General features: G+C 43.6%; 5 protein-coding genes and 1 long non-coding RNA gene across 13 annotated transcripts in view; 2 read left to right on the forward strand and 4 right to left on the reverse strand.

The window, feature by feature from the left end:
- Positions 1-7,749: 7,749 nt before the first annotated feature.
- On the reverse strand, positions 7,750-11,928 carry CH25H (cholesterol 25-hydroxylase). Of its 2 annotated transcripts, none has more exons than XM_005029425.6 (2): positions 11,276-11,928; positions 7,750-9,280 (listed from the first exon to the last, which is right to left on the reverse strand). In XM_005029425.6, exon 2 carries the CDS (start codon positions 9,148-9,150, stop codon positions 8,326-8,328), a length of 825 nt encoding a protein of 274 aa, XP_005029482.1. In that variant the 5' UTR covers positions 9,151-9,280; positions 11,276-11,928; the 3' UTR covers positions 7,750-8,325. The 2 variants fall into 2 exon arrangements, with proteins under 2 accessions (XP_005029482.1, XP_071895674.1); XM_072039573.1 differs by having other exon boundaries at positions 7,750-9,363.
- Positions 11,929-14,534: 2,606 nt separating this feature from the next.
- LIPA (lipase A, lysosomal acid type) lies at positions 14,535-27,620 on the reverse strand. The gene is made up of 9 exons (XM_005029426.4): positions 27,259-27,620; positions 25,730-25,850; positions 22,311-22,509; positions 21,845-21,954; positions 21,153-21,289; positions 19,549-19,695; positions 18,357-18,428; positions 17,196-17,267; positions 14,535-16,461 (listed from the first exon to the last, which is right to left on the reverse strand). The coding sequence occupies exons 1-9, from the start codon at positions 27,340-27,342 to the stop codon at positions 16,228-16,230; spliced, it is 1,176 nt and encodes a 391-aa protein (XP_005029483.1). The 5' UTR covers positions 27,343-27,620; the 3' UTR covers positions 14,535-16,227.
- A 5,174-nt stretch (positions 27,621-32,794) lies between these two features.
- LOC101797569 (interferon-induced protein with tetratricopeptide repeats 5) lies at positions 32,795-36,856 on the forward strand. Its single transcript, XM_027460465.3, has 2 exons — positions 32,795-32,949; positions 34,893-36,856. The coding sequence occupies exons 1-2, from the start codon at positions 32,945-32,947 to the stop codon at positions 36,325-36,327; spliced, it is 1,440 nt and encodes a 479-aa protein (XP_027316266.1). The 5' UTR covers positions 32,795-32,944; the 3' UTR covers positions 36,328-36,856.
- A 7,507-nt stretch (positions 36,857-44,363) lies between these two features.
- Positions 44,364-48,328, reverse strand: LOC140002735 (uncharacterized). The gene is made up of 2 exons (XR_011810031.1): positions 47,944-48,328; positions 44,364-46,330 (listed from the first exon to the last, which is right to left on the reverse strand). It is a non-coding gene; the product is annotated as an uncharacterized lncRNA (long non-coding RNA).
- Positions 48,329-50,096: 1,768 nt separating this feature from the next.
- Positions 50,097-54,183, forward strand: LOC119717277 (interferon-induced protein with tetratricopeptide repeats 5-like). The gene is made up of 2 exons (XM_072039574.1): positions 50,097-50,251; positions 52,228-54,183. Exons 1-2 carry the CDS (start codon positions 50,247-50,249, stop codon positions 53,660-53,662), a joined length of 1,440 nt encoding a protein of 479 aa, XP_071895675.1. The 5' UTR covers positions 50,097-50,246; the 3' UTR covers positions 53,663-54,183.
- Positions 54,184-61,687: 7,504 nt separating this feature from the next.
- The window catches only part of SLC16A12 (solute carrier family 16 member 12), a 31,997-nt gene continuing 22,724 nt past the window's right edge, over positions 61,688-70,960 (reverse strand). For all 7 annotated transcript variants that reach the window (XM_013108427.5, XM_027459768.3, XM_027459769.3 and 4 more), the window contains exons 3-7: positions 70,841-70,944; positions 69,468-69,611; positions 66,618-67,209; positions 65,311-65,570; positions 61,688-63,654 (exon numbers count right to left, since the gene is read on the reverse strand). In XM_013108427.5, coding sequence (XP_012963881.1) covers positions 63,392-63,654; positions 65,311-65,570; positions 66,618-67,209; positions 69,468-69,611; positions 70,841-70,944 — 1,363 coding nt within the window. In that variant the 3' untranslated portion in view covers positions 61,688-63,391. The remainder of the gene's footprint in view (positions 63,655-65,310; positions 65,571-66,617; positions 67,210-69,467; positions 69,612-70,840; positions 70,945-70,960) is intronic.

Raw genomic sequence — 70,960 nt, forward strand, 5'->3', positions numbered from 1 at the left:
CTCTCCTGGTCCTCTGAGAAGATGTGGAGAGGTGTGCCCCTGCGAAACTACCAGCCACAATGCTGGCGTGTTGTTGTCTTCAACTTTTTTATGCCATACCTTATACACCACAGTTTTATATGTATAATAGATATATATATCCACATCATCATGGACAACCTCACACGTTACTGGGCAGTCACTGGAACAGCCACACGTCCATTCTTAACAATCTCATCTGGGAATTCCTGCCAAGCAGAATGAAAATGCAATTCTTCCCCCAGAAGCTGCTGGCAATGGTAGTTAGACTAAACACCAGTTACTTATCTCGCATGACTTCAGTCCAAAACTTGTTTTGGTTCTTATATTAATCTTTTTTCTATGCAGCTGTCAGCATTTTTTCTATTAGCAGGCTGAAGCACTGTAAGTCATGACAATTCTCAGAGAAACATTACACAACACTGGATTTTATACTTTTGTGTACATTATAACAAGCAAAACTGGTTTCCAAATCCCTCTCCTTATCACAGCCAGCAGGAAACTCAGTAGGTGCTACATCTACATTAAATAACCAAAGTTTGTAAAAATAACACTGGGAAATAAATAATATCTAGTTATTACTTGTTTTGATTAGATGTTAGTTCTTTGTTGATAACACACACCCATCAGATTTTCAGGTATCTGAAAGGACCAGTGACAGCTAAGTCAAATTCAGACATTTACATTGATTATGTTTTAGTTAAATTCTGCTAACAAAGATATGAATATGGCTTTCACAAAATACACGTTATAGATCTATCTGCTCTTGTTTCATGACTTCATCACAACCATCAGGAAGGCGTAAGTACCAAGAAAACTGTTTGGCATAGCATGGAAAAGCACGCAATTTATCTTTTCTGCTAAAATAGTTGTAAGGGTAAGAGTAGATATTTACTTTCCACTGCTTTCCACATATTTCTGAGTTTAAAACCTCCTACAATTTTAAGGTTCCCTCTTACTTTTACTTGCTTACTTAGTTGGAAAGACATACCCAGTCACAGAGGAAGAAGAAGATATGAAGCATAAAAACCATCAATTTACTTTGGTTTACTGTAACTGTAATGATTAGCACATAATTAATTCTCAGCAAATACTTAGGTCTCAGAACCAAGTTTGTCAGCAAGAAGTAGGTGCAGTTGATAACTCATTCCTGAAGGTAGAAAGTCCTTCACTGTACCTACAGCCTCCTGAGAGGTACCTTCTTATTCCGTAGAGCTCTTGGCACCCCATCTGGCCAGGGTTTCAAAATGATATCAAAAATAACGGTATTTGTAGTGCTGACCACAAATTATTAGCATCTGTCAGGTTTTAAGAACATGACCACTAATTTATCCCATTACTCCACGATCCTGTGAGACCAGCAGTGCCACAATAACCTGACTAAACATGCAGAAGAAAGGACGTAGAGAATCGTCAGGTTATGCTGACCCAGCTGCACACACATGCCTTTCTACGCACACAGCACTTTGCCCTTTTCTTACGACAAAGAGAATAGATGCACACATAAATTTTTCAGGAGAAAGCCAGCATTCTTTGCCTAGCTGTAACACGTGAAGATGAAAATGAAATCCCTGCTTCAGTTTCTCAAGGCACCAGTCTGAGTCACAAAAAGCGCAAGAGAAAATGGTAGAAATTGTATATAGCATATGGGCTAAATTACACAATTTATTTCTGGAAGAGAAGAAAGCAGAGCAGTAGGCCTTGGGACTTAGATTTGGCAGTGGCAGGAGGGGGATTTTTGGTAACAATGCAAGGATCAGGACTTGCTAGAAAGTAAGTACAATAACCAAGCATGAGCATGGCACTTCCAGAAGAGGGTTGCTACATACCCTTGCTGCCTGCCAGCACTTTCGCTCGTTGCTTGGCGTGGGCAGCCGGCACACTGCAGGGCAGGAAGGCTGCCAAGTGGGAAATCAATTCCCCAGGCCAGCCACAGGGAGCACCGAGTGCTGCCGAAACCAGGGCAAGCCCTGGCTGTGCGAGCAGAGGAGGGACATCGGCTGGAGTCAGCCAGCCCCATAAACCTGGGGCTGGGGCATTAAACACTCTTTGGCTTTCCTCAGTGCCCAGCACAGTCACTAAACCGTCACCCTCACGCAAGCCTTCCTGAGTACAGGCTCCACAGGCTTCAGGTTGGGCCTAACCACAACGAAATGGTGGCTGGCTCCCCCAAGCACCACATCCTGTGGGTCTAAATCCACATCGGCCCACTAACTTCCAAGACATGGCCACGACAGAGCCCTCAGTCCCTGATACGTCACCTTCTTGGCTTCCTCACCAGAGGACCTAGCTCTGACACCCAAGGGAGAGACCATGAACTGGAGCGTTTGAGCTACCCCAACCCACAGACATACTTACATGACTTACAGTCATTCAGCAAGTGCAGAGACAAACTGTGAACCCCCAGGATTGGGACTGAGGAAAGCTTGCTCATCTGCCACTTTGAGCTTGGTTTCTCCACAGCCCAGGGATGAGCTGGGCTCAACGGAGGAGGCAGGAAGGTAACAGGAGGTTCTCTGCAGGGAGAAACACCTGAAACGCAAGCTGGCCTGCACAGAGCTGAGCACAAGAGGAAAGAGGCAAGCATCTGGCTCTCAGGGCAGTGTTTTAGGACAGGTTGTGAGTTATAAGCCCCTGCATGCAGCAGGACTTGTACATGTTTTGCATTAGTTGTTTTCTCTACCTCTGTGTTTTCCAGGCACAAGGGAGCAAGCATCTGACTGCCTAAGTGAAAAAACACTACAAACCTGGCAAACCAGCTGGCAGTGCTCAGCCAGTTTCATGAGGGGAGCCATCAGCAGCTGGAAATCGTTTGGAAAAAGAGAATACTGGTACAGAAGGCACTTAAGATGATATGGGGGGGGGGGGGGGGGGTAGGCAGCTGGTCAGCATTTGCTGCCTCCATAAGCTCAGCTGATAAGGCCACCTCTGAGCTCGCAAGTTGTATAAGCTCGAACATAAGCAGAGCATGCTCAATACTTAATTGTTCCAGCCCTCTGCACCCACGTCATTCCCCTATTTGTTTTTTCTGGCTAGCTCGACAAAATGTTGAGTCAGATATTTTGAATGGCTCTAGAAGTTTTGTAAATAAATCATTTAAAGGGACTTTGTAATTACCAAATGTTGTTACTTAGGGTTGTAACCTACAGCTTCTGTGAAAGTCTGAAAAGGTGTATAAACAGCCTTATATCAACACAGTTTCTAGGAGTACTTTTTCAGATTTTTTTTGATGGAGAGGGTACATCTTGCTCAGCTTAAAACAGATTTTCACTAGCTCATCCTAGACTTTGAGCTACTTAGCCCTCCAAATTGCTCACTATTCAGTACTGAGGGCAAATTAAAGTACCTGCTATCTAAACTCTTCAGGAAGTACTGCTAATGTATTCTTCCACATCCCTTCAAATTGCGTATCTGTAATACTACAGTTTCTCTCCATACATTCAAATCAAACTAGCCATGTTTCTGCCTGTCTGGCCTACCAACCATCCAGCTTGCCATAAGGAAAACCTGTTATCTTAAAACTCCAGTTTGTGTGTTTGTTTGCGGTTTTTTTGTTTGTGTTTTGTTTTGTTTTGTTTTTTAAACTTAATCTTATAGCTGACAGAAAGGTATACTTGCATTTATGCTGACCAAAGGCAGAACCACCTGTTGCATGTTGGCTTATTTCTCCTTTCTCTCCTTCTACTGCCTTGTCCACACCTATAGACTCAATCATGGCAAGCTGTGCAGTTTGGGGGATGAGGTGATTAGTAAGCTTTTTCAAGCCTTCTTTTAAAACATTAGAAAGTCTGAAAAGAAATATATTTTTTTTTTCTCAGTGTTATTTTCCACAGCTAAAGGCCTCTCTATATTCATTCTGCTAAGTGTCTGGAATGGTTGTGTTTGTTGCTTTGGAGGTGTGGGCTATTTGTGTGTCCCGAGCAACTTCCAATTTCCAAAAATTAGAAACATATTTGAGTTTTTGGAAAGCAGCTCTCTGGTTGTTGTTTTCTTGATAAAGAAAACATAGAACAAACAAAACTCCAGATTTTGTGACAAAAACCTTTCCGTTTGGATCATACTGAGTGATGCAGGACCAGCCTAAACATTGGAGCAAACCGGCACATCCACCAAGCCCAGCACACAAACCCGGGGTCTTACATGTGGTCTGTATGCAAATGTGACAGTAAACTCACACTAATTAGTCTGTCAAGGTGATCTGGGAATAAATCCACAGGGTTTTTGTAGTTTGTAAGAGTTTTTCTTTTTAAACTCAGATGACTGATTTTTCAGAAGCAGCCTTATAGGTGCTTCAAAAAGGAGTGAATGGATGTATGCAGGTAATAGTGGAAGCTTAATTGTGGATTAAAGCAAGGATAAGTAAAATTTCTGAGTTCACTAAAGTAAAGCCACATCACAGCTATGCACTGCTTCCAGTAACTTGGAGGGACAATGAATGACAATTTAATGTTCTGTCATTAAAAACTGTTCCAAAACTGCTTTAGAGATGGAATAGTCTGATAGTCTTAAACATAACACACTAGATTAACTGATTCACTAAACCCAGTAATGACTAATTTTTCAAATCATAAAAAATAATGACTGTAGACTGTGCACTGTGCTGCTTTTCCCTGGAAGGTACTCGCATTTGATCAACATGAATAAGGACAAAGCAATTTCCAGAAGTGAATATTGACTCAGCATGGCTCTAAACTTCTCAAACTCTCTGAGGGACCCAAAGAACACATTTTCCTCCACCCATTAAGAAAAAAAAAAAAAAAAAAAAAAAAAAAAAAAAAAAAAAAAACAGTCCATTTGCAGTGTTGTGAATTGTTACTTTAAAGTTGCAACACCTTTAGCCATTTGAAAGCCTCAGCCTAAATTTCAATAAAAGTATAGTGTTAAATAACTAGTGAGAATTTCAGAACTCCTGCAATTTATAAGATCAGACAAACAGTTCAATATTTAACCATGTGCCACTTTTCAGAACTAAGATACAGCTATGGAGAGATGCACATAAAATCTTATTTCTTTGACCTTCATTAAATTAGGATTTTGAGAGAGATAAAGAAGACAATAGCAGCATCAAGTCTCATTTTATGGCTTCAAAGATCTGTGCAAACATGCACTATTTGCTCACAAAGCACAACAGATTGGCTTCCAAGCAGATTAGATACAAAGTCTGTGGCACATCACACCATATTGTAATGAGGAAGGAAGCTAGGAGGATTTTGGAGCAGAAGAGAGAAAGTTGGTTTTGGTTTTCTGACATAAACCCTTACAATAGAGTGTCACACTGTTCCATTTGCCTGGTAAAACCTTGTGGTAAGACTATGAGGAAATGCAAATATGGGAAGTAACATCTGTAAAATCCTGTTTTAAAATCTCAGCACCATCTCTACACAAAATTTGCTATGCTCTCATGCTCGCTCAGACAGTATATGCTGAACTTTCAATGAAAACAGGAAAAAAAACACAACTTTTATTTGCTTTGCTTTCGGTATATGTTTTTGCCTATATTTTGCTTTTTATTGAATTGCAAAAGCCTGAAGTTACTTTTGTCTGAGTCTTCTGCTCACAATTTTTTCTCATACATACATCTAACGTTATATTATAATATACCATTACAGAAAGTGCTTCAAAGTACATACAATATGAAAACATTTTCCATCCCTCGTGATATAAAGCCTGTGTTACCTACAAAGCATTGGAGAAATAGGGACAAGGTACGTTAGGATCATGTAATGATGACAAAGTACAGAGCTTTCTAACGTGGAATATAAATAAGCCATTCTGAACATGTACTTGGAAAATTTTACATGACAATTAGTCTTATTTTTATTTTTTTAGTATTACAAGCTCATGCAATAACAAGCCTTTAAATCAACATTCCCAGCCTGATTGGCAAGAGGTTCAGTATAGATCTAATCTGAAAATTCCATATTTGAGGAAATGCAATCTTAGTATCTGTCTGAAGTCATGTAAACAGGTAGGATGTGAGGAACAGAGGAGTTGGCGGAATCGTCATGACGTACATTCTTCCTCTGCATTGCCACCTTGAGCCTCCCTGCTGGTTCCTCTATACTCTCAGTGTTGACTGGGACTATCCCATTTGGCTTGGTAAGTACAATTATAGTTCAGTCTGTGGGTGACTGGGACTCTTTCTCCTGTATTAAATGCTTGTTATATATAATCTGTTAAGCTTCACACACAAAAAAAAAGAAAGCAGAGTAAACCCCATGGGTTCAACTACAACTTTGTGGGATTTGTTCATAGGCTTCTTATAGAGACATACCAAAGTTAGCCTTAACTCTGCTTACTTACGAGAGTCAATAGTACATAAAAGAGACTATTAGAGTGCAGTTACAATACATAGTTATATTATCTAGCACAACCCATTGAAACCACAAAGTATCCCCACCAGATGTTCGATATTTGCTGAGCTGAATTCAATGGGATTTGTAGAACTGAGTGGGTAACTTTGGGATACCTCAAAATGGCTAACCAGCTCAAGGAAATCAGAGACTGTATTTTGCCTCCTGCATTTGGCAAAAGAAAAGAATACTTACTTTTCTTTGTAGCACACCCCAAAATACTTAAGATTATAATAATCAGAAAAATTGGGAATTTGTTCTTTCAGCTGAATAAATGCATGGCAAAAATTCCAGTTCTATAGACTCTGCTTTTGCTCTCAGGATGCAATTTTGTGTCATGCTCTTACCGCTGAAAAGAAGCATTGCACTTCTGTGATACCCAGAGAGCAAAGGCAGTAAGTCACATGTAATGACTGCAGCACTTCATGCTATTTATGAAGAAGTTCATCAAAATTATTTCATGTTATCAAAAAGAGGCAGAGTGTCCAAAAGTACTGCTCCCGTTATAAGTTCACATTATGGGAAATATTAAGGGCTCTGTCTTCTCCTGGACAAACAGCCTCTGTAAGGTCACAAAACCCCCTAGACTGAACAGAATGACTATTACATTTCTGGGTGATGATGTGTAAGCATTCATTACACACTCCCTATGTTACTTGCTCTTTTCCTTTGCCAACCACTTTCCTGAGTAGCTTATCAGTAATACAGAGGATAGAAGGCTATCAGCATTAAAATGTTCTGTAGTGAACACAAGAAATCCATGTGAATTTCTGCTGGATGAGCAGAATGAGCAGAAGACCTGCTTATCTCTTCACATGTTTTTATTGTGTTTTTTCTTTTTCGCTGTGATTTCTCTGAGACTTCATGGTTAATGTTTCATACAGAACTCCTCTTCTAACAGCATGTATCCAGAGTCTCACAGTTTCGATTGCATTCCCCTGAAATCTGTATGAAATATTCCTCTATTCTATAGAAGCTTTATTTATATTTCTTGCCAGGCTTTTGCATGCTAGTACCAATTAAATGACACGGTTGCAAAGGACCAATACAGAACCTGCTCCCGTTCATTTAAGGGCTGCGTAATGTTCTGCTCTCACACTGCAACTTCAGTGAAAATAATTCAAGCTTCTTAAAAATAACAAATTTTCTCCCTGACTTTTAAAACTGCATTATTCAGTTTCTACCAAATCAAGAACTATTTAAAAATAACATGATTCTGGAGGGAAAAAAAAAAAAAAGTGACTCACTTTCGAAACAATATGACAACATTTTAATAAGAAACCCTGATGTCTGAAACTGAAATAAACTACACCTCTGCAAAAGAAATCATACATGTTCATAATATGAACAGAGGAATGAATAACATGAAATGAAACAATTTTAAAAGAATGAGCATATTTATTTCCTGTTCAAAACAGACAGCACATCAGGATTTATAATATAAATATAAAAATTATCACACAGTCAGAAAACTAGCTTTGTTTGGCAGCATTTTTTTTTTTTTTTTTTTTTTTTACAATATCAGTGTACAATAATATGCTCTGGCAGGTTAAACTCCACAAAATCCATGCTGTGTACCTTCTCTGTTTACATCTTACAGCAGTAAGATAATTTTTTCTGGTGTATGTATAAAACATCATACATAATACAATACATGCTTTATGAAAGCTGAAAAGAAGGAAAGAAGAGAGAACGTACATCTCTTAATGCTTCCCTTACACCTATGACTCAAACAAATTTAAGTAATATATTTACTATGGCTTTACAGTCATATAACATAGGAAGTTCCATGTATGCATACAAATACATATATATTAAAATGATTTGTTATAAATAGCTATGGACTTTATAAGTAGCTTCAAATATACAATCTTCTGTATGTCATTGAAAAATTAATGTCCCAGTTTAGTTTATCATAAAAAAAAAAAAAGAGTTCATCCACAGGCAAATATTCTTAACTAGAATGTGACTCTGTGAATGTCCCAAAGAGTCTGTCCCAGTGGGTGAAGTAAGGAGCATAGTTTGACTTGAATTTCAGATGATGGAGATCGTGATGCGGTGCTCCTCCATACCAACCAAATGGCACAAGTCGGTGAGTTGACCACGGAAGGTCATAACCTGAATGGTCCTCCACTGACAGCCAGATGTTTACAAGGAAGAAAATCATTTCTGTCAAAGGATGACATCCAAGGAGCAACGGATTGATGGCAGCGAAGAATCCCAGTGACAGCAGTTCCCACACACTGGAATACTGTGTAGTAAGAGCAAATGTTGATATGTGCTTGTGATGCACCTTGTGGAAGGTCTTGTAGAGCCACGGCACTCTGTGGTGAAGCAAATGCCACAGGAAATACTCAAAATCAAACAGCAGCAGGCAAATTACTACTTGCAGCAGGACCTCGGGCAGCTCTGGAGCTATCACCGGTAGATTCACTGGTTTCCAGTACCAGTGAAGAAATGTCACGGGGAAAATCCAAACCACATGGTGATACGCACTCTGAATAATGCAAGGCACCATCATTCCAAGAGTTGGATAGTTCTGCGGCTGGATTTTGTATTTTCTCAAGTTTGGCAGTCTAGTGCTGAAAAAGTCCAGTGCAATATATGGAAGACAGAAAGCCATGTATGCTGTAAAAGAAAACAGCACTGGAAAAAACGGTGAATTGATCAATGGCTTTTTTGCTGTGACAAAGTCCCAAAGAAACTGAAGGCACAGCCTGTCCTGCTGTCTGTCCATTGCGTAGCAGTGCAGCACTCCGTCCGGCACGCTGCAGTTCATGCTGATTGCTGTCTGAGACTCTAAGTCCTGCAAGCCTTTATCTAGGCTGCTCAGAGGAAAACTCCGCCCAGTCAGAAATTCTCCTTACTTAGCTTGGTAATACGTAGCGTTAAAGAGGAAGTTCCCTTTCCTGTTGTACAGAAGCGGTGTAATGCATTACAGTCTCAGAACAGAATTAGCCAGCCAGGGTAATCACTGAAACTTCACAAAAGGCTTGCATAGTAGGAAAAAATTAGAAATGCAGAACTCTTTAACAATGGATTTCAGAGAAAGAGGGTAGGAATACTTTCCACTCCACTTACTACATACACTTAAAAAACTGGTCTTTTACTCATTTAAGTTATACTATCCTTTGTTATCCTCTTGCCCTTAAATGTGAGGAAACTTAACCTACCATTGATTTTTTCTGCTACCAAAGATGCATTATGTACCTAAGCTCCAGGTCTGACCCATGGATGTTTTGTGGCTAATGGATGTGTGCAAACACGTTTTCCTAACAAGCTCTTTGGTTTAAAATGGGCTAAGTCGAAATCTGAGTATAACATACACCATGCTTCCAGCCTGAATGTAGTAGCTGTGATTTATCTCCATCTACATTTGAGGTCCTGTTCTCTACTAACCACTTGACATGACAAAATCCACTTGACTAGATGCAAAACTGAGCCAACAGAATATCCCTCATTTTCTGGGAAGAATGCTAGTTACAATGTCGTTTTCCTTCCAAACAGACACCTACTGATAATTATTATTGCATTATTATACTATTTACTCCACAACTTAAGAACTCTTTGAGTAATATGATAAGGACATCATCCTTCACGCAAGTATGATGCAATTCAAAGACCCACTGGTTAGAACAGTGTCCTCTAAATGATCTTCCTTTGACCGTAGGCAATCACTGGACAGAATAAAAGCTAGCAGGCTTGAATCCCAGCATTTTAAATTTGCTAAAAATATTTTAGGGGTAAAAGATGGAGGTCTTGATTTAATTCTAAGACATTGTTTCTCTTTGTGCTTTTTGAAAATGACGAACAAAGCTTTGAATATTTAGGGAAACAGAGTTTGCCATCAGTTTCCTATGAACTCACCTCTTTTGTAGGTACAGCATTTATTCTAATATTGGAAGTGAGCTCAACTTCCTGGATGACTTTATTAGCTTGTTCAGATGATTTTAGTTCTTTGCTATTCAGAAAAGAAACCCGATGGAGATACAGGAGACACAATTTCCTTGTGTCTTAGTAACGATGCGATAGCAGTGACCTTTTCTGATCTATGTGTAGACTTCTCTTAATCCTTAAATTTGTTTTCAGTCTCTGATACTTCATCTTCAAGAGAAAGTCCTTCCAAGTAAATACAGATTTTGCTCCCTCTTTAGACTTCAAGTTTACTGAAACAGTAACATTATTATAATGTGTGCTATTATTCAGGCAATCATAAGTTATTTGCTGGAGACAGCTCTGGTATGGCCTTCAAAGACTCTATCTGTGGCATTTTAGAAATAGGTTCAGATGTTCTGCCAGTGTGAGACTGTGCTGTTGAACTCAATGAATTCACATTGTTGAATGCAGTGAAACTAAAAACTTGTGACATACACTAATCTAATGGATGAAGACCTATATTCAAGAAATTAATTTCAGTCCTCTGACTATATTTTAACCTGACCTCCATTTCACAATAAGAATGTGAAAAATGCATTTGTAACTCATTCACGCTCTGGGACTGAAAATTTTCTTCTAAAAGATGATTTCTGTTTATGTATAGAGTTACAATCAGATGTTAAGCCTCCAGATGTGATACATGATTTCTGTTTTACTGGGATTATGCAAGGATTGATTTTTTCCTATAACATATTTCAAATCTGCCAAAAGGGAGATTGACATAAATTGTTCATCTGCCCTACAGACATTGTTCCAACTAATCCCTAACAACTACGCTGAATTCTCAAGAAGTTGTAGAAACAATAGTGCCTATCAGCTAAAATGTAAAAAATCAGCGTTTTGCCTGCAGATTATGTCACAGAAAAATATTCTTAAGTCCCTTAAGGAAAATTACAGAATTTTGCAGCCTTACTGTTTATCCTGCAGCGTGAAGTCCAAGCAAATCGAGGACTGCAAGCAGAGCTTACCTCGGTGACTGCCTGCAGCTCCAAGGCGGCCAAAGCCATCGGCGCTGCGCCCCATCTGCTGGTGCTCAGGAGGATGAGCTCCATTACAAGCTTTGCCCTGCTGGGTATTGATTCAGGCTCGAGAAAGCAGATCGTCATGCATCAGAGATGGCAAATCCTTATTCTCCAGAAACTGGTTTCAAGCTCCTTGCCTTTGCCACCAAAAAGCATTTATTTCACACGTTTTCACTCCTCCAACTCAGGTTTCCTTGTTAGCACAAGGTGAAGAAGAGACAAAGTGCATGCAAATCCTTTCTGTATTTAATTCAGCAACACAGCCCCAGCTTTTTTCACTCAGCTAACAATGCTGCCAAACTCTCCCATGTGTTACAGGACTCTAAATGGGTCTCTTAAAAAAATCAAGCCTGCTGCTCTGGAGCTTAGGTTGAAGGGCACATAGTTTGGAATGAGGCCCCACAAAGGGTCTCAAATAGATTCCACATGAGCACAGGACGCAAGCACCTACCCCAGGCTGCGCAAGGTAAACAGCAAAACACTAACAAGTGGTTAGGAGAATAAAGAAAAGTTGAGACGAGGGAAAATCAGGGTCAATAGGCTGAAACTAATCTCTCAACAGAAGGGGCGAAATTTCCTTCTCCCTCCTGCTCTTCTCCCCCCCCCCCCCCCAATGTGACAGAGATAAGGCAGCTCCCGGTGCGTGCTGAGCCCTGTCTAGAGAAGACGGGTGCCGGGAAGAGAGCCCATAATTTATTGAGGACAGTGACGGGGAAGGGGGCTGGGGAGCTGAGCACAACCAGTCCTCCTCCCGCTGGCGAGCAAGCGGCGCCACGGCACGCCAAGCCCGGGGCTCCCCCCGCCGAGGCGCCGCCGGGCGGCCAGGCCGCAGCCGCCATTACCACAGCGCCCCCCGGTGCCCGCGGCCTCTCCAGGGCCGGGCCCCGCAAACAGTCCCCGCACCTCAGGGACAGCAGCCCACGGAGGGGCACGGCAACTTCTCAGGGCTGGGGGCGTGGGTCTGGGACACGGGAGGAAAAGGGGGAGCGCCGAGACTCGGATTCTGGAGCCGAGTCCCAGGGGACACGAGCCTCCGCCCTCACGTCCCGGGTAAAGCAGCAAGAACCGAGGGCCACGACGTCTGCTGGATCCTGCGAGACACATCCCGCACACGCATTCCTCTTCTGATTTTTGTTGTGACGAAAAGCTTCAGCCTAAACACAAAGTACTTAACAGAGCTAACATGTTTTCCCAATCAACATATTTTCATACCAACATTCCACTGTCCCAACCAAGCTTCCCCAAAAACCTCTCCAGCCAGTATTGAAGGAAAGCTTAATTAAGGATTTTTTAATAAATTCCTAACAATGCTCAGGGAGAGAAAACTGCCAGCAAAGTAAATTGTTAGTTCTAAAGCTTTACCAGGATGAATTTTCAAAATAATAACCATTAGGAAAAGATCCTAAAATTCTTTCATTCAAATTTTGTAATTCAGTTGTGCAAAACTGATTCACACCCTCTACCACTACCTGCATCCACTTTGACTTCTCTGGAAATCAGGAAATAAAGGCATTTTTCAGCTTGCTATCCTCAGAAAATAAGACTTAGGCAATCATCTTAGGCATCCTGACTACTGCTCATACAACCTTAATTTTTTATTCCATTGATGATTTCAGTGAAGTCTTACTACAGGGAAGCAATCTCAGCCATGTTGTATTTATACAAAATTATCTGAAAATAAGCTACTTAGAGAAGAGAGGCCATTAGCACTCATGACATGAAATACTGCCACATGGGTTTGTATTTTATAGGACATCAAAATATATGCTTTAATTACAGTACAATCTTCTACTGACAGCCATGCTTTATTACCGATCACAAAATCTATTCCTCCATCAAGATTCCTTTCATATCCTATGAGAACCATTTGCAACTTTCTGCTAATAAAGTATTTGTGTTTCCAATATTTGTATGGCACCTTTACCATAAAGCATAATTTATACAAAACTAGTTTGTTCCCAAGCTGATTAAACTGTTTTGCTTATGGGGCCCCATTGGAGTAGGGCTGTTTTACCACCACGTGCTATGCTGCCTCACTTCCATGTTGATGGAGCTGATGTGTGAGCTTCTGCCAGTGTTACCTGATACCAAATCACTATGTACTGTTAGAAGGCCATTGAGCTAGAACACAGTAAGCACCACTACTGTACGTGTACCCTACTATCATCACGCCTTACTGGTTGAGATGAAGTCTGAATGTATATTCAAAGTCCTGTTTAGGTTCTACTCATAGGCAAAAACAGGTGCCCTGGCTCTGCTGTAGATCCATGAGTGAACACCCTGGACCGTGCATTTGCTTCAGATGCAGACAGGTCTGTGAGTCACAATTCACCAGCTGCATGGGGACTACTGTCTCCAGCTTTCTAGCATAGCTTGATCACTGCACTGCTCCTTATTAGATCAAGCATCTCACTGTTCTACTCCACATTCAGAATGTGTTATTTTGCACATTTCTTTCCACTGATGCCTCTCCAACTTCGTGTCATACAGTGCTTGTACATAGCAGGCCAGGAACAGCACAGCAGCTCTTAATTCCCATGTCCATGCCTGCTCCAGCAAAGCAGAGAAGCTCCACAATGGCTTTTGCATAAAGCTTCTGCTATTCTGGTAGTATTTCCAGGCACACTGGGGATTCAGCAGCTGACAAAGCTGGCGACAGGATTTAATACACCCTGCTATCTTAATTGTGCATCTACTGTATCCAGAATGGACAGAAAGGTATGGCCTGAGTGTTTATTACTGAAGATGAAAAAGGTCAAAAGCTGGGGCTTCACACCAAATGCACAAAGGAAAAGATTAGTTCCCTACCGTACAATGCAGTTACATGCTATTTATGAGATTACTAGACAGTAACTACCCAAGGCTTAAGAGTGTGATCCAAGCAGCTTTCTACCATGTCAGTAGTTTGACCAGAACCCTTCACCTGTAGGCTTAGAAAATACCTCAGTCTTGTGAGCAGTTACTTGTAGTTCATACCTTACCTAGAAGTCTCAGAAAAATCTTTTGAAACAATACAAATGGCCTTTTAGGCTTAGACAAAGCTTCTTTCAGGAAAGTAGTAAAATCACCAAGTAAAATCCTATTTCATTTTTTATTGTACTTGTTCTATGGATGAATAGTTGTGAAAAATAGACTTGGCTCTTTGGACTCTGTCCCAAAGACTCACATGTATTCAGGAAACAAGAAGTGAAACAGAGCACGTCACTCCAAACAGGTCTCTCATTTATTGAAATACCTCAAGCTTAATAAACACAATGCACATGGCTCTTGCTGTATCACATACCATCACAACTGCAAAGTTAACCACTTTGGATTCTTACAGTCTTCCTTCCAGTATAGCAATGTGGAGCAAATATGACTGCTATAAAGCAAACTTAAAGGTCCTGCTAGGCATCACATCTGCAATACCATGAACCACTTTTTCTTACAGCCTGAGGACTCCCTGAGTCTGAATTAGTTTTTTTTTTTTCCTCCTTTTTCAACTCCTAATTTATGGCTTATGCATTTTCTTTCTTACAAAAAAAGGCTGCCACAGTTTAAACTGTACTATTTTCTATTACATATAGAAAAGTCTTTTGTTCCCGTTAGGATTACTGACAGAGATCTGGATTGAACTCCAACTCTGGCACAGAAATTTTCATCTGGACTGAGGCAATTGACTCTGGAGATTGTTCATACACCTACATTAGGCATTGAACTTACATGCACTTCAGAAGAGCCAAAGTCTCCTGTGCAGTCAAAGGAGTGAGCAAGGCACCTATACCAGAGAAAGTTATAGCTCCAAAGTCAGGCCCCTAAAGCAGATGTGAATCCTCTTCCCCCATTAAATGGGGGCTTAGCCCCATTCTAAAGTAGAAGCTGAGACAAATGGAAATCACCATAAATACAGCCAGGCTTCTCCAGGTTATTGTATGGTGAACACAATGGTGGCAAGCACCATATAAGCAGCTAAAAAGTTAACAGATCTGCAAAGCAGCAGAAGATTAATGGGAAGAGTTCATGCAAATTAAGTCACTCAAGCTATAGAACTAATGCATTGGCCCTTCCCTGGCCAGTAGTATACTGGGAGGAGCTTGTTTTCTAGTGGTCAGTGCAAACAAAACACAAGTATGTTACGTTATTCTCCTTGAAAGTCGTAACCTATTGACAAAGCTAACAAGAAGTGGTATTTTTTAACTGCTTCTCTTGTTCCAGAAATCTTCAAGGGCAAATAATGATCCTTATCCACAGTTGTCATGTGGAACATGAAAGGCTTCAGGGATACTGCCGAAATCAAGAAAAATGCAGTAATGAATCAGTTCCAAAACAGGAGATTTCAATTGACAGTGGTGATCTTCTCTGGCTTCAAGACAGTTCTTCTGCGCAATGTTGGAAAAAAAAAAGTAATCTGATATAGCTAGCCTGTGAGTGATGGCTAAAACAATGCAGCAGGAAGTCACTAAGTGCTTTTTAAAGTACCAGCACCAAATAGGGTCAGTACAAGGCATACTTCTGAAAAGGACTCAGAAATGGCAATGTACTAAGAAATGGCAGTGCTTTATGCAGAGCAAACCAGTTTTATTGTCAAGCACCTGAGGTGCTCAGTGGACTAACTTGTCTTTCAGACATGTCACTAAATCTATATGCACATGAAATACTGCTTTTGTGCAGAGTCACACTGCTGTTTTTCTGGGGTACCAAGCCGCTGTGTGCAAAATCAGCAGGCTATACTGAGGATTTGTGTAGGAGAGAGAAATAATACTGAGAAAAACAAGTCACGTACAAATCCAATTCAGTAGTCAATGCTGGCATTTCAAAAATGCATCATAAATAAGCAATGTAGCATTACTGCCAGAAAAGCATATGCTTCAGAAAAAAATAACTTCTGATGAACTAATACTCTGAAACACCATGCAGGTTTAGACATATTTCCTCATCATGTTAATTATTTCATTATACATGCGATAAGGTGCATCAAGGCCCCAGATGAAATCCAAGTGTTCCCATTCTGGAATGTTTTTGTGGTAAACCAAGTTTGTGATCTGAGTGAGCAGCATGGCAACATCCTTTGGGTCTGCCAGCCAGTCCTGTCCACCAGTCCACACAGCAGTTGGTACAGTCATCTCCTTCACTTTGTAGAAAGGGGGAGTAGACTGAGGAGTGAAAAAGTGAAAACAAAAGCATTAGAACAAGTCTCCAGCATTGTACTCAACTGCAGTGCAATACACTAGCAACTGCAGGAAGAATGTGTTAGATTCCGATTTTCTCTTTTGCTCTTTGACAACCAGAGATGTAGACAGAGTCCTGACTTTCAAGAAAAAATGTAATTCCAAAGAGTCCTGCAATACCGTAGCACGCACAGCAGTAAAGATGGTGAGTTTACAAGATAGCAGGAAGGACTACTGTGTAGTGGGAGGTCTCAGAGAATACACTGCATTTAGGTATTTCTAACCCCTAATCAAACGCTAAGAACGATCCCTCCTCTGAAAGGATGATACAGCAATATTTCCCCATCGCTAAAGTGACAAGGGGCAAAATATTTTTAGTACTGCACTCAGCAATTTAGAAACAAACACAGGTGGAGATTAAGCAAGATGAAGATAAGCAGTACACATGAATTGACAGTATGTTCCTTCTTGTGAGAAGTGCATAGGGACCTCATGACCCAGGCAGGCAGGACCTGAACTAAATCTTAGCAAAAGGATCACCCTCAAGAAACACTGTGCCACCACAACTTCGTATCTGAGCACGGACTCCATATTTAGGACTACCTCAGAGCTTCATGATCCTTTATGCACATAGTAAAAATACACTCAAGAGAAGTGCCTGAAGATGTTTTTCTTGTGTGTCACTCAAAAATTTTAACAGATCCATAAAAGATGTTTACCTGGTTGTAGTGAGCCATATTTGCAGCCTTGCTTCCCCAGTCATAAGCTTTGAGTTCCCCGGTTTTCACAGCCTAGAAATCAACAAATATTCACACACAAAGAAAAGAAAAAAAAAAGAACATTTTTGTCAAAGGAACAAAAAAGCCTATGTCAGCTGGAGAACTGGCAAAGGCAATTGACACAAGAACCACTGAAATGCCAAGTATTAGCATAAGAAGTATCACTGCTGTACCAGCATCACAGGATCGGGAAACATTAACATTCAGTACCATCAGACCATGTCACATCCCTTAAGATTCCACGCTCTTTCGAAACAGCAGTAGGAAACACTAAGGAAAACAATTTCCAGAATTCAAATCCAGAATGCGTCAGCTTCATGTTTACTTCTGCAATATTTACATAGCTGTCTAAATATATAAGAACACAGCAATGGAGTTTTCTTATAAATACCACTCTGTATAATTCACCACATACTTTTTTTCCCTGAAACAGCAGTCTATATAGTAGGGTTTTGGAAAAATGGGAAAAAAGAGATCCACACAGATTTCCTCTCAGCCAACACTTAAACAGCTGTGTACAGCACAACAGATTGTTTCCAAATGGATGAACAAGTTCCACTATAAGATCACAAGGAGCGCTGATAACTGCTTTTCATGGCAAATGTCTCCCCTTATTTGCCAGCATATAGATGTGCCTTCTGAGCAAGCCTCGGGCACAGTAGCATCACAGGCATAAAATTGTGCGTTGAGGTTAAGTTCGCAATATACTAATAAAATACAAAATGAAGCCAAACAGAAAATAGAAAGCCTGCTACTTTTCTCTGGCTAAAAATACAACTTACAATGAAAATGAGGTCTGCTGAAAGAGGAACAAATACTTGTTACAGCATCTGAGTTAAGTTATTCCTTTTTAAATTTTTTTTTCCTGAAGTACTTAATGTGAACATTTATTCACAGCAATAGGAAAGAGGTGAGCCACCATAAGGTCAGTATCATCAAAGCAGCTGCAGTGAACAGCTGCCATTCTGACAATTAGCAGTTCCAGAATTTCAATTGGGCTACACTAGATACGTATCTTGACATTTTATTCCATGTTTGTAGAATACTGACATCTCTGATATTTACAAGATAGTCATGGTCATCTGAGATCCTGAAGCTTACCTGGGTCCAGTGGATCATGTTCTGTACAGACGTTCCCGCAGGGCAATGTGTTGAATACACATCCACACGGCTCTGCAACAAGATAATTAACATTGTTTACTCCTCACAGTGCAACAGTTCTACCCAATTTTGCTTCTTAAACAACTAAGAAAATTTTCCATTCCTCTTAAAAGTGTTCTGAACAAGAAGTTAACTGTTGCCACAATACAGATGAGGTAAAAGGTTCTAATGTTTTGGGGACTGTTTACAATTAAATGCAGAAATTTAAAGATGAATTTTAAACCTAACAATGACATTATAAATATATAAAAATACTTAAGGACCATCTTTTTTAAAGTGCTAATATTTTAAGAATTGGGAACATGGTAAATAATAGTTAGATGGACCTCCACAGAAACCTAGACCCTATTCTACATCTAAACTAGAAGTTGTCAGTTCACAGTGATTCAAAACTTCATACACCCTGACTTTAGAAGCACATGATACCTAGGGGAAACTTAAATCCTGACAGGAAAAAAAAAAATACACAAAACCATGGAAACTACGTGCTGGGCAAGAAAAAATATATTTTAAAGAAGTACTATCACGTTGATATAAAATACGTACTTTTTTTTTTCCCCCACACGCAGTGAATAGTGAAAAAAAAAACGCTAATTCTATCTCGCTACAATTAAAAAAATCCTCAGCCTTCTTCCACCTGTGGGTAAGCTGATACCAGCTTCTAATGATTTCAGGGATGTAGAAACACTAAGCATCATCATAAAAAAAAGCAGTCTCACGCCAATTGCTGTTAACTAGCTTTTAGACAACTGAACAAATCCTATGGACGAGTCCTCTCAAACTAGGACCACAGATAAAGGTATCAGCAGGGACAGAAACTGCTCCCAGAGAAAGTAATTTTATATGCCCACCAAGAGACCAAAAAACTTCAACAGTTCTGCAGACAGTAGCAGAAAACACTGCTCCAACAGATCTAAATTAATTTTTGTTTTCTAGTACCTTTTTCAAAGGCTAATTTTATCCATTCCAACTGGGCAACTACATCTACATCAAAGAAAGATATTCAACCTAACTCAGTACAGTGAAGAAGGCTTTTTTTTTTTTCCTAATTACACATAAAGAACCATCAGTACAATCATACAATCAATACTGCATTCACAATAAGTTAACTATCAAAGTGACCAAAACACACCATATTCAAGTTTCTCTCATTAAAGCCACACAGAAGAAAGAATATGTTGCCACAAAGGTCATCAAGTATTCTGTGGGTGCAAACATGGGTAGCAAGCCACTTCAACCAAAAATTCTGAGGAAGGAATTGTTTCTTTCCAAACATGTCCTGAAAAACAACAAACACATAAGACAAACATGTAATTGTATAGAATCACCTGGTTTTACTTTTCATACTAAAGCATTCTTAAGGCAGTTACTTCCATTCACACTGGTGATAGGTAAGTTAAGTCATTTTCATATGACGTATTTCCTTATCAACCTTTGTTTACAGTCCAATGGGAAGGTCAGGGTTAGTACTTCTGCTACAAATGATGCAGTCAATCACCACCCACAAAACGTATGTGGGAACTGAGGCAATCACTCAAGAATTTCAAACCTAATCTGTTTTAAATTCAGTATTTTATAGGAGTACTGTAGAGCTTCTTGTCATCAGAATTGTTTAAGGCTGAAATATTCTAAGCTGCATCTGCTGTTAAATGGCTCTGTACTGCAACTTCCTCTCTTCAAACCATGAAAGAAAAACCAGATGCATGAGCTGTGGTGGCCACTTCCTTTTGGTGGGTATTTTTAAAAACAGCCAAGGATTTGAAAACAGCTGACTGAGCACTTCCGTAGAAAGTGACAGCTCTTCAAGGATATGACTGACCCCCAGACTGTCATGCACTTGTACACTGCAGTTTTTTTGCAAGTCATCATGAGAATCAAGTTCCCCAGCACAACATGACCATCTGCACAAGGCACTGATCAGCTCCATCCTCATCAGACAAAGCTCAGTACACAAGCAACAGGAGATCACAACTGTTACCACCACTTTTCTCTCAACTCCCTTTGGAGAGGGGAACAAATAAAGCACAAGGACAAGCATTACATCTGTACAAGGCACATCAGGGAAAGGTTTATCTCACAGGACAAACAGGTCTATGTGGAAAGCTCTGTGGGTGGTGTAAAGAAATGCTAGTGTTAAAAGTGACACACAGCAGGACGTTCACAATGTCTGACTCCAGGCACTTAACTGCAGCCTGCCAATCTGCCCATGTCCCAGTTGCTGTTAATAATGGTGAAAGGTAAACTCATTCAGAGAATGATTCATAGCATCTAAATAAAGCTGCTGCACTTAATCACGCTCTGGTGGATCCTCTTCCAATATTAAATGGTTGAGAAATAAATCCGTTAAAGTTCATGACAATTCAAAAAGCATTCTATATAAAGCTAACACATGACTCTTCTAAAACAGACCACCTATTTAAGTAATTGTGTGATTTCTGTAGCCTGAATTCTAGAAATTTGTAACTGGAAAAACATAACTTTATTCCATCTATTAAGTTGTGCTTGTTAAGTACTACTTTGCACTGATGCAAATTGTCTCATTAGACAGTAGTAAAACTAGAGAAACCACTGCTGACTTCCATAGCATTATAGCATTATGCTGGAAAAACTGGCCCAGCATTCTTGTGGGATATGCTAATCTTTAATCCACAACTATTACCATTATTTGCTATGCTGTTTTCAACCAGAGAGGGATGCCCTTCATTCACCTTAAAATTTATACATTCAAACACAAACCTTGAGAAGCAGCTCAGGAAACACTCCCAGTTTTGTCAGAGGGCTAGTAGCAAACTTGACTGTAGCTACTGGTGCCAAGGCAAAGAACATTTTGATTTTCTTAGCCAGCTGTGGCAAAGTTGAAAAAGCAATGAAAGCTGTAAATAATACAAGAATAATTATCAATAACACAAGATAGATGAGAATTCTATTTGGTGATTCTACAAAATTTAAGATGTAGTGTACAAAAGGATTTTTAGATTAATAGATTGACTGTTTAGGTATTTCAAGTTATTAATTACCACAGAACACAAATTAAACTAGACATATTAGGAGGATTTCTTCTCTTCTGAAAAACAAGTCCATGCTAACTAACCCAATACTCTTCCTGCTCTTTCTGTATGCAGGTCTAAAAGCACCTGATGCAGACCTTACATACAGTAAATAACAATTTCTATTCTACACATACATAATGATTCTAGATTATTGTGTAGCTCAAAGTATTTAACAGAAACTGTACTGACTACCTGTGACTTCAATTTTTCATTTCAACAGCTTCCCACTTTATGCAAGCACAGAATTAATTAATTATTTTCTTTTTAATGTTGATGAGTATTTCTGAAGTTCTATTATTTTCCTCATTAACCCACACATATAGAACTTGATACCATTTCAACTACAGCATGTTCTAATGAATGCATCTCTTCACATACCCATGGTGGTGCCCTGGGAATGGCCAACGTAAAATACTTGTTCCTGGCCAGTTTTCTTCAATATGAAGTCCACTGAGGCTGGAATGTCATATTTAGCCATTTCATCAAAGCTACAAAGCAAAGAAAAATATCAGTGTGTTATGGCTGCATGGAACTTTACTGCACTGAAGATCAGTTGTCTGGACATAAAGCACAGCTGCCTTTGGATGAAGCAGTACACCTGGTGATTAAGTCAACACACCAAGCACTGCTGAAAGCAATTACTGTTCTACTGACCATCTATGAAAGCTGTCCCAGGACACCATACTGATATAGAACTCCCTTTTGCTACCCCTACATATGAGATAGTACATGTAACCGTATCACGTACATTCACATCGTGACTGAGCTCAAATGATGGGCAAAGACAGGAAGAGAAGCCTGCTCGCAAACAGCACGTCAAGTTTCTCTACAAAAATGAGGATACCTGAAAACCCAGAATTCGTCCTGCTTCACTGTGAAGTGTATATGCTTCCTGGACCAGGTGTTCCCTCTGCTGTTTCCCAGCCATACATCATAGCCAGCGTCTGCCAGCATAAAGCCAAGGCTATTGTAATCCAAGTTTGTGATCCAGTTGCTGCCATCAGCAAGTAAACCATGCTGCAGAAACACAGCAGGCCTTGGACCTGAAAAACAATGCATTTATTATAGCTTCCTGTTCATCTGGAATTGAATGCCTCAGAGAAATTCAGGTGAGTTATTCAAATCTGACGCAGACATATCTGATCTACTTGATTTAATCTACTAAGGTTAGCAGTACCAACATTATCTCTATCCAACACCATTCTGTTAGCAAAGCTCTGGCAGAACCTGAAGAGCAGTGTGGATAGACAACAAGGAAACCCAGGTTCCAAAGGCCTTTTTGCCCTTAACTTAAGCAGTTAAAAGAACCACAGTGAAGACCCGCATGAAATTTAGGAAGGTTCTCTCCTGACTCTCCTACTTCAAAAGAGAAGTGAAACCTTTACCCGGAATACAGATTAACAAATGCAAGGTTCCTGCTGAAGGAAAATAAAATGACATATTATCCTTCAGGAGGAAAATGAAGGTCAGAAATTCTAAAGACCTAGCTCAAGATCACACAGTATCAAAGGTGACATTTTTCCCACATTAATAACTAAAATCTGATACGTGGTAATTTCAGCTCAATGACAGAAATGACTCAGGAATTTACCTCCTGCAGTGAGGGATCATTCTACTACAATTTCAACAGAGAAAACAGTGAGTCAGTTCAGTAAAGTAGACTTAGATCTTTCAGCAAAAACATCCAAGTCACAACTAGACCCTACATTCTGTCATGGCCATAAGAGTTTGTTGTGAGTTCCATAAATCCAAATTAACAAGATTCCTCCCTGCTGGCAGCCTTTATAGCTGTGACAATGAAGCTTTTTGGTGCCTGCTTTTCCCATTTTGTTAAAAAAAAAAGGAATTAAATTGTGGTGCACTGTCCATGGAATCACAGCAAGTTTCTGGCAGTGTCAGACTAGCACGAGAGACAGTATAGTTCCACACCACTGTTTACTGCACTGTGGTAATAGTGCATCGCTTTAGGAACAGAGTGCGTGATTTTCAAGCCTAACATTAAATTTGTTTCCTGTAACGGTCACTTTTGCTTTATACTTTCTTCCCTTCTACTGAACTCAGGCCAACCAACTTCTTATTTTTTGAAGAAGAGGCTCTTCTCAAACCACAACTTGCACATCTCATAACACAGGAAGGAGAAACGGTTTAAATCCTTTAATGTTTTAACTGTTCTCCTATTTGCCACCAATTGCTGAATTTCTGCCAATTCCTCTTTCACTTCACCAAGCACATGACTTGTACCATCACAAGACAAACTGACTTGTACAATAACAATTTTGTATCACCTCTAATCCAAAAAATAAAATAGAATGAATAAAGAGGGTAAGGTCTTAAACTACCATTTCGTGTATGTATTATTCTGTTCTTGTCACACACAACCCCAGATCTAAATGGAAAATACATTTCCAAATTTAATCCCTTTCATTCTTACCATCATGTTCTCTTTTAGCGTTTCATCAACAACATCTTTCATTAAGACAGTTAAAACTAATTCCTACTAAAAATGGAAAAGTCAGATTTTTTGCTTTTAGGATCTACAGTCATTTTTCCATTTTTTTTGAGCTGAGGAACTGTAGGTCTTGTTCCAAAACATCATGTGATACGTAACTCCAAGGGATCCTATTCACATTAAGCAGGTATTGCAAAAGAATTACGGCATACATACACTAAGTCAGCAGTAACACAACATTGGTATCTTTCTGGGAAAAGATACCAAGTCTATAAAAACTGAAGATCAACATGAACTTTGAAATCTTCATTCTTCTAGGAGATCATACTTCCCCAAATCTGCTCAGCAATCCTTGTTTTTAAAATTAAAGCACTTTGCAAAACATGAACTTGGGGTCGAGGGTGTGGCAAGGGGAATGTGGAGAATTCCCACAAGTCAGGAAACTTCTGTTTGCTTATGTCATAGATGAAGGATTTGACAAGATCAGCATGCTCAAAGGCAGTCTTTTTCCTGTAGCTTCTCTAAAATTTTTAAGGACAAAGGCACCTGCCAGATTTGACTGGCCTCGTCCATGCACCGATCTTTACGCACCAACCTTGTGAGTGGCAACGTGTAGTGCAAACATCCTAGTTCGTGCAAAACCAACAGTTAAGGTCAGGAAGACTGCTGCTCAGCCTTTGGCAGAGGAAAGGATTTTTCCACGGGTCTTGTTCGCACCCTAGGGCAGTCACTCCTTTCCTTGCGAGTGCCATGTTTTTACCTCTCAAAAGTTCTCAGGTAGTCTTTAGGACATGTACAACTCCTATACAAACTGGCTGGTGTTGCGTGCATGCAATTGTTGGTAAGATCTTTTACAATGGGTGGTGACATGATACCAAATTCCATGACTGCTGTTCAGATGTACTGTTATTTACGTATGCAATGCAAGATGACAGCAAGTCTAAGGTCATCCATCTCTCTTCTTCCAAGTACATTTCTCTCATTTTTAAAGCATTCCATCCTTCTGTCTTTGCAAAAACCTTCACCTGTATCATGCCTGTAAGTCTCAGCTTACATTCCCTTTACACTTCCCCTCTACCACCTGTTTGCAATATATTTTTAAAAGTATTGTCCTCAAGATGCTCTCAGGGGATTTTCTCTTATAATAGTATTTTATCTATTTAACCAGCCGTGTACTGTGTACAAAATGACACCACAACAGTAGACAGAATTGCTCTAGCTTGTAACTTTCTGCAAAGGCAACTTCAAAGATTATAATTAACAAAACAGTTTTTTTCCAGAAATCAGGCAGCAATTATTTTGTGAACACTCCAGTGAGAACTCTTACAGTTCACTTATACATCATAAAAAGAGGCATACTAACTGCCCTTATTTCTGAAAACTCTCAGGCATTTTAAACAAAAAATATTTTTTAATGAAAAGGTATTTTTTAATATGTTTTGAAACAATACGATAATGGTACAATCAATCTCTTTTCAACATACTTTGTTACTTAAAAAAAAAATCTTAACCCTTATTCTCCACTTACTAGAAATTTGAGGCCTCTGAGCCCCGCAAATAACACACTAAGGGGTGTGTATTACTAACACAAAATGTGAGCACCAGGAAAATATAGCTTTCTAACTTCTTTTCCCTTCTTGTACTCAAGTCACTCTACATGTGCCTGAATTACTCTGGTCATAACATTCAGCAGTCATCTAACCACACAAGTTATAGTCTTTAATTTTTCTGGATCATTACAGGAACAGAAATTCTGTAAGTGAAGGAAAGCTTTTTTATGACTTTTCATTTTTCCAAGCAGGAATCAACCCTACCTTTGCTCAACCCATGACCTTTTCTTCCATAAGGAATTCTGTTAATGGAAAGGATATAGCCATCTTCTGTCGTCACTTCATACTCCTCACTAGGATATCCCCTGAAGACGATAATTTGACTCTGAAGAAAGAAAAGAAACCACCTTGAAGTCAGACTCTCAGCCTCCTTCACTCATTAACATGTTCAAAGTACTCTGTGTTCCTTCCAGAGACGGCCAAGTGAAATCAAAGGATGTGGTAGGAATGTGCCATAACCATTCATCTATTCAATGCAGACAGGTTCTCTTCTGCAACTTACCTCGCATAGGAACTAGTCGGAGCACAAACTTTAACCGAGGCAAACTCCCTAACCTGTCCCCATCCATATCTGTCAGGTTAGTTACCCTGAGCACCACTTCCAGCGATAAAGGAGATTGTGAAGTTGAAAAGGCAATTATGGTGACAGGACAAAATACTGAGACAGAAATGGTAGGCAAAAAATAAAATTTGCTCTCAAGAAAACTAGTATCTTCCAATAAGAACCAAGTTCTCACAACACTTGGTATCACAGTGGAACACTGAGGGATGAGAAAGAGGGAATAACCCTGTTTGGGCACTGGGACAGGCTCCCCAGGGCAGTGGTCACGGCACCGAATCTGTCAAAACTCAAGAAGCATTTGGACAACACTCCCAGACACACGGCCTGATTTTTGGGTGGTCCTGTGAGAATGCCATGAGTTGGACTCTGTGATCCTTGTGAGTCCCTTCCAGTTCGGCGTATTGTGTGGTTCTGTGATTCCATGCAGAGTTCATCTCTCTTCTGAAGAGAAAGACTTCCTCAAAGACATTGCAGATTCATACACAAGCTTTATGACTAATTTAGTATTATCATGTTCTCTGTGTTACATTTAGGCAATGTGCTGAAACAAACCCACCAACAGAGCTGCTTTAAAGCACTAAGATCACAGTCCTCACATGCATGAGCTGCTGATATTGCCGCCTCCACCTGCAGTTTCGTGTGCCATTTCTTACTCACTGTTCTCCTGAAGTCTTATGTGTATTGCACAGCTTTTAACTGAACTTCCTGACAAGCCAAAGAAGAAAACAATAAAACTACCACACTTTTTTTAACGCTGTAGTTTCATTAACAGATGCATCCCCCATCTCTTCTGTCTCAAGCTTTATGTCAATTTCACTTCTTCCATCTGCAACTCCATTAGGCCAGTGAACTTGCCATTTGTTTTTGACTCCAATTATGCTTTGAGAGAATGTCAGAAATGCAAGACACGACTGGAAGTCTACTGGCAGGCTGCCGGGCAGGGAAGAGAGGGGCACTTACACAAACCACGCTATGTCTCTTAGCCAAATCTTCAGTAGTTAACAGTGGCATTAACATTCCAAAGCGATTTTAAAACTAAACTCTATCGAATTCCATTAACCTTAGACTGAGTGCCCAGATCACAGCCCCCTAACGCGATCTGGATGACCCTGAACACCCTGTCAGGCCCGGCTGTGGCCCCGCCGGCCGCCCCGCGCCCCCCGGGACTCACGATGTTCATGTTGGTCTCGGGGTCCACGTTCCCCCGCACGCCGGCGCTGTGCAGGAGGAGGGCGGCGAGCACCAAGCCCCGCATCCTGGCCTGGCACGGCTCGGAGCCGATGGGAGCGCAGCGGAGCGGAGCACGGCTCTCCAGCCGCCGCCTTATGTTCCGCCTCCGCCGAGCCCCGCGGCCGGCACGGCACCGCGTGACGGGGCGGGGGCGGCCGCCCTCCTGACGGGCGTCGTCCGGCCCCGAGGGGCTGAAGGAGCGCGGCCGAGCCCGGCGGGCAAGGCGCTGCCCCCGCCGCGCCCCGCGGCCCCGCCGCTGCCCCTCTCCGCCCGGCCGCGGCCCCCCGCTCCCCGCAGCGCGGCGGGAGGAGGGCGCTGGGCGGCGGCGGCGGCGCTCAGGCGATGCGGCGCGGCCTATCGGCGGCGGTAGCGGCCGGCCGCCCAGCCCGCCCCCCCGAGCTCCGTTTTTCAGTGTTTTGGCCCCTTGTTCTTGCTTCCTCCTCTCCTGCACCTGCTCTTATCATCTGGCTGAGATGTTAGTCCTCACAGCTCCGCCTAGCTGCACCGATTGCCCCCTCAGAACTTGGGCGCTGAGCGCTATGAAGGGCAAGGGGGTCACTCCTAAGGACTACGAGGCGTTGTCAACAAGCACTGTTCTCACACAAATAATCAATTGTTGACCACAAACTAAGTACATCAAATCTAATACGAACAGGCCTAAATTACATGCAGGTGCACAGTCCCAGCAGTGCTGTCACCACATCTCCCTGCGAATTTGGTCTGTCCTTGCACTCTGAGGCAGTTGGCACCACAGTTGATAATCTATAGCTCCACAGAGCAGAGAGCCTGTGGTCAGGCGATGTGTGGCCGTGCTTGCAAAACCTTGGGCTAAATTCAATCCTGAAACATAAATATTAATATTACTTGGTACACAGTAATATCCTCAGAATAATACCAAAACCTGAAATACACAGTAGTAGGGAAGTAATATGTCAACATAATAAACTTTTTTTTTCTTTTTTCTTTTTTTTTTTGATTTTTATAGAGCATTAAGACTTTCATAGATGTTTTCATTTTCAGAAGTTGCTCTCCTTAACATCATCCTCAATTTTCTTCTTCCAAGTTGTGAGGTCACAGCTAGTGATCATTTGAAGGGGCTGTGAGGCAGAAAAGTTCGTATGGCAAGGCAAGGCCACAGTGCCTGGGTGTAGCTGAGCAGCTGGAGAGCACACTTTTTAACAAGACTGTGAACAAGACCATTTGACACCACTAGGCAATCAGGCTGTCCACAGTCCTGTGTGTTGGTCCTTTTCCTGCTCTACATGCCACCCAGCTGTGCCTGGCACTTGGGGTCACAGAGCACCACGTAGGAGGCCAGGTCCTCACACCGCGTGCACTTGTGATGCTCCTGTGTGCATTCTATGTGCAGGAGAAAGAAAATGCAGAGCTAACTCAGTCAGCACCTCGGTTTGAGAGCAGTAGTTCTGTGGCTTTCCATGAGAAAGGATGAAGTTCTTCTACCCAGTGAACTGATAAACATGTCTCATTTTTACTTAATGAGGTTAAAATTTGGGCTTGGATGTATCTTCGTGAGCTGCAGTACCAGTAATGACTGCAGTTTAGGCACCTCTGTAGGATTTAAGTCTGAGGGAATCATTACCTCCTGTGCAACATGATATGTTTCCATCTCCCTCTGTCTGTCTCTCCAGTGGTGGACACCTGGAGACCTGTGCCTTTGGAACTGGAAGTTCACAGCTTCATGGGATAAGTTACACATCCCCTTCCAACACAGGTGGATATTTTTATAAGTATGATTTTCCTGCTTTACAAGGATGTTTTGGAATTCAGTTAGTTTACAGGGTACACTATCAGATAAAAAGTGCTATAAAAAGTGCAAGGGTAAAATGTCTGACATTTAGAAACAGAATACCACAAAGTAATACTAATGTGGAGTCTCAAAGGCTCTTTTAAGGCTCTTTTAACAAGTTTATATGCTTTTCTTTCATCTTTCTCAACAATGAAAGTGGTAAGACCACAAATGAACTGCTTTTGGGGAAATATGTTAGAAGAGCTATCTCAGGCCCTTCAGCATCATAGTCTGCACTTCTTTTGATACATCGAGGTGTCCTGTGCACTCAGTGAAAGACATGTTCTGCAACCCTTTGGATTCCTAGATCTCATTTCTTAGGGTCATGTTTTGTTTTAAAGAAGTTGGGTAGTAAAAACATTGCTCAGTGATTCACCTGGGTTTTCTGCAAAATTAATTACAGAGTACTCTTCTCTCCAGAGGAAAACCTAAATTACAAAATGCCACAAGTGCTACTCTCAAATGTAGTAATGGCATGCTAAACTCGGCTAAACTGAAACTAGATATTAAAGTGATCCAAATGTTTACAATGGCACACTGCATACACATGATTTTAATAATGAACACTGGCAATTATTTGGCTGAGCTAATTACACCGGGGGAGAATTCTTTCACAGCAGGTATCCATTTCAGCTCCAAGGAAACATACAGACATGAGTTTTCTCTCTACGATGAGTAGATATTTTTAAAGACACTCCCTATTCTTGTATATGTACAGAACATTAAAATAAGTAATCTAAAAAATACGAACACAGTTGTTCTTTCCAGCCCATTTCTGCATGTTTTCCAAGAATCTCTAGTACTTGCTGCTGAACAATGCAGCTCTCACTGAAAGATGCAGCTCTCATCAAAACTTCTGCAGCTTTCCTTGAAGACAAAGTAGCAGAACTGAAGAAATATTTCTTATTTTTTGTGTGTGTGTGTGTGTGTGTTGTGCCAAAAGAGTTACAAAGACAGCTGCAGAAAGACATTGCATATATTCTTCTAACTTTACTTCATTTCAAGCGGTTTCTGCACTTACTTTATTCAAGAAGCATTTGTGTCAAACTGAAGCATAGATGTAACTAAATCTGTAAAAATACAAACCATTAGGGCAAATTTTTGCATTCCAGATGGAAAATACCTGAATTGTACAGGGTGCACAGATATTTCACAGGCAGTTTTGGATTGATTCCCCTCTGCACATGCTTTTGGACACTTGAGATTGCGGTTTCACATCCCTGTAGCTCTCTATATTGCTCTGTTGCTCTCAGTTTCCAGTTTTTGACAACTTAATTTGCAACGTCATGCTCACTCTTAGCAAAGTCGTTTGGTGCAGATATTGAAGCAAGAATCAGCATTTCTGTGCATCATGCTTCCAAACACGGAAGCTCTATGCCATTTTATATTTACATAGCATTGTTGATATATGGACTAAGCTTAGAAAAAGGTACTATCAGAATCTGACAAAAAAGCTTCAGCACGGACAGCTTCCCAAATTGACGAGGAGATCATATAATTACCAATTAAATCACTATCTCCCTTTCTAACAAAGATGTCAAAGCTTGGTTTATCTATGTTTTCTGCTTTATCACCATCTTATTTGCACCTTTTCAAACTCCAGATAACCTTCTGTGCTCAAGCTCTTTTCCCACTTTCCCGCTTAGTGCCACAGATAGCATGACCAACAACTGCTGCAGGAAGACACATCTCAAGGACAAGTGTACCAACACTCCTGTTTATAGATTACCAGTACCATGGGAAGAGAATTGCTCTGTTCTTCCAGCCATCCTGGAGTTAATCCTAAGGGATAGAAAAGATGTATTAAAATGGAAGATTAATAAAACTGCCTTTTATAGTGCATATAGTTTAATTTAGCACCGTTAGTCAATGACGATTCTGATTCATTTGTTTTAGTTTGCTTCCTTAATTTGTTTTTATTCCCACCAGACCTGCAGCATAATCCAGTTAGCAGGCAAAACCTGCACCTGGGGCAGGCTGACAGTGAAAAGACAGACTTGACCACAGCTTCACTGCCTGCTGGATATCGTCTGGGGCTGAACCCTGCTGCTGTCCTATCAAACCCACTGAAGTGCTGCCTCTCCTGCAGGCTGCTGAGTGCACCACGCACCCACCCTCATGCTCTACACAGCTGGTCAGGCAGAGCCATCTGGCCAAGCCACAGGCGTAAAGGCAGATTATAGATTATGTATAGGCAGGAACCATGAAAAGTCTCATGAGGTGCCCTGGGAGTATTTTTATAACCTTTTTCTAACAAAATGGGAGGACTCAATATATATAAATATATAAATATATATATAAATATATAATGTGATAGGTGAACAGTTGGATGACAGGTCAGGCTCAGAGGGTTCTAGTAAATGGGGTCACATCATGCTGGCAGCCAGTCACTAGTGGGGTTCTGAAGTGCTCTGTTTTAGGGCCAATTCTCTTCAGTGTTTTTATAAACAGTCTGGATGCAGGACTCAACTGTATACTAAGATTTCCCAATTTAGTGTAATCTGCAAACACAAATTACTGGGCTGGGCAATCGCTAACCACGTGAAAGTTAACAAGAGCAAGTGCTGGATTCTGCATTTGGGACAGGGCAACCCTGGCTATATGTACAGACTGGGGGATGAGAGGCTCGAGAGCATCCCTGTGAAAAAAGATCTAGGTGTTCTGGTTGACAGAAAGTTGAACAGGAGTCACCAGCGTGCCCTGCAGCCACAAGGGCCATCTGTACCCTGGGGTGCTTCAGGTGCAGCGTGGCTACCCAGCAGAGGGGAGGGATTGTCCTGTTCTGTGCTGGCTTGGCCTCACCTCGAGCACTGCATGCACTTTTGGGCACCACAATATAAGGACATAAAACTATTAGAGAGCATCCAAAGGAGGGCTACAAGGATGGGGTGAGGTCCAGATGAGATGTGTGAGGAGCAGCTGAGGTGCCTTGGTTTGTTCAGTGCGGAGCAGAGAAGGCGAAGGGGAGGCCTCATGGCTGCCTGCAGCTCCCTCACGAGGGGAGCAGAAGGGCAGGTGCTGAGCTTTGCTCTCTGGGGACAACGACAGGACCTGAGGGAACGGCATGGAGCTGGGACAGGGGAGAGTCAGGCTGGGGGTTAGGGAAAGGGTCTGCTCCCAGAGGGTGGTCGGGCACTGGGACAGGCTCCCCAGGGCAGTGGTCATGGCCCTGAGCCTGCTGGAGTTCAGGAAGCATTTGGACAACACTCTCAGACAAGGAAGTGTGGCAATATAAAATATATCCACCATATAATAGCACAGACATCTTCATTTTTCAGGGGAGAAAGTATCCAACCTGGTAGATTTTTTTTTCCTCCTGGTATTTCAACAGAAGGGGCTTTACTTTTCCAACACAGTTTTCACACAGGTTTTCAAGGTGCAATTTCTTAGATGCCTCCCTCTCCAAAACAGATTTGATAAATGATTCTCACTTCAATATAAGGACATTCAAAATAATGATGATTGCTGCATTTCAAACTTCCTGTGACACAAACAAATGCTGTGCTTCTAGCAGTTGCATCCCCCCACTGCCTTTCCAGTCCGCTGTCATTCATTAATCTTCAGGAATAGTAACGCCATAAATCCAAGAAAAAAAAAAAACTGCTCCTAAGTTTCTATTCCCCATCTGGCAGTGGTTGCGCTTCATCTTGCAGATTCAGATAGCGAGCTTGGTTTCACTTTCTGGTTCCCCGTTATTTCACTCACACAACACAAGGGCTGGAGCACATAAAAGGCAAGCCACAACAACAGTGAGCACTTTGGCTTCCAAGCTACCTTCAAACGGGTAGAGAAAGGAAAGCAAGGAAAAAGAAGGAAAAACATGAGGTAAGAAAACAACGTAGTCTCTGATTGCTGCTTTTTTGCTGTGCTCTTATGCTATGGGAACGTAGGCTTATAATATGCGTAACAGAAAGTAGTAAGGGACTTGGAGAATTCAAGCATCAGAAAATATTTTATAGAATATTTATTGGAGGAATGAAAATTAAACGAGGATTCCATTGGATGCTGTAATGTTATTGCTTTTTTCAGAACTGACAGTCAGGAACAGTGTGCAGGCAGTTCATGGATGAAATACAGGCTGCAGTAGCAGCCTCTGACCAGCCAAAAGGATGGCTGGCACTGTTTAAGGCTGACAATTTACTTTCTCTTTTCTACTGCTGCAAGGACCAGCAAACAGTTCTGGATTGCAGTCTGAAGCAGAAGAAAAGTTATAACATTTGCTGAGGACTGTCATGCACACACAGACACTCAAATAGGGCAGAACCAGGATGTTTATGAGAACCTAGGAAATTGCACTTACAAACTAAGCATTGAACTGAGCTAAACTGTGTTTAATCTGCATCACAAATCCATTCTGGGGACATTCATTTCCAACAAATGTCTTTTCATGAAATTACTCTCCGCTGTTGTTTTCATCCATGGAAATGTTCTGTGTTCTCAGCTGAGGCAACAAAACAACAGGTCACTTATCACATAATCATTTATTTAATTTTCACAGAATCATGTAGGTTGGAAAGGACTTGCAAGGTCATTCAAGTGAAGCCATCAACCTGACGTACCAAGTCCCATCAATTTGAACAATACATTTCAATTTTGATTTGACGGGGACTACTTAAATGCTTCAAGCTATTCCTGGACTATTTTTGCTGATTTGGCAGCCAGTACCTGTTCTTCCTTGGTGTTCCCCAGGAGACAAAGGTTTATAACAAGGTAGTGCTCACAGCAGGAACTTGCTCTCACTTCCCCTTCATCCTAGAAAAAATGTAATTTCCTACATGGAGTTTTCTAATTAAGAACTGTTGTTGATACCAGTAAAGAATCAGTTGGTTGGAGAAGATTACTTGATAAGGGCAAGGAGGTCAGTAAGACAAACTTAGACATTAACAGCATTTATAAATACCTATTTTCTCCAGTATCTGTAGTACTCCAGGTGGTTTGGGTGGGAATTTATATTGTTTTGTTTTCCCCAGCATCCTGCATGTTGTTCCAAAACCATCAATACCTCCTTCCCAATTCCTCCTTCACTTGTCTCCTCAGAATTTTCCTCTTTTTTTTTTTTTAATGGGACGTTGCAGTGGCACAGCAGTGCATGTAGCACTGTGCAGGTTTGTAGATCCTCTTGGTTTTATAAAATGGAGAGCAGAGCTGTCTTTCTAACAAAGGAGGATCTGACCAAGGAGCCAGTACTTCTTTAAGGAAGGGACTAATATGGAGTAAAGGTGTATCATTGATAGGCTACATGATAAAATCTTGTCTGCACACCCACAAATGGGGACAGGTAGATGGTGGTAGGAGGGGGACTTGACAAATACCCTGCCTCAGCTGCTGCATGACTTATCTAAGGTCCTGATATTGTATCCTCACACAGGGAGAAGCCCAGGGACACCAGTGCAGCTGGGGGCATCCCACTTTTATATGATTACCTCTTTTAGGTTGGCAAACTTTCCAAGAAGGGTAATACATTTCTGAGGCCCAGGGGAGTGCCAACCTTACAGTAGAGACCAGCCCTCCTTTATGGCATCTAGACTAGCAGCTCTTTGGCTGTGTAAGAGGTGCCCCCAGTTCCACTGGCAAAGAGAATTAATGAAAGAACTGCAGAGCTCTCTAGACTTACAGCGCACCACAGCTTTGGCTTACTTGAACTACTGTTGACGAGTGGCACCAAGTGAGGTATTGGCTGATTTTGAAGTACATCATGCCCAGTTTAAAAACAAGAGTAGCAAAAAAGTAAATTGAGTGTAAGTAATCTTTTCTTTGATTTCTTCTAGTACCATTTCCAAGAATTCCTTGAAGAAGTCCCTGCTGCAGCTAGAATGTCATTTTACATGGACTTTGCTGAAGGAGGATGTAGATCTTGATAACCTAGAAGAATCAATAATTGATCTGATTGACATTGGATTTTATGAAAATCTCACAAATTACAATCTACTCTCTTATGTATATCACCTAAAGCACTTGAACAAGGAAGCCCTGGAAAATCTCCAGAAAGCTGAAGAATTTGTTCAAAAATGTCATCCAAATGAAATCGACACGAAAAGTCTTGTTACCTGGGGAAACTATGCTTGGATCTATTACCACATGGACAGATACAAAGAAGCTCAAGCTTATGTAAGCCAAGTGGAAAACAGCTGCAAAAAACTTTCAGGTACTGCTCAGTTGAAGATTCAGCTTCCAGAAATCTATGCTGAGCAAGGGTGGGCACTATTAAAGTTTGGGAAAAAGTACTATGGCAGAGCAAAGGAGTGCTTTGAAAAGGCTCTGAGCAAAGAACCCAACAACCCGGAATTTAATGCTGGCTATGCAATAGCAGCATATCGTTTGGAAGAACACAGTAATGGAAAAAATGAAGAAGCAAACTCATCTGTGGAGATCCTGAAGCGTGCAGTGGAACTGAATCAAATAGACACTGTTGTTATGGCACTACTTGCATTAAAACTTCAGCAGTTACATCAAGATGATGAAGGGGAGAGATACATTGAAGAAGCAATGAAGAAAACCCCCAATCTTCCTTATTTCCTGCGATATGCTGCTATATTTTATAGAAAGAAAGGGAAAGTGGACAAGGCACTGGAGATTTTGAGAAAAGCCTTAACAGTGACACCAAAATCTATGTTTTTGCATCACCAGATGGGAGTCAGCTACAGAGCAAAGCTGAAGCAGTTGGAAAGGACAGGAAATCCACCTCAAGATCAAGTGGAAAAACTCATTCAAGAATGCATTTTTCATTTTAAAGCAGTGATTGACCAAAAAACAAAATTTTGTTCTGGCCATATTGACTTAGCAGTCATGTATGAAAAAGCAAAGAAGTATAAAGAAGCAGAAGAGACATACCAGAAAGCATTTCAGATAAAGACTCTGAGTAACGATGAAAAACAACTCCTATGCTACCAGTATGGAAATTTTCATCAGTATTGTAAGAGATCAGAATCTGAAGCCATTAGATATTACAAAGAAGGGCTGAAAATTGAAGAAGATTCTCATGGAAGATGTATGTGCAAAACTGCCCTCAAAAAATTGTTGGAAAAGAGAATTCAGAAAGGTTTAGAAGATGAAGCAGATTTTGGTACACTTGGACTCATTTACCAGCTAGATGGTAAGAACCATGAAGCAATTGAGTGCTATGAGAAAGCCATTGAACGTAACCCTGACAATGAAGAATATCTGAGTGCATTATGTGAGCTACGACTTTCCCTCTCAAGCTGAAGCTCCCAAAAATCCCTCTCTGACAAAAAAAAAAAAAAAAAAAAAAAAAAAAAAAAAAAACACACACAAAAAAAAAGCACATTTTAAGGTTGAAGTTATAACCTGATGAAAAACCCGGTACCACCACATTCTGGTGTAAACTGCAGAATCTGCAGATGTTGACTGGATGATGATTGTGCACTTGCTTGCTTGTTCACTATTAAAGGGCATGCTTAGAAAGAAAAATAGCTAAGCTATCTTAGCCTTACGTACTAATACTAGTATAAAGGTTGTCTTTGAGTGATTATCTGTAGGACACAGCTGGAACCAGATCTTACCTTCTACTGACAAAAAGATCAGAGAATTATGATATTGTAACATTTAATCTATCAATTTAAAAGGCATGCTGATGGTTAATATAGATTGTTGGTGCATTTTCAAATATTAAGGAAAGACTCTTTTCGTGTCATTTAGAAGAAATTTGTGCCGAACAGTTGTTCAGATTACCACCTTGTATGCTGTTTATCATAAATGACCACTGTTTAAACAACCACTGTTTGTCTAGTTTACTTGGAACTGAAAACATGTATCATTGTTGTGAACTATCAAAGAGCATTGCATCGTCCAATTGCTGCTTCTAGTATTTCTTCTCTGACTAATGCTCATGTTAGTAGATGAAAGAAAGGGAAACATCCATTCAAAAGAGTAAAAGGGATAAAGTTTGGGCGGGACATGGAAAGGTCAGGAGATAGCCCCATTTATTTTCCCAGACTCTCGGCGAGGCTGGGTTCAGAGATGCTCCTCCAGAGAATCAATTTGTGCAGAAAATAGCATACATATAGTTTACCCAAACTGGCACTCTTGGGAGCCATTAGAGCAAACATCTGGAGTGGAAGGAAAGGCAGTGTCTGAGATGCCAGAGAGATGGTTGTCTGTGGCTATGTGGTGAAACAAGGGACAGAAAACACGAGCAATGTACTGAACCGGAATTGGGGCATGGAGTGAAGCTGGAGAACCAGAGAAATGGAAACCTGAGTGCAAGGTGCAGGTGGGAGAAGAGCAGTGTGAACAAAAAGCACGCAACAAGGGAAGAAAGGGTTGAAAGGACAGTGACTAGCTTAAGGAAGTGATTGTCTTCAGATCACTAAACTAAAGGTATTCATGGCTTGCCAGTCTAATTCCACATTACGTACCTTGGCATAATAGATGATGGTGCTTGGGGGGCATAATAGATGATGGTGCTTGGGGAAAATTAAGACTGCACTTCCAGAACACTCCTGAGCCCTAGTCAGTCATGTAGAACGAAGCCAGCCGGTGGCAGAGCCCACACACCAGGTTAAGGTGCACACTGAAGTCTGACAAGCTTCAGAAGATGTCAGAGCTTCAGCCACACATATGGCAGCAACACTATCCAACGGCCAGCGCTTAAGCAGCCCATACGCGTGCCCCTGAGAGGGTGGGAGGGTGGTCATTTCTGTTCCCAGCCCCCGGCAGCCTTCCTGCCCCCTGAGCAGCAGCAGGCCCCGTGCGCAGACAGGACGGTGTCCTACAGGAGCGTAAAACATGGTGCCAGGCAATGAAGCATCAAGGAACCTGTCCCCTCTCAGCTCTCTAAGAATCGTTTATAGCATGAGCAAAAGCAGCCAGGAGCATAACAGTGTGCACTGCACACTCAACCACACCTGGGACTGCTAACTTCACAAACTTAACCAAATCTGGCCTTGTTTTCTAGCCACCTGCCAGCTTCTCCTCTTACAAACAGTGGTGGCCCTACCTAGGGAAAGGGGAGGGAGGAAAACGGGAAGGATGGGAGCGGGACTGAGACACGGTGCTCAGAGCTTGTAGGTACAACAGCAGGGCTGAAGTCAGGAACTGCTGATTACCGGTGGTGTTGGGCTCAGCTGTGGGGCATAACGGTACACGAGGTGACCCCACTACCCTGCTCAGTCTCGAGGTTTCTCACCTCAGCGCAATTTCCATCCAAGCCTTCCTGAGGGCAGCAGGGAAGAGACGAAGGGACGGGTCGCACAGGCTGCCGAAGGCCCGGTTGCACACCCCTGCTCCCCTCCACACCCTGCCACCCCTTTCCCGGGAAACACGGCGAGGCAGCCAGCTATTTAGGGAAAAAACGCAAGCCTGACAGGCGCGGTCTTCATCACCGTGAGCGATCCGCATCGCGTCCCGCTGGGTGGTGCTGCGGCACCGCCCCCCGCGCCGCCCGAGCCCGGCGGGCAGAAGCGGAGCAGCGCCGGAGCAAGGCCGGCTGATCCGCGTGTGAACGCAAAGACCTCGCTGCAGGAAAAAGGAGGGGGGATAACCCTGCACGAGGCATTCGTTTAAGAGGCCAAATCACCTCCTAGATCATCTACGAGACTGCACTGGAATACACCATAAGGCCCTTAGCAGAATGCATTATTTACTGAGGCCACTTGCCGAGGTGATCGGCTCTGGGGCAGACGCGTTCTGCAGCGGAGCGGGGGACCGGACAGGCAGGGCTAATTTTTCTGGCACCGAGCACACTCGAGGGAGCCGCCAGGACCCGGCAGCCCTCCCGAGGGAGGTGAACGAGGTGAGAAGGAGGTGTAGGCGGAGCCAGCAGCGCCCCCTCCCCGGCCGGTCAAAAGCTGCCCCTAGGGAACACGAGTGACCTGGAGCGCGTCGACCAGGATGGGCAAACAGGGCGTGGCGTGTCGGAAGGGTGAGGCGCGGCAGTCAGGGCGTGGCGCGGCAGTTCGCGTGTGGCGTGGCAGTTAGGGCAGGCAGGATGAGCGGGAAGGGCAGAGCAATTCCCCCCGCCCATACGAACACCTCCTCTAACGGCGGTCTGCCGCTAGCTCAGCTGCAATGGTGTACACCAGGCACAGTGCGCTCTCCAGGAAGTCTGTACACACCCAGACCGACTGCCCACATCAGGGAATGTGAGCAGGAGATAGACTTGGGGAGCAACTCCCTGAGCGGCCTGAAGGGCAGGCACCGGGGTGAGACCCCCCAGATGGGGGTGGACCCCCTGCCCTCCCCTGCTGCTGTCAGGCAGAGGGAGGCGACCTAGGAGTTGAGGAGGAATGGAAACAGGTCCCTGCTCCACATCGCAGGCGATGCCCCCCCACCGGCCCCGCCTTCCCAGGTGCCCTTAGCAACAGGTTTGAGGCCCTGGAGCTTGAGAGACTGGTAGCTGAGGAAGAGGTAGGAAGTCTACCCAGGAGGATGCCTAGGGCGAGGAAATTGATTCCATGCCTCAGGACTGCCTCCACCAGGACAGAAAGAAGGGTGATTGTTGTGGGCGACTCCCTTCTCAGGGGAACAGAGGGACCTATTTGTCGGCCTGACCCTACCCGTAGGGAAGTCTGCTGCCTCCCTGGGGCCAGGGTCAGGGACATTGTCAGAAAGCTTCCCAGCCTGGTTCGCCCCTCTGACTATTGTCCTCTTTTAATAGTCCAGGCTGTCTGTGATGACACTGAAGAGAGAAGCCTGAAGACCATCAAACGGGACTTTAGGGGACTGGGACGGTTAGTGGGTGGAGCGGGAGTACAGGTGGTGTTTTCGTCCATCCCTACGGTGGCAGGGAGGGGTACAGAGAGGACACGGAAAGCCCACCTGATAAACACATGGCTCAGAGGCTGGTGCCAATGCAGAAATTTTGTTTTTTCTGACCATGGGGCACTTTACTCGGCACCCAGCCTGATGGCCACAGATGGGTTCCTATCTCTAAGGGGTAAACGGATCCTGGGCCAGGAGCTGGAGGGGCAGAGGAGTCCAGGCAGGCTGGGCGCTCTTCAAGAAGGAAGTCTTAATGGTGCAGGAACGGTCTGTCCCCACGTGCCCAAAGACAAGCCGGAGGGGAAGAAGACCGGCCTGGCTGAACAGAGAATTGTGGCTTGAGCTTAGGAGGAAAAACAGGGTTTACAATCTTTGGAAAAGAGGGCGGGCCACTTGGGAGGACTATAAGAATGTTGCGAGGCAGTGCAGGGACAAAAGTAGAAAGGCCAAAGCTCATCTGGAGCTCAATCTGGCTACTGCCGTCAAAGACAACAAAAATTGTTTTTACAAATACATCAGTGCAAAACAGAGGACTAAGGAGAATCTCCAGTCTTTACTGGATGCAGGGGGTGGGAGGGGTTACAAAAGATGAGGAAAAGGCAGAGGTGCTTAATGGCTTCTTTGCCTCAGTCTTTAGCGGCAAAACCAGTTGCTCTCTGGATACCCAGTATCCTGAACTGGTGGAAGGGGATGGGGAGCAGAATGTGGCCCTCACTATCCATGAGGAAATGGTTGGCGACCTGCTTCAGCACTTGGATGTATGCAAGTTGATGGGGCCAGATGGGATCCACCTGAGGATACTGAGAGAACTGGCAGAGGAGCTGGCCAAGCCGCTTACCATCATTTATCAGCAGTCCCGGCTATTGGGGGATGTCCCAGTCGACTGGCAGCTAGCAAACATGACCTCCATCTACAAGAAGGGCTGGAGGACAGACCTGGGGAACTATAGGCCTGTCAGTTTGACCTCGGTGCCAGGGAAGCTCATGGAGCAGATTACCTTGAGTGTCATCATGTGGCACTTACAGGGGAACCAGGTGATCCGGCCCAGTCAGCATGTGTTTATGAAAGGCAGGTCCTGCTTGATGAACCTGATCTCCTTCTACGACAAAGTGATGTGCTTGGTGGATGAGGGAAAGGCTGTGGATGTGGTCTACCTTGACTTCAGCAAGGCTTTTGACACCGTTTCCCACAGCATTCTCCTCAAGAAACTGTCTGCTCGTGGCTTAGACTGGCGCACGCTTCGTTGGGTTAAAAACTGGCTGGATAGCTGGGCCCAAAGAGTTGTGGTGAATGGAGTAAAGTCCAGTTGGAGGCCGGTCACTAGTGGCATTCCCCAGGGCTCGGTGCTGGGGCCGGTCCTCTTTAACATCTTCATCAATGATCTGGATGACGGCATTGAGTGCACCCTCAGTAAGTTTGCAGATGACACCAAGCTAGGTGCGTGTGTCGATCTGCTCGAGGGTAGGAAGGCTCTGCAGGAGGATCTGGATAGGCTGCACCGATGGGCTGAGGTCAACTGTATGAAGTTCAACAAGGCCAAGTGCCGGGTCCTGCACCTGGGGCGCAATAACCCCAAGCAGAGCTACAGGCTGGGAGAGGAATGGTTGGAGAGCTGCCAGGCAGAGAAGGACCTGGGAGTGATGGTGGACAGTCGGCTGAATATGAGCCAGCAGTGTGCTCAGGTGGCCAAGAAGGCCAACGGCATCCTGGCTTGTATCAGAAACACTGTGACCAGCAGGGCTAGGGAGGGGATCGTCCCCCTGTACTCGGCTCTGGTGAGGCCGCACCTCGAGTACTGTGTTCAGTTTTGGGCCCCTCGCTACAAGAAGGACATCGAGGTGCTTGAGCGGGTCCAAAGAAGGGCGACAAAGCTGGTGAGGGGCCTGGAGAGCAAGTCCTATGAGGAGCGGCTGAAGGAGCTGGGCTTGTTCAGCCTAGAGAAGAGGAGGCTCAGGGGTGACCTAATTGCTCTGTATAAGTACATTAAAGGAGGCTGTAGCGAGGTGGGGGTTGGCCTGTTCTCCCATGTGCCTGGTGACAGGACGAGGGGGAATGGGCTAAAGTTACGCCAGGGGAGTTTTAGGTTAGATGTTAGGAAGAATTTCTTTACTGAAAGGGTTGTTAGGCACTGGAACGGGCTGCCCAGGGAGGTGGTGGAGTCACCATCCCTGGAAGTCTTCAAAAGACGTTTAGATGTAGAGCTTAGGGATATGGTTTAGTGGGGACTGTTAGTGTTAGGTTAGAGGTTGGACTCGATGATCTTGAGGTCTCTTCCAACCTAGAAATTCTGTAATTCTGTAATTGAGTGCACCCTCAGTAAGTTTGCAGATGACACCAAGCTAGGTGCGTGTGTCGATCTGCTCGAGGGTAGGAAGGCTCTGCAGGAGGATCTGGATAGGCTGCACCGATGGGCTGAGGTCAACTGCATGAAGTTCAACAAGGCCAAGTGCCAGGTCCTGCACCTGGGGCGCAATAACCCCAAGCAGAGCTACAGGCTGGGAGATGAGTGGTTGGAGAGCTGCCAGGCAGAGAAGGACCTGGGAGTATTGGTGGATAGTCGGCTGAATATGAGCCAGCAGTGTGCTCAGGTGGCCAAGAAGGCCAACGGCATCCTGGCTTGTATCAGAAGCAGTGTGACCAGCAGGGCTAGGGAGGTGATTGTCCCCCTGTACTCGGCTCTGGTGAGGCCGCACCTGGAGTACTGTGTTCAGTTTTGGGCCCCTCGCTGCAAGAAGGACGTCGAGGTGCTCAAAAGACCCCAGAGAAGGGCGACGAAGCTGGTGAGGGGTCTGGAGAACAAGTCCTGCAAGGAGCAGCTGAGGGAGCTGGGTTTGTTCAGCCTGAAGAAGAGGAGGCTCAGGGGCGACGTTATTGCTCTTTATAAGTACATTAAAGGAGGCTGTAGCGAGGTGGGGGTTGGTCTGTTCTCCCACATGCCTGGTGACAGGACGAGGGGGAATGGGCTTAAGTTGCACCAGGGGTGTTTTAGGTTGGATATTAGGAAGAACTTCTTTACTGAGAAGGTTGTGAGGCATTGGAATGGGCTGCCCAGGATAGTGGTGGAGTCACCATCCCTGGAGGTCTTTCAAAGACGTTTAGATGTTGAACTTTAGTGATATGGTTTAGTGGAGGACTTGTTAGTGTTAGGTCAGAGGTTGGACTTGATGATCTTGAGGTCTCTTCCAACCTAGACAATTCTGTGATTCTGTGACTGTGCTTAAGGTCTTCATTGTGCCCACCAGGAGGCGTTGTTACAGCTTATCTTAACCAAGCCTTTCTTCCCAAACAAACTTGTGACACTTCGGAAAGCAGACAAGGAATTATGGCAATATGAAGTATATTCACCATATAATAGCACAGACACCTTTGTTTTTCGGGGGCGAAAGTATCCAAGGTGGTAGAAGCGTTTAAATGTTTTTGTTTTCCTCAGAAGGGGCTTTACTTTTCCAACATGGTTTTCACACAGGTTTTCAAGGCACAATTTCCTCCCTCTCCAAAACAGATTTGATAAACGATTCCCACTTCAATATAAGGACTTCCAAAAGAATGATGATTGCTCCATTTCAAACCTCCTGGGACAGAAACAAATGCTGTGCTTCCAGCAGTTGAGTCCCCCACTGCCTTTCCAGCCCACTGTCATTCATTACTCTTTAAGAAGCCCTGACAGCATCCTGCATCTGCACAAGCAAGTGTCCGGCTGCCACCTAGGACAGAGTAGCTCTGCAGGCCCCACCAGCTGAGCACTGCTCAGCACTGGGAGTTTGGGGTTAAATTCAGACCCGGAGCTGTTGGGCAGCTGGGGTTTGTAGCAAGTGACATCCCAGCAGTGGGAGGTTTCCATAGAGTAACAAAAAGCCTCAGGGTGGTTTCGCTTAGCTCACCTTTGCAAAACTGGGGCTTGTTTGTGGACACTTCATTTAATGCAATTGCTCCTATGCACTTTTTTGTTTGTTTGGGCCCCATTCACTGGATCCCTAAATACCCTGCTCTTCAGGACCCACTCATTCACTCCATGGGGGAGTAAGTGCTAAATCCACCTAGGGATGTGTTAGTTGCCCACATATACTTTTTGCTAACATGAAAATGCAACTTTCCAAAGGTGCAATGCAAGACTAAACACAAAGCTGAAATGGCAGAGCTGTCCAAAGGCCTAGAAAAAAATATATAAAACCAATTAAATCATATTAATATTAATCATATTCTGCACTTACACTGTATTTTCATGCACTGCATGGAACACCTGGAGCAGAGCATTAGCACAGACAGGATTCATCAGAGTGCTCTATCCAAGCTTGCATCCATCAGTGCTCAGTGGGCTGGTGGGAAAGCACCACGTTATCCTGGCAAATTGTTCACAGATTTCTGAGGTGTCTGTGCCTACTGCTGCACTGTGCTATGCCAGCCTACCCTGTATGGAGAACAGCCTGAACATTATCATCCCTTAATAAAACAATCTTTAACTGTACTTCTAAATGTACTTCTGGAGCATGGTAGTGGTAAATGCTTTGAGTGCAGACAACTGAAGTCAAACAATTTTAATATGTTATATTTGAAATATGCATGAAAAATAGAAGAAATTGATACACATACTATTCGTATATATATAAAAATACATTATGACCCTGTGGGTGTACTCCTGATCTAATTCAAATTTGTGAACAGCAGCCTGTGTTGCTTTCCCTTCTGAGGCACAGAATGGAATAGGACACCAATAGCAAACATCAACTATACCGCAAGTGATTAACAAAATTACTAGCATAGCATTAATAAAACTTATCTGGACTCTGATCAATTTGCTAGTGAACAGAATACAGTTTTATACAGCATCAAACAGAAAAGATTTGCACTTCAGAATGTGAAGTTCCTCCATCTCTAACAGTTTCACTTTGGAAATGTAGAAGCATCTTGTTAATTAATAAACCATCACATCAGTAATTTACTGCCATGAGCTACATTCAGTCTCTAGGTTCAACAAGTCAGCCAGCTGTAGTACATCCCTAGCACAAGTAAGAGGAAATCATCAGCAAATCACAGCCGCTGCTGTCTGGCCAGCCAGGACAAGTGACTCGATCAGCTCTCCAGTTAGTATAAATGAGTAATTTGCACCACCTGAAGATATGTCTCCTGGATCCAAAAAGGGACAGGCTTGCCATTGCAGTATGCAGGATGAGCATCTTGTCTGCCGAGATCTTCTTTAGGTAGAGCATCTGGGGTGGGAGTTTCTCAGTCATCTGCTCGCAAAAATTAATTTTTTCAGCAACTAGTGATTTTGCAGGAGGAAGAGACTCTGCATTTGGAAAAACAAGAGCTTCTCCTCCCAGTTTCCTGGGCTGCCTTTGGACTTCTTCCAACTAATGAAGCTAGAGCAGGTTTGTCTACCAGCACACCTAGTCTCCTGGTACAGATTCACTCCTTTTCAGATGGCTGAGCAGCCACAGCAACTCTTCCATCCACCCAGAAAAGATCAGCTGGAGGATCATACCGGGAATGTCAATGTTTAGAAATTCATCCTTTAGAGATTTCCAAGGGAAAGAAAAAAAAAGAAAAATGAAAAACAAACAAACAAACAAAAAAAAAACAGCAGCCACCTCAAAATTTTGCTGTAGGAGGACGAGGAAAGTAGCTCTAAAACCACATTTGAAATGAAGTTGCAATGTATGTACAAGATTCAGGCGTGCTGTAAAAATTAAAGCTGCTTCAGAGATGCTTTCAGCATTAATCACAGCTTCCTGGCGGATTTTATAACAAATAGCTTTGGCATTTGACAAAGAGTTTAATGAACACTGATAAATGGAGAGGTTTCTCAGTGGCATGTGTTACTCCATTGAAACAATTGACTGGAACACCAAAAAAATTATTTCATTAATACGATTTTTGAAATAATTTAAACATTATTGTTCAGCTTTGGTGACTGATTACTTTGTATTTTTCTTTTCATTATATCCAATTACGTTTTTTGAGATTACCTTTGGAGTCAACATATTTCCTTAGAAATAAATCTGTCGACACTTGTATCTACCAACTCTCTTCACTTTCAGTCTAGCTTTGTTCTATTACTGCATTAACTTTCTATTCTGTGTGTAGATTTTAGCCTACCAAAACCTGACATAAAAATCTAACGGAGATGCCTTGTTTCACAGAAGTAGCATCTTCAGCATTGCAACACGATGCAGCCCCCTCTGTCTCAGTCATGGCTGCACAGCGCTGAATTTTGACAGTGCTTGTCATCTGTTGCTATAGCTGCTTGTATCCACAGACAAAAGTTCAGCATCCTTTTGGTCTAATTCTCCGGTGACAGAGTAAGCTATTGCTCCATTTGTCCAGATGTGATGTTTGCTGTGGGTGTCATTGGTGAGTGACCTTAAACGCGTTCTTTTGATTTTCTTTGCCAGTCTCGCAAAACACAGTAACGTTGAACTAAATATCATAGAAAATCCACACAGGAGGAATGACGCGGTGTAACTGCCTGTTGTATCCACAAGCCAACCTGTAGGAAGACAAGTCATTTTTTTTTTTCAGTCTTGACAGAATTCTTGTAATTTGCCAAGTCCTGTGATCACAGACAAACGCCATCAAACAAGACAGGTTTACATTGCCATCACTATACCTTTACCTCCCGGGGCTGGGGGAAATTTGTCCACAACATCAGCAGGCAGATAATTTTATTATGTGCCTTTGTTTGGAAGTCAAACCCATGAGAAAAAGCACAGCAGTCATCACCACGATACTGCACAGACATCTTTCAACCATGTGGATTTAACTGGAAGTCTTTAGACATGCTTAGAAGAGCCACAGGATTAAATACAGTGTATATGAGATCCTCTGACTGAAGCTAGTGAGCTACGCCCTAGGCTCGCGCATCACTTCAAAGTATTCCTTTTTGCAGTATCTTTTGCTACAGAAAATTAAATTAAAAGCCTCAGAAATAGAGTCCAATTGGAAATTGATGTGAATAGCAGAGATGTACAAGACATATTTATACATTTGAAAAAGATTTCAAATCCAAGGAAACATACAGACATGAGTTTTCTCTCTACGATGAGTAGATATTTTTAAAGACACTCCCTATTCTTGTATATGTACAGAACATTAAAATAAGTAATCTAAAAAATACGAACACAGTTGTTCTTTCCAGCCCATTTCTGCATGTTTTCCAAGAATCTCTAGTACTTGCTGCTGAACAATGCAGCTCTCACTGAAAGATGCAGCTCTCATCAAAACTTCTGCAGCTTTCCTTGAAGACAAAGTAGCAGAACTGAAGAAATATTTCTTATTTTTTGTGTGTGTGTGTGTGTGTTGTGCCAAAAGAGTTACAAAGACAGCTGCAGAAAGACATTGCATATATTCTTCTAACTTTACTTCATTTCAAGCGGTTTCTGCACTTACTTTATTCAAGAAGCATTTGTGTCAAACTGAAGCATAGATGTAACTAAATCTGTAAAAATACAAACCATTAGGGCAAATTTTTGCATTCCAGATGGAAAATACGTGAATTGTACAGGGTGCACAGATATTTCACAGGCAGTTTTGGATTGATTCCCCTCTGCACATGCTTTTGGACACTTGAGATTGCGGTTTCACATCCCTGTAGCTCTCTATATTGCTCTGTTGCTCTCAGTTTCCAGTTTTTGACAACTTAATTTGCAACGTCATGCTCACTCTTAGCAAAGTCGTTTGGTGCAGATATTGAAGCAAGAATCAGCATTTCTGTGCATCATGCTTCCAAACACGGAAGCTCTATGCCATTTTATATTTACATAGCATTGTTGATATATGGACTAAGCTTAGAAAAAGGTACTATCAGAATCTGACAAAAAAGCTTCAGCACGGACAGCTTCCCAAATTGACGAGGAGATCATATAATTACCAATTAAATCACTATCTCCCTTTCTAACAAAGATGTCAAAGCTTGGTTTATCTATGTTTTCTGCTTTATCACCATCTTATTTGCACCTTTTCAAACTCCAGATAACCTTCTGTGCTCAAGCTCTTTTCCCACTTTCCCGCTTAGTGCCACAGATAGCATGACCAACAACTGCTGCAGGAAGACACATCTCAAGGACAAGTGTACCAACACTCCTGTTTATAGATTACCAGTACCATGGGAAGAGAATTGCTCTGTTCTTCCAGCCATCCTGGAGTTAATCCTAAGGGATAGAAAAGATGTATTAAAATGGAAGATTAATAAAACTGCCTTTTATAGTGCATATAGTTTAATTTAGCACCGTTAGTCAATGACGATTCTGATTCATTTGTTTTAGTTTGCTTCCTTAATTTGTTTTTATTCCCACCAGACCTGCAGCATAATCCAGTTAGCAGGCAAAACCTGCACCTGGGGCAGGCTGACAGTGAAAAGACAGACTTGACCACAGCTTCACTGCCTGCTGGATATCGTCTGGGGCTGAACCCTGCTGCTGTCCTATCAAACCCACTGAAGTGCTGCCTCTCCTGCAGGCTGCTGAGTGCACCACGCACCCACCCTCATGCTCTACACAGCTGGTCAGGCAGAGCCATCTCCTGGCCAAGCCACAGGCGTAAAGGCAGATTATAGATTATGTATAGGCAGGAACCATGAAAAGTCTCATGAGGTGCCCTGGGAGTATTTTTATAACCTTTTTCTCACAAAATGGGAGGACTCAAATATCAATATGAAAGGACAGTAGACAGTGTATCAAAAATATGTCTTTATTTTGGTTCACATTTTAAACTGGAATGAATTCAAGAATGGAGATAGGTACTATGATGTTTCTTTGTGTGGTACAACTGTAGTTTTTGGGAAAGAGCAGCAGCACTCTCTTTTGGGAGAGAGCAAGCAGTTGCTTGCAGTAGTGTGAGCTATTGAGGATGCTAGACTGCAGGACAGCAAGGAGAAGTAGAGCTAGATAAATATATAATGTGATAGGTGAACAGTTGGATGACAGGTCAGGCTCAGAGGGTTCTAGTAAATGGGGTCACATCATGCTGGCAGCCAGTCACTAGTGGGGTTCTGAAGCGCTCTGTTTTAGGGCCAATTCTCTTCAGTGTTTTTATAAACAGTCTGGATGCAGGACTCAACTGTATACTAAGATTTCCCAATTTAGTGTAATCTGCAAACACAAATTACTGGGCTGGGCAATCGCTAACCACGTGAAAGTTAACAAGAGCAAGTGCTGGATTCTGCATTTGGGACAGGGCAACCCTGGCTATATGTACAGACTGGGGGATGAGAGGCTCGAGAGCATCCCTGTGAAAAAAGATCTAGGTGTTCTGGTTGACAGAAAGTTGAACAGGAGTCACCAGCGTGCCCTGCAGCCACAAGGGCCATCTGTACCCTGGGGTGCTTCAGGTGCAGCGTGGCTACCCAGCAGAGGGGAGGGATTGTCCTGTTCTGTGCTGGCTTGGCCTCACCTCAAGCACTGCGTGCACTTTTGGGCACCACAATATAAGGACATAAAACTATTAGAGAGCATCTAAAGGAGGGCTGCAAAGGCGGGGTGAGGTCCAGAGGAGACGTATGAGGAGCAGCTGAGGTGCCTTGGTTTGTTCAGCGCGGAGCAGAGAAGGCTGAGGGGAGGCCTCATGGCGGTCTGCAGCTCCCTCACGAGGGGAGCAGAGGGGCAGGTGCTGAGCTTTGCTCTCTGGGGACAGCGACAGGACCTGAGGGAACGGCATGGAGCTGGGACAGGGGAGAGTCAGGCTGGGGGTTAGGGAAAGGGTCTGCTCCCAGAGGGTGGTCGGGCACTGGGACAGGCTCCCCAGGGCAGTGGTCATGGCCCTGAGCCTGCTGGAGTTCAGGAAGCATTTGGACAACACTCTCAGACAAGGAAGTGTGGCAATATAAAATATATCCACCATATAATAGCACAGACACCTTCATTTTTCAGGGGAGAAAGTATCCAACCTGGTAGATTTTTTTTTCCTCCTGGTATTTCAACAGAAAGGGCTTTACTTTTCCAACACAGTTTTCACACAGGTTTTCAAGGTGCAATTTCTTAGATGCCTCCCTCTCCAAAACAGATTTGATAAATGATTCTCACTTCAATATAAGGACATTCAAAATAATGACGATTGCTGCATTTCAAACCTCCTGTGACACAAACAAATGCTGTGCTTCTAGCAGTTGTATCCCCCCACTGCCTTTCCAGTCCGCTGTCATTCATTAATCTTCAGGAATAGTAACACCATAAATCCAAGATAATAAAAACTGCTCCTAAGTTTCTATTCCCCATCTGGCAGTGGTTGCACTTCATCTTGCAGATTCAGATAGCGAGCTTGGTTTCACTTTCTGGTTCCCTGTTATTTCACTCACACAACACAAGGGCTGGAGCACATAAAAGGCAAGCCACAACAACAGTGAGCACTTTGGCTTCCAAGCTACCTTCAAACGGGTAGAGAAAGGAAAGCAAGGAAAAAGAAGGAAAAACATGAGGTAAGAAAACAACGTAGTCTCTGATTGCTGCTTTTTTGCTGTGCTCTTATGCTATGGGAACGTAGGCTTATAATATGCGTAACAGAAAGTAGTAAGGGACTTGGAGAATTCAAGCATCAGAAAATATTTTATAGAATATTTATTGGAGGAATGAAAATTAAACGAGGATTCCATTGGATGCTGTAATGTTATTGCTTTTTTCAGAACTGACAGTCAGGAACAGTGTGCAGGCAGTTCATGGATGAAATACAGGCTGCAGTAGCAGCCTCTGACCAGCCAAAAGGATGGCTGGCACTGTTTAAGGCTGACAATTTACTTTCTCTTTTCTACTGCTGCAAGGACCAGCAAACAGTTCTGGATTGCAGTCTGAAGCAGAAGAAAAGTTATAACATTTGCTGAGGACTGTCATGCACACACAGACACTCAAATAGGGCAGAACCAGGATGTTTATGAGAACCTAGGAAATTGCACTTACAAACTAAGCATTGAACTGAGCTAAACTGTGTTTAATCTGCATCACAAATCCATTCTGGGGACATTCATTTCCAACAAATGTCTTTTCATGAAATTACTCTCCGCTGTTGTTTTCATCCATGGAAATGTTCTGTGTTCTCAGCTGAGGCAACAAAACAACAGGTCACTTATCACATAATCACTTATTTCATTTTCACAGAATCATGTAGGTTGGGAAGGACCTTCAAGGTCATTCAAGTGAAGCCATCAATCTGACATACCAAGTCCCATCACTAGGTCATGCTCCTTAGTGCCACAATTTGAACAATACATTTCAATTTTGATTTGAAGGGGACTACTTAAATGCTTCAAGCTATTCCTGGACTATTTTTGCTGATTTGGCAGCCAGTACCTGTTCTTCCTTGGTGTTCCCCAGGAGACAAAGGTTTATAACAAGGTAGTGCTCACAGCAGGAACTTGCTCTCACTTCCCCTTCATCCTAGAAAAAAATGTAATTTCCTACATGGAGTTTTCTAATTAAGAACTGTTGTTGATACCAGTAAAGAATCAGTTGGTTGGAGAAGATTACTTGATAAGGGCAAGGAGGTCAGTAAGACAAACTTAGACATTAACAGCATTTATAAATACCTATTTTCTCCAGTATCTGTAGTACTCCAGGTGGTTTGGGTGGGAATTTATATTGTTTTGTTTTCCCCAGCATCCTGCATGTTGTTCCAAAACCATCAATACCTGCTTCCCAATTCCTCTTTCACTTGTCTCCTCAGAATTTTCCTTTTTTTTTTTTTTTTTTTTTAATGGGACGTTGCAGTGGCACAGCAGTGCATGTAGCACTGTGCAGGTTTGTAGATCCTCCTGGTTTTACAAAATGGAGAGCAGAGCTGTCTTTTCTAACAAAGGAGGATCTGACCAAGGAGCCAGTACTTCTTTAAGGAAGGGACTAATATGGAGTAAACGTGTATCATTGATAGGCTACATGATAAAAGCTTGTCTGCACACCCACAAATGAGGACAGGTAGATGGTGGTAGGAAGGGGACTTGACAAATACCCTGCCTCAGCTGCTGCGTGACTTATCTAAGGTCCTGATATTGTATCCTCACACACGGAGAAGCCCAGGGACACCAGTGCAGCTGGGGGCATCCCACTTTTATATGATTACCTCTTTTAGGTTGGCAAACTTTCCAAGAAGGGTAATACATTTCTGAGGCCCAGGGGAGTGCCAACCTTACAGTAGAGACCAGCCCTCCTTTATGGCATCTAGACTAGCAGCTCTTTGGCTGTGTAAGAGGTGCCCCCAGTTCCACTGGCAAAGAGAATTAATGAAAGAACTGCAGAGCTCTCTAGACTTACAGCGCACCACAGCTTTGGCTTACTTGAACTACTGTTGACGAGTGGCACCAAGTGAGGTATTGGCTGATTTTGAAGTACATCATGCCCAGTTTAAAAACAAGAGTAGCAAAAAAGTAAATTGAGTGTAAGTAATCTTTTCTTTGATTTCTTCTAGTACCATTTCCAAGAATTCCTTGAAGAAGTCCCTGCTGCAGCTAGAATGTCATTTTACATGGACTTTGCTGAAGGAGGATGTAGATCTTGATAACCTAGAAGAATCAATAATTGATCTGATTGACATTGGATTTTATGCAAATTTCACAAATTACAATCTACTCTCTTATGTGTATCACCTAAAGCACTTGAACAAGGAAGCCCTGGAAAATCTCCAGAAAGCTGAAGAATTTGTTCAAAAATGTCATCCAAATGAAATCGACATGAAAAGTCTTGTTACCTGGGGAAACTATGCTTGGATCTATTACCACATGGACAGATACAAAGAAGCTCAAGCTTATGTAAGCCAAGTGGAAAAGAGCTGCAAAAAATTTTCAGGTACTGCACAGTTGAAGATTCAGCTTCCAGAAATCTATGCTGAGCAAGGGTGGGCACTATTAAAGTTTGGGAAAAAGTACTATGGCAGAGCAAAGGAGTGCTTTGAAAAGGCTCTGAGCAAAGAACCCAACAACCCGGAATTTAATGCTGGCTATGCAATAGCAGCATATCGTTTGGAAGAACACAGTAATGGAAAAAATGAAGAAGCAAACTCAGCTGTGGAGATCCTGAAGCGTGCAGTGGAACTGAATCAAATGGACACTGTTCTTATGGCACTACTTGCATTAAAACTTCAGCAGTTACATCAAGATGATGAAGGGGAGAGATACATTGAAGAAGCAATGAAGAAAACCCCCAATCTTCCTTATTTCCTGCGATATGCTGCTATGTTTTATAGAAAGAAAGGGGAAGTGGACAAGGCACTGGAGATTTTGAGAAAAGCCTTAACAGTGACACCAAAATCTCCGTTTTTGCATCACCAGATGGGAGTCAGCTACAGAGCAAAGCTGAAGCAGTTGGAAATGAAAGGAAATCCACCTCAAGATCAAGTGGAAAAACTCATTCAAGAATGCATTTTTCATTTTAAAGCAGTGATTGACCAAAAAACAAAATTTTGTTCTGCCTATACTGACTTAGCAGTCATGTATGCAAAAGCAAAGAAGTATAAAGAAGCAGAAGAGACATATCAGAAAGCATTTCAGATAAAGACTCTGAGTAACGATGAAAAACAACTCCTATGCTACCGATATGGATATTTTCATCAGTATTGTAAGAGATCAGAATCTGAAGCCATTAGATATTACAAAGAAGGGCTGAAAATTGAAGAAGATTCTTATGGAAGACATATGTGCAAAACTGCCCTCAAAAAATTGTTGGGAGAGAGAATTCAGAAAGGTTTAGAAGATGAAGCAGATTTTGGTACACTTGGACTCATTTACCAGCTAGATGGTAAGAACCATGAAGCAATTGAGTGCTATGAGAAAGCCATTGAACGTAACCCTGACAATGAAGAATATCTGAGTGCATTATGTGAGCTACGACTTTCCCTCTCAAGCTGAAGCTCCCAAAAATCCCTCTCTCAAAAAAAAAAAAAAAACAACAAAAAAATAGCACACACAAAAAAAGCACATTTTAAGGTTGAAGTTATAACCTGATGTAAAACCTGGTACCACCACCTTCTGGTGATGACGCAGAAACTGCAGATGGTGACTGGATGATGATTGTGCACTTGCTTGCTTGTTCACTATTAAAGGGCATGCTTAGAAAGAAAAATAGCTAAGCTATCTTAGCCTTACATACTAATACTAGTATAAAGGTTGTCTTTGAGTGATGATCTGTAGGACACAGCTGGAACCAGATCTTACCTTCTACTGACAAAAAGATCAGAGAATTATGATATTGTAACATTTAATCTATCAATTTAAAAGGCATGCTGATGGTTAATATAGATTGTTGGTGCATTTTCAAATATTAAGGAAAGACTCTTTTCGTGTCATTTAGAAGAAATTTGTGCCGAACAGTTGTTCAGATTACCACCTTGTATGCTGTTTATCATAAATGACCACTGTTTAAACAACCACTGTTTGTCTAGTTTACTTGGAACTGAAAACATGTATCATTGTTGTGAACTATCAAAGAGCATTGCATCGTCCAATTGCTGCTTCTAGTATTTCTTCTCTGACTAATGCTCATGTTAGTAGATGAAAGAAAGGGAAACATCCATTCAAAAGAGTAAAAGGGATAAAGTTTGGGCGGGACATGGAAAGGTCAGGAGATAGCCCCATTTATTTTCCCAGACTCTCGGCGAGGCTGGGTTCAGAGATGCTCCTCCAGAGAATCAATTTGTGCAGAAAATAGCATACATATAGTTTACCCAAACTGGCACTCTTGGGAGCCATTAGAGCAAACATCTGGAGTGGAAGGAAAGGCAGTGTCTGAGATGCCAGAGAGATGGTTGTCTGTGGCTATGTGGTGAAACAAGGGACAGAAAACACGAGCAATGTACTGAACCGGAATTGGGGCATGGAGTGAAGCTGGAGAACCAGAGAAATGGAAACCTGAGTGCAAGGTGCAGGTGGGAGAAGAGCAGTGTGAACAAAAAGCACGCAACAAGGGAAGAAAGGGTTGAAAGGACAGTGACTAGCTTAAGGAAGTGATTGTCTTCAGATCACTAAACTAAAGGTATTCATGGCTTGCCAGTCTAATTCCACATTACGTACCTTGGCATAATAGATGATGGTGCTTGGGGGGCATAATAGATGATGGTGCTTGGGGAAAATTAAGACTGCACTTCCAGAACACTCCTGAGCCCTAGTCAGTCATGTAGAACGAAGCCAGCCGGTGGCAGAGCCCACACACCAGGTTAAGGTGCACACTGAAGTCTGACAAGCTTCAGAAGATGTCAGAGCTTCAGCCACACATATGGCAGCAACACTATCCAACGGCCAGCGCTTAAGCAGCCCATACGCGTGCCCCTGAGAGGGTGGGAGGGTGGTCATTTCTGTTCCCAGCCCCCGGCAGCCTTCCTGCCCCCTGAGCAGCAGCAGGCCCCGTGCGCAGACAGGACGGTGTCCTACAGGAGCGTAAAACATGGTGCCAGGCAATGAAGCATCAAGGAACCTGTCCCCTCTCAGCTCTCTAAGAATCGTTTATAGCATGAGCAAAAGCAGCCAGGAGCATAACAGTGTGCACTGCACACTCAACCACACCTGGGACTGCTAACTTCACAAACTTAACCAAATCTGGCCTTGTTTTCTAGCCACCTGCCAGCTTCTCCTCTTACAAACAGTGGTGGCCCTACCTAGGGAAAGGGGAGGGAGGAAAACGGGAAGGATGGGAGCGGGACTGAGACACGGTGCTCAGAGCTTGTAGGTACAACAGCAGGGCTGAAGTCAGGAACTGCTGATTACCGGTGGTGTTGGGCTCAGCTGTGGGGCATAACGGTACACGAGGTGACCCCACTACCCTGCTCAGTCTCGAGGTTTCTCACCTCAGCGCAATTTCCATCCAAGCCTTCCTGAGGGCAGCAGGGAAGAGACGAAGGGACGGGTCGCACAGGCTGCCGAAGGCCCGGTTGCACACCCCTGCTCCCCTCCACACCCTGCCACCCCTTTCCCGGGAAACACGGCGAGGCAGCCAGCTATTTAGGGAAAAAACGCAAGCCTGACAGGCGCGGTCTTCATCACCGTGAGCGATCCGCATCGCGTCCCGCTGGGTGGTGCTGCGGCACCGCCCCCCGCGCCGCCCGAGCCCGGCGGGCAGAAGCGGAGCAGCGCCGGAGCAAGGCCGGCTGATCCGCGTGTGAACGCAAAGACCTCGCTGCAGGAAAAAGGAGGGGGGATAACCCTGCACGAGGCATTCGTTTAAGAGGCCAAATCACCTCCTAGATCATCTACGAGACTGCACTGGAATACACCATAAGGCCCTTAGCAGAATGCATTATTTACTGAGGCCACTTGCCGAGGTGATCGGCTCTGGGGCAGACGCGTTCTGCAGCGGAGCGGGGGACCGGACAGGCAGGGCTAATTTTTCTGGCACCGAGCACACTCGAGGGAGCCGCCAGGACCCGGCAGCCCTCCCGAGGGAGGTGAACGAGGTGAGAAGGAGGTGTAGGCGGAGCCAGCAGCGCCCCCTCCCCGGCCGGTCAAAAGCTGCCCCTAGGGAACACGAGTGACCTGGAGCGCGTCGACCAGGATGGGCAAACAGGGCGTGGCGTGTCGGAAGGGTGAGGCGCGGCAGTCAGGGCGTGGCGCGGCAGTTCGCGTGTGGCGTGGCAGTTAGGGCAGGCAGGATGAGCGGGAAGGGCAGAGCAATTCCCCCCGCCCATACGAACACCTCCTCTAACGGCGGTCTGCCGCTAGCTCAGCTGCAATGGTGTACACCAGGCACAGTGCGCTCTCCAGGAAGTCTGTACACACCCAGACCGACTGCCCACATCAGGGAATGTGAGCAGGAGATAGACTTGGGGAGCAACTCCCTGAGCGGCCTGAAGGGCAGGCACCGGGGTGAGACCCCCCAGATGGGGGTGGACCCCCTGCCCTCCCCTGCTGCTGTCAGGCAGAGGGAGGCGACCTAGGAGTTGAGGAGGAATGGAAACAGGTCCCTGCTCCACATCGCAGGCGATGCCCCCCCACCGGCCCCGCCTTCCCAGGTGCCCTTAGCAACAGGTTTGAGGCCCTGGAGCTTGAGAGACTGGTAGCTGAGGAAGAGGTAGGAAGTCTACCCAGGAGGATGCCTAGGGCGAGGAAATTGATTCCATGCCTCAGGACTGCCTCCACCAGGACAGAAAGAAGGGTGATTGTTGTGGGCGACTCCCTTCTCAGGGGAACAGAGGGACCTATTTGTCGGCCTGACCCTACCCGTAGGGAAGTCTGCTGCCTCCCTGGGGCCAGGGTCAGGGACATTGTCAGAAAGCTTCCCAGCCTGGTTCGCCCCTCTGACTATTGTCCTCTTTTAATAGTCCAGGCTGTCTGTGATGACACTGAAGAGAGAAGCCTGAAGACCATCAAACGGGACTTTAGGGGACTGGGACGGTTAGTGGGTGGAGCGGGAGTACAGGTGGTGTTTTCGTCCATCCCTACGGTGGCAGGGAGGGGTACAGAGAGGACACGGAAAGCCCACCTGATAAACACATGGCTCAGAGGCTGGTGCCAATGCAGAAATTTTGTTTTTTCTGACCATGGGGCACTTTACTCGGCACCCAGCCTGATGGCCACAGATGGGTTCCTATCTCTAAGGGGTAAACGGATCCTGGGCCAGGAGCTGGAGGGGCAGAGGAGTCCAGGCAGGCTGGGCGCTCTTCAAGAAGGAAGTCTTAATGGTGCAGGAACGGTCTGTCCCCACGTGCCCAAAGACAAGCCGGAGGGGAAGAAGACCGGCCTGGCTGAACAGAGAATTGTGGCTTGAGCTTAGGAGGAAAAACAGGGTTTACAATCTTTGGAAAAGAGGGCGGGCCACTTGGGAGGACTATAAGAATGTTGCGAGGCAGTGCAGGGACAAAAGTAGAAAGGCCAAAGCTCATCTGGAGCTCAATCTGGCTACTGCCGTCAAAGACAACAAAAATTGTTTTTACAAATACATCAGTGCAAAACAGAGGACTAAGGAGAATCTCCAGTCTTTACTGGATGCAGGGGGTGGGAGGGGTTACAAAAGATGAGGAAAAGGCAGAGGTGCTTAATGGCTTCTTTGCCTCAGTCTTTAGCGGCAAAACCAGTTGCTCTCTGGATACCCAGTATCCTGAACTGGTGGAAGGGGATGGGGAGCAGAATGTGGCCCTCACTATCCATGAGGAAATGGTTGGCGACCTGCTTCAGCACTTGGATGTATGCAAGTTGATGGGGCCAGATGGGATCCACCTGAGGATACTGAGAGAACTGGCAGAGGAGCTGGCCAAGCCGCTTACCATCATTTATCAGCAGTCCCGGCTATTGGGGGATGTCCCAGTCGACTGGCAGCTAGCAAACATGACCTCCATCTACAAGAAGGGCTGGAGGACAGACCTGGGGAACTATAGGCCTGTCAGTTTGACCTCGGTGCCAGGGAAGCTCATGGAGCAGATTACCTTGAGTGTCATCATGTGGCACTTACAGGGGAACCAGGTGATCCGGCCCAGTCAGCATGTGTTTATGAAAGGCAGGTCCTGCTTGATGAACCTGATCTCCTTCTACGACAAAGTGATGTGCTTGGTGGATGAGGGAAAGGCTGTGGATGTGGTCTACCTTGACTTCAGCAAGGCTTTTGACACCGTTTCCCACAGCATTCTCCTCAAGAAACTGTCTGCTCGTGGCTTAGACTGGCGCACGCTTCGTTGGGTTAAAAACTGGCTGGATAGCTGGGCCCAAAGAGTTGTGGTGAATGGAGTAAAGTCCAGTTGGAGGCCGGTCACTAGTGGCATTCCCCAGGGCTCGGTGCTGGGGCCGGTCCTCTTTAACATCTTCATCAATGATCTGGATGACGGCATTGAGTGCACCCTCAGTAAGTTTGCAGATGACACCAAGCTAGGTGCGTGTGTCGATCTGCTCGAGGGTAGGAAGGCTCTGCAGGAGGATCTGGATAGGCTGCACCGATGGGCTGAGGTCAACTGTATGAAGTTCAACAAGGCCAAGTGCCGGGTCCTGCACCTGGGGCGCAATAACCCCAAGCAGAGCTACAGGCTGGGAGAGGAATGGTTGGAGAGCTGCCAGGCAGAGAAGGACCTGGGAGTGATGGTGGACAGTCGGCTGAATATGAGCCAGCAGTGTGCTCAGGTGGCCAAGAAGGCCAACGGCATCCTGGCTTGTATCAGAAACACTGTGACCAGCAGGGCTAGGGAGGTGATCGTCCCCCTGTACTCGGCTCTGGTGAGGCCGCACCTCGAGTACTGTGTTCAGTTTTGGGCCCCTTGCTACAAGAAGGACATCGAGGTGCTTGAGCGGGTCCAAAGAAGGGCGACGAAGCTGGTGAGGGGCCTGGAGAGCAAGTCCTATGAGGAGCGGCTGAAGGAGCTGGGCTTGTTCAGCCTAGAGAAGAGGAGGCTCAGGGGTGACCTAATTGCTCTGTATAAGTACATTAAAGGAGGCTGTAGCGAGGTGGGGGTTGGCCTGTTCTCCCATGTGCCTGGTGACAGGACGAGGGGGAATGGGCTAAAGTTACGCCAGGGGAGTTTTAGGTTAGATGTTAGGAAGAATTTCTTTACTGAAAGGGTTGTTAGGCACTGGAACGGGCTGCCCAGGGAGGTGGTGGAGTCACCATCCCTGGAAGTCTTCAAAAGACGTTTAGATGTAGAGCTTAGGGATATGGTTTAGTGGGGACTGTTAGTGTTAGGTTAGAGGTTGGACTCGATGATCTTGAGGTCTCTTCCAACCTAGAAATTCTGTAATTCTGTAATTGAGTGCACCCTCAGTAAGTTTGCAGATGACACCAAGCTAGGTGCGTGTGTCGATCTGCTCGAGGGTAGGAAGGCTCTGCAGGAGGATCTGGATAGGCTGCACCGATGGGCTGAGGTCAACTGCATGAAGTTCAACAAGGCCAAGTGCCAGGTCCTGCACCTGGGGCGCAATAACCCCAAGCAGAGCTACAGGCTGGGAGATGAGTGGTTGGAGAGCTGCCAGGCAGAGAAGGACCTGGGAGTATTGGTGGATAGTCGGCTGAATATGAGCCAGCAGTGTGCTCAGGTGGCCAAGAAGGCCAACAGCATCCTGGCTTGTATCAGAAGCAGTGTGACCAGCAGGGCTAGGGAGGTGATCGTCCCCCTGTACTCGGCTCTGGTGAGGCCGCACCTGGAGTACTGTGTTCAGTTTTGGGCCCCTCGCTACAAGAAGGACGTCGAGGTGCTCAAAAGACCCCAGAGAAGGGCGACGAAGCTGGTGAGGGGTCTGGAGAACAAGTCCTGCAAGGAGCAGCTGAGGGAGCTGGGTTTGTTCAGCCTGAAGAAGAGGAGGCTCAGGGGCGACGTTATTGCTCTTTATAAGTACATTAAAGGAGGCTGTAGCGAGGTGGGGGTTGGTCTGTTCTCCCACATGCCTGGTGACAGGACGAGGGGGAATGGGCTTAAGTTGCACCAGGGGTGTTTTAGGTTGGATATTAGGAAGAACTTCTTTACTGAGAAGGTTGTGAGGCATTGGAATGGGCTGCCCAGGATAGTGGTGGAGTCACCATCCCTGGAGGTCTTTCAAAGACGTTTAGATGTTGAACTTTAGTGATATGGTTTAGTGGAGGACTTGTTAGTGTTAGGTCAGAGGTTGGACTTGATGATCTTGAGGTCTCTTCCAACCTAGACAATTCTGTGATTCTGTGACTGTGCTTAAGGTCTTCATTGTGCCCACCAGGAGGCGTTGTTACAGCTTATCTTAACCAAGCCTTTCTTCCCAAACAAACTTGTGACACTTCGGAAAGCAGACAAGGAATTATGGCAATATGAAGTATATTCACCATATAATAGCACAGACACCTTTGTTTTTCGGGGGCGAAAGTATCCAAGGTGGTAGAAGCGTTTAAATGTTTTTGTTTTCCTCAGAAGGGGCTTTACTTTTCCAACATGGTTTTCACACAGGTTTTCAAGGCACAATTTCCTCCCTCTCCAAAACAGATTTGATAAACGATTCCCACTTCAATATAAGGACTTCCAAAAGAATGATGATTGCTCCATTTCAAACCTCCTGGGACAGAAACAAATGCTGTGCTTCCAGCAGTTGAGTCCCCCACTGCCTTTCCAGCCCACTGTCATTCATTACTCTTTAAGAAGCCCTGACAGCATCCTGCATCTGCACAAGCAAGTGTCCGGCTGCCACCTAGGACAGAGTAGCTCTGCAGGCCCCACCAGCTGAGCACTGCTCAGCACTGGGAGTTTGGGGTTAAATTCAGACCCGGAGCTGTTGGGCAGCTGGGGTTTGTAGCAAGTGACATCCCAGCAGTGGGAGGTTTCCATAGAGTAACAAGAAGCCTCAGGGTGGTTTCGCTTAGCTCACCTTTGCAAAACTGGGGCTTGTTTGTGGACACTTCATTTAATGCAATTGCTCCTATGCACTTTTTTGTTTGTTTGGGCCCCATTCACTGGATCCCTAAATACCCTGCTCTTCAGGACCCACTCATTCACTCCATGGGGGAGTAAGTGCTAAATCCACCTAGGGATGTGTTAGTTGCCCACATATACTTTTTGCTAACATGAAAATGCAACTTTCCAAAGGTGCAATGCAAGACTAAACACAAAGCTGAAATGGCAGAGCTGTCCAAAGGCCTAGAAAAAAATATATAAAACCAATTAAATCATATTAATATTAATCATATTCTGCACTTACACTGTATTTTCATGCACTGCATGGAACACCTGGAGCAGAGCATTAGCACAGACAGGATTCATCAGAGTGCTCTATCCAAGCTTGCATCCATCAGTGCTCAGTGGGCTGGTGGGAAAGCACCACGTTATCCTGGCAAATTGTTCACAGATTTCTGAGGTGTCTGTGCCTACTGCTGCACTGTGCTATGCCAGCCTACCCTGTATGGAGAACAGCCTGAACATTATCATCCCTTAATAAAACAATCTTTAACTGTACTTCTAAATGTACTTCTGGAGCATGGTAGTGGTAAATGCTTTGAGTGCAGACAACTGAAGTCAAACAATTTTAATATGTTATATTTGAAATATGCATGAAAAATAGAAGAAATTGATACACATACTATTCGTATATATATAAAAATACATTATGACCCTGTGGGTGTACTCCTGATCTAATTCAAATTTGTGAACAGCAGCCTGTGTTGCTTTCCCTTCTGAGGCACAGAATGGAATAGGACACCAATAGCAAACATCAACTATACCGCAAGTGATTAACAAAATTACTAGCATAGCATTAATAAAACTTATCTGGACTCTGATCAATTTGCTAGTGAACAGAATACAGTTTTATACAGCATCAAACAGAAAAGATTTGCACTTCAGAATGTGAAGTTCCTCCATCTCTAACAGTTTCACTTTGGAAATGTAGAAGCATCTTGTTAATTAATAAACCATCACATCAGTAATTTACTGCCATGAGCTACATTCAGTCTCTAGGTTCAACAAGTCAGCCAGCTGTAGTACATCCCTAGCACAAGTAAGAGGAAATCATCAGCAAATCACAGCCGCTGCTGTCTGGCCAGCCAGGACAAGTGACTCGATCAGCTCTCCAGTTAGTATAAATGAGTAATTTGCACCACCTGAAGATATGTCTCCTGGATCCAAAAAGGGACAGGCTTGCCATTGCAGTATGCAGGATGAGCATCTTGTCTGCCGAGATCTTCTTTAGGTAGAGCATCTGGGGTGGGAGTTTCTCAGTCATCTGCTCGCAAAAATTAATTTTTTCAGCAACTAGTGATTTTGCAGGAGGAAGAGACTCTGCATTTGGAAAAACAAGAGCTTCTCCTCCCAGTTTCCTGGGCTGCCTTTGGACTTCTTCCAACTAATGAAGCTAGAGCAGGTTTGTCTACCAGCACACCTAGTCTCCTGGTACAGATTCACTCCTTTTCAGATGGCTGAGCAGCCACAGCAACTCTTCCATCCACCCAGAAAAGATCAGCTGGAGGATCATACCGGGAATGTCAATGTTTAGAAATTCATCCTTTAGAGATTTCCAAGGGAAAGAAAAAAAAAGAAAAATGAAAAACAAACAAACAAACAAAAAAAAAACAGCAGCCACCTCAAAATTTTGCTGTAGGAGGACGAGGAAAGTAGCTCTAAAACCACATTTGAAATGAAGTTGCAATGTATGTACAAGATTCAGGCGTGCTGTAAAAATTAAAGCTGCTTCAGAGATGCTTTCAGCATTAATCACAGCTTCCTGGCGGATTTTATAACAAATAGCTTTGGCATTTGACAAAGAGTTTAATGAACACTGATAAATGGAGAGGTTTCTCAGTGGCATGTGTTACTCCATTGAAACAATTGACTGGAACACCAAAAAAATTATTTCATTAATACGATTTTTGAAATAATTTAAACATTATTGTTCAGCTTTGGTGACTGATTACTTTGTATTTTTCTTTTCATTATATCCAATTACGTTTTTTGAGATTACCTTTGGAGTCAACATATTTCCTTAGAAATAAATCTGTCGACACTTGTATCTACCAACTCTCTTCACTTTCAGTCTAGCTTTGTTCTATTACTGCATTAACTTTCTATTCTGTGTGTAGATTTTAGCCTACCAAAACCTGACATAAAAATCTAACGGAGATGCCTTGTTTCACAGAAGTAGCATCTTCAGCATTGCAACACGATGCAGCCCCCTCTGTCTCAGTCATGGCTGCACAGCGCTGAATTTTGACAGTGCTTGTCATCTGTTGCTATAGCTGCTTGTATCCACAGACAAAAGTTCAGCATCCTTTTGGTCTAATTCTCCGGTGACAGAGTAAGCTATTGCTCCATTTGTCCAGATGTGATGTTTGCTGTGGGTGTCATTGGTGAGTGACCTTAAACGCGTTCTTTTGATTTTCTTTGCCAGTCTCGCAAAACACAGTAACGTTGAACTAAATATCATAGAAAATCCACACAGGAGGAATGACGCGGTGTAACTGCCTGTTGTATCCACAAGCCAACCTGTAGGAAGACAAGTCATTTTTTTTTTTCAGTCTTGACAGAATTCTTGTAATTTGCCAAGTCCTGTGATCACAGACAAACGCCATCAAACAAGACAGGTTTACATTGCCATCACTATACCTTTACCTCCCGGGGCTGGGGGAAATTTGTCCACAACATCAGCAGGCAGATAATTTTATTATGTGCCTTTGTTTGGAAGTCAAACCCATGAGAAAAAGCACAGCAGTCATCACCACGATACTGCACAGACATCTTTCAACCATGTGGATTTAACTGGAAGTCTTTAGACATGCTTAGAAGAGCCACAGGATTAAATACAGTGTATATGAGATCCTCTGACTGAAGCTAGTGAGCTACGCCCTAGGCTCGCGCATCACTTCAAAGTATTCCTTTTTGCAGTATCTTTTGCTACAGAAAATTAAATTAAAAGCCTCAGAAATAGAGTCCAATTGGAAATTGATGTGAATAGCAGAGATGTACAAGACATATTTATACATTTGAAAAAGATTTCTGACCTTCTATAATATTCAAAACTGTGTCAAGATCTTTCTAAAGAATAACAGGAGTACAGCTTTCATCATTACTTCACTGCAATGAAACTGATAGGGGAAAAGATGGTTTGATACCACAGGGATGAGTTTGTGAGTTTGTGACCAACAGTAGTGAAGCTGACTCACCCACTGTTCAAAGCAGTTCAGAGATAAAAAGATTAAGTCCTCTATATCAAAAAAAATAAAAAAAAACAACAACTTGCAATGAATCTCTTTAGCTATCATTTTCAAAACTGTATGATTTCAGAGAAATCTTTTCTTCCATCTACTTACACAATTTCTAACCTATGTGAAGTGATAATGTAACAGCTCTTAGAAACCCAATTTCGTAGTGTTTTTGTCTGTTCTTTGTTTTGTTTTGTTTTTTAATTTCAGCTTACTCTATATGTAGAAATCATTCTATCAAGACAGAGCTTAAGTGGATCTCAAGTCTTATGAAGGTCTGCATGTATTGCTTCTCTGCTCAGGGGCTACCTTCCCATTCAGCGTGTATTTCCTATCCTTTCCTATTACATCCCACCAAAGCCCACCTGCATTTCTTCCTGGGAATCCAAAAAGGAGATGACAAGGCACTTTGCACCTTTATCCCACCAGTCCAATAAACACACCAGAGGAATATCATTTTGACCAATTCAAAGGGAAAAATGGGGACTGTTACTAATATACTCAAAATGCTGAAAAACCTATAGCTTGAAAATTAGAGTAAATACTGTACCACAGCTTTTAGTCACTAGCGACAGAGAAACAAGCTGCAGGAAAGCAGCCCAGAGCCAGGGGCCAGGCCCTCTCCACCTGGACACCACAGGGTGCATGCCTGTGCTTCACCCTTCAGTGCACAGTTCCACAGAAAGAGAATGCTCTGTCAGAGGGTAAAACATGAGATGCTCAAAAGCTTCCAGGAAAAAGAAAAAAAAAAAAAGATTTTTTCAAATAAATCTTCCATCAAATTGTAAAATGGTAATTGAAAGTGACATTAAAATGTTTACTATCACATTGATATCTATTTTTGTTCAAGCTCTAGACTAAATGCCAGACTATTTTGCTTTGGTCAACAGTTGAAATCAAAGTAATGATGAGATTATAGGAAAGTCATTTGTGAACTGACCTGCAACAGGCGGGCTCACTAGATACGGTATGGCATGCAGAAAATACACAACACCCAGTGCTGAAGATAAGGAAGAAGTTCCCACAACATCTGCCGTCACAACAGGGATCAGCGTTACATAGGCTCCATCAAAGTAGCCAAAGGTAAAGGAGAAAGGCACAAGCAAGGGGAAGGTCTGGAGAACTGGCAAGAAAAGGCAGCAGAGGCCATCCATTCCCACAGCAAAGAGGTAGCAAAAGTGCCGATGCTTCTTCAGACACCTGCAAATTCAAAACAGGAAAGGATATCACTGGACACAGCATCGCAGTCACTGTGCAGCACTTCAGTCTCTCTTTCATGTTGCTCAAATTTAAGTCCAACTTATTACTCCATCTTCAAGATGAGCTTAAAAGCTCAACCAGTGAGGTGCTTGGCTGACGAAAGATACCCTGCTACAGTTGCAGAAACACCTGGAGAGCAGCACCCCACACTATTCTCAGGGCTGCCCCTAGCGAGGCTGCCAGGATTTTGCAGCCCTCTGAAGTCTCAGTGTTCAAAGCAGTATTTCAGGGGCTTTCCAGCCCAAAAAGGTCCTCTCAGTATTAAAAGGTGCTCTCAGTATTATGCAAAAAATGCTACAGTACATCTCTCTCAGCTTCACATTGGCCCTTAAACACTGTTAGTTTAGCCAAGTGAGATGGCAATTCCTCTCTCCCTGCCCCACAAAACCAATGACTGATTTTTCCTACAAACTGAGTAAGCACAAATAATAATGTGCTTCTTAGAACCAAAACATCTCTTAGTTTAGCCAGATGCTGCACACAGATGTCTCGAATGGCTGAGTTAATAAAGCATGGTGAGTTCTCTTATACTGGGAGATGTATAACAGTTTTAGGTCAGCCCTGAAGTACATGCCTGACAGTGGTAGGCATGTACTTGGTCCTTTTCCATCACTTCTGCATCCCTCCAGCAGCACAAAAGAGATGGAAAGGCACAAGTAGCATCATGCTCTAGGGATTAGGTACAGAAGTTCATGCTTGATATACCTTAGGAAAGAGGTTACATTTCCATGGTCAAATGGAAGAGCTTTGAGCTTTTCAGAAACACATCGTTTCTTGGGGTTGGGCGGGGTCCAGTAGATGCCAATGAACTCCAAAGAGACAAAACCATTAAACAGCAAGCATTTCTGAAAGTTTGTTCATTGGTTTTCTAGAAACGTTACAGGTGCTACAGACAACATCCATGTTACCTTTTATATGCATTACACCCCATTTGCATCTAGCCTCCCACTGGCTAAAGCTTGCATTTCCTTAGCCGCACGCCATTACCTTCTGTCTGTTAGCCATCCAAAGGTGATGTTACCAATGATATCAACGACACCAAGTATGGACATGAGGAAGGCAGCCTGGTGATGGCTCACTCCAACACTCAAGGCATAAGGCACTAAGTAGACAAAGAGAGGGCTGCAGCCATACGCCATAAATAAGACCGACACTGCTAGCACCATGAAGCCTGGCATCAGCAAAAAGTCATATTCCTTCCATGAACAGTAGCATAAACACTCGTGCGACCATGCTTTGATTAAAGGTGAACAGATGGACATTCGTTTTAAGTCTTGTTTCTGTACTTCAGGGACATACTCCTGTTCAAGAAGCCCCGGAGCAGTTTTACGGTCCTCCTTAAGGGCGATGGGCCGCATCAAGGCACCACAGACACAGAGGTTTAGAACAAAACCTCCCAGGATGAGTAATGCCCCACGCCAGGAAAACTGCTCAATTAGGAGTTGGACCACAGGGGCCAGGATGAAGGTACCAATTCCGCTTCCAGACATGGCTATTCCATAAGCCAATGCTTTCCTCTTGTTGAAATATTTGCCCACCATTGCGATGGCTGGGGAATAACAGAGTGCAAACCCAAGTCCTGGAAGAGAAAGCACAGTGCAGATGGCTTAATTCTGAGCACAAACATATGGAACACATTAAATTAAACCACACAGCCTACTTCCATCAGCACGAATGAATAGGAAGCTCTTCCTGACATGCAGCCCAGTCATAGTGTGAAAAGAAACCAGGATGATTCCCTTCTTCCACCATCAGGGTCACTGACTCGACAAATCTAATGGATCATTATAAATCTATGATAACAAGGCTCAGACAGGAGCGACGGGGTGCATTTAATAATGAGAACAAGGACTATCAATGAACATCAGAAAAATAGCATGTCAGTTTTTTCTGGATACCAGATGAGGTCTCCTGGATACCACGTGAGGTCTCATCCCAGAGCCCACACAGACACCAGTGTGGGGCACACTGGTCTGGTGAGGCAATGCTTTGTGTTTCAGTCTGGTGCAAACCCAGCTATTCATTTTCAGGTCTCAAAGGCAGCACAAGGAGTTAGACTCTGTCACTGATATCCTGCACTAAACGTGTTTTAGTCAGCTAAACTAACTCAATGCAGCAGCTGGTTGGAGTCCTGAGCATTTGTAAATCTCTTTGTACAAGTAAGGAGGGGAAAAAAGCCTCAGAAGAAAAAGCCATGCCCAAGTCAGCAGACAAATAAAATCCATCTCTTGGAAAAGACTGTGGTCTCTGCTACAGAAACCAGAGCAATTTTAACCATCAATTACTCGCTCCAATACTAAACATGCACTTCTGAATCAGACACTGAAACGTGTTACTGACTAGGGTTTTGGAACACATCCTACGTTCTGGTTAAAAGGGTCCCCATGGCTTCCGGCAGAACTTGCCAGCCAGGGAGGTAATCATCTGTGCCATAACCGGCTTGCAAGGTTCTCCTCAAAGGCCTCCTCTGTGCTGGGCAAGTGCTGAGCTAAGTGGATTAGAGGGGGCAAGGGAAGGAGATGGCAGAGCAGCTGTGACAAGCATACTCTATTTCAAATGAGTTGGCAGAGGAAATAGGTCCCCAAAAGCCAAAAATGTCCAGTGAAAAGTGGAAATGCAAAGTTTGTGACTGAAAATATTTCCATGTCTCTTAGAGTGAGCTCTGCTACCTGTTGTCAGTCCCCTTTCTCATCTCTGCCTCACTTTTCACAGTTTCAAGTCCTGCATTTTTATGGACCTTTGTCAGTTATGTTCCTGCCTCCTCTCTGGATTGGAGCATCACCACTAGCATTTACCGACAGTTATCTCTACATTAATCACTCCCTACAGACTAGAAGTTAACTGCTTGCAGAATGGACTCTTTACAGCCCCATCTATGAAGTGCAATTGCTTTTCCAACCCAATATTAATTGTGGTTTTCACTAAGGAAGCCTCTGTGGCATTAGGGTTGTATGTGGCACAGCCCTTTTAAGTTACAAGGAACCTTTTTATTTGTTATGAACACATTTGTCAACAGATTAACACTGTAATGAAGGAGCTACATGCACTACAACACGGATTTATTTTTTTTTTAAATAAGCTGTTGGCAGCATGTGAACTGCAGTAATTCCACCATCTCCTTACTAAACAGCAGGGGACCAAGTACAAGGGCTTATATCACCGTGGCTACCAGGTCAGTATTAATAATGAAGGAATGTCAGTGTGACTATGGGCACCACTAATGTTCCTCAGTTCACTGCAAACATGGGAAAGTTGGACAGAGCAAAAATATCTGCTATCTACATACCTGAATGCAAATGGAGGAGCTGCTACAGCAATACTATCAGCCAGGGATGTGTTTGCTTTTCAAAGGGAATATAATGCAGATAAAGTGCACAGCTGAAGTACTACGTATTCACCCAGGGCTACCCTGCCCGCTTAGTTCTTTTGTTTTGATTTAAATTTCATTTTTTAATATGCAAATATTTGGGGGCACTCTAGAACCACTACCACAACAAAATCCTCACAAATCACAGGCAAAAGAGAAAATTTTATGTGTATCACTGGTAGCGGAAGTCCTTCTTGAGCTTCCATAATTTCACAGCTTTTTCCATAGTCTTCTCTCTAACGTTAAAGAGATGCTGTAGCAGCATGCAATATTTGGGCAGTTCACCCATTGACTTCAGCCAGAATCCCTTTTTTCACAATGAGGAGAACAAGCCTCAGTATCTCTACTGACCACGGATGTGGCAATATGACATGGAGAAGAGATCACCCCTCTTTAAAGGAAAGGCTGTAATTTTTTATCATTCCCGTGTTGCTTTCCTGACTAGACCAAAGGAGCTGAGTGCCTCCTACCTGTAAGGACTCCTAATGATAAGTAGAGATGTTCCAGGCTGGCGGCGAAGGAGCTCAAAATTAGTCCAGTAGATGCAAGCAGCCCTCCTAGCATGATACCAACTTGGCAGGATACATGATTACTTATTAAACTCCCAAGTGGGGCTTCAAAGAAACAAATAAAGCTGGTAGTTAATAGCAAGTCCTCGAAAATAGTTCATTGCAACTAACATCAAGGGAAAGGACACAGCAGGAAAGCAGGGGAAAGCAGTGATCACAGCTACGCAGGGTGGTCTTTCAGCAACCCTTCCTATCAGAATGGTGTGAGAATCAAAAACCTTCTAAAATTATTTTCCCGAAAGTCAGGATAAAGCTAAAGTTTACAGTAGCTTTTTCAGCAGATCAAAGTCATTATGGGACACAGCTACTCTGAAGTTTTCAGGGTCAAGAGAGGCCACAGCAACAACCGGATACAGCCCACGCTGTTCTTTACTCCATTCGTACAACTGCAGAGGCCTTCCCCAACACGCAATCTGCTCTTCAGACTTCAGAAACTTCAGGCGTCCTTCCTGCAGGCTCTGTGCCAGACTTAGGTGTGAGAGGTCTCCAGAGGACCATCTCCAGAGCCACCAAACCTGTCCGGAACTTCTCCTACAGTGACAGTTCCCAGGTCACCCTGCCTCTACCAAGGGATGTCATCTCCAGCCCTCTCCCTCTCTGCTACCTGTAATGCCAGGACAAGCTTATCCTCATCTATCTTTTTTCAAGACATAGCCTGGCTGATGCAGGAGAGTTGCTATGTCTCAATTCGGCTGTGTTCCTAAGCCTTCATGGATATTCTCATGGATTAACCCCTCCATGTCAGGATTAAAGCCTGAATTTTCACCTAATTGTATAATTTTGAAGTAAACCCATGAGAAACTTTAGTGCAGCTGCTGAATTGATGCATATTATTCTTAGTAGCACAGAAGTTCCTTTTAAGGGAAAAGAATATTTGTAAATACAAGTCTGCTAAAATGATGATGATGTGACATGATTCGAAGGCTAGAAGTACAGACTGTGCTAGCTCTCAAATATGATTCCAATCAATAGGCAAAAGAAACACATGCTCAGTTAGCAGCTCTCAAACACAACTTGTCCCACTAGACCTTGACAAAAGTACATTTCTGGAAACTTAGATCATTTGACAAAACAAAACTGTGTTTCTTTTCAGTAGTATGAAGACACTCCCTTCCTGCCCAACTATGCTGAGGGAATTGGCTCAGTTATACCAGACCCCAGAGAGTCCACAGCAACCATGTTTCCCAGCCTACTCCACTGGCTGACAGGTGTGCCAAAACGAGATGGAACTGAAGAAAAAGCAGTCACACTTGTCGTCAAAGTGTAATACACACCACAGAGCATCGTGGCACAGTCGACAATGGAGTGGATCCAAGCTGTTCTGGCATAATCCTGCCCAAAATATGCCTGGAACTCCACAAAAAAAATTGAGATGCACCTAGGAAAGATAACAT

This window comes from Anas platyrhynchos, chromosome 6, assembly GCF_047663525.1.
Source record: "Anas platyrhynchos isolate ZD024472 breed Pekin duck chromosome 6, IASCAAS_PekinDuck_T2T, whole genome shotgun sequence".
NCBI lineage: Eukaryota > Metazoa > Chordata > Aves > Anseriformes > Anatidae > Anas > Anas platyrhynchos.

Coding starts and splice junctions, on each gene's coding strand:
- CH25H (XM_005029425.6), bottom strand. CDS start 9,150: ATGAACTGCAGCGTGCCGGACGGAGTGCTGCACTGCTACGCAATGGAC.
- LIPA (XM_005029426.4), bottom strand. CDS start 27,342: ATGCGGGGCTTGGTGCTCGCCGCCCTCCTCCTGCACAGCGCCGGCGTG. Junction 25,851..27,258: donor CCGAGACCAACATGAACATC/GTGAGTCCCGGG, acceptor TTCTTTCTTCAG/AGTCAAATTATCGTCTTCAG. Junction 21,290..21,844: donor TTCCCAGGGCACCACCATGG/GTATGTGAAGAG, acceptor TATTATTTACAG/CTTTCATTGCTTTTTCAACT.